This window comes from Catharus ustulatus, chromosome 2 (genome assembly GCF_009819885.2).
Source record: "Catharus ustulatus isolate bCatUst1 chromosome 2, bCatUst1.pri.v2, whole genome shotgun sequence".
NCBI lineage: Eukaryota > Metazoa > Chordata > Aves > Passeriformes > Turdidae > Catharus > Catharus ustulatus.
Window position 1 is genome coordinate 47,838,145 of NC_046222.1, and position 60,948 is coordinate 47,899,092.

At 44.4% G+C, this 60,948-nt stretch overlaps 2 protein-coding genes and 1 long non-coding RNA gene across 13 annotated transcripts; 1 reads left to right on the plus strand and 2 right to left on the minus strand.

Annotated features, from left to right (window-relative positions):
• Positions 1 to 1,634: 1,634 nt before the first annotated feature.
• On the minus strand, positions 1,635 to 10,253 carry GJB2 (gap junction protein beta 2). 2 transcript variants are annotated; one of them, XM_033052354.1, is made up of 2 exons: positions 10,197 to 10,253; positions 1,635 to 2,777 (listed from the first exon to the last, which is right to left on the minus strand). In XM_033052354.1, the coding sequence occupies exon 2, from the start codon at positions 2,753 to 2,755 to the stop codon at positions 2,078 to 2,080; it is 678 nt and encodes a 225-aa protein (XP_032908245.1). In that variant the 5' UTR covers positions 2,756 to 2,777; positions 10,197 to 10,253; the 3' UTR covers positions 1,635 to 2,077. The 2 variants fall into 2 exon arrangements, with proteins under 2 accessions (XP_032908245.1, XP_032908244.1); XM_033052353.1 differs by lacking the exon at positions 10,197 to 10,253 and adding an exon at positions 5,046 to 5,161.
• A 16,585-nt stretch (positions 10,254 to 26,838) lies between these two features.
• On the minus strand, positions 26,839 to 38,165 carry LOC116992617 (gap junction beta-6 protein). 10 transcript variants are annotated; one of them, XM_033052419.2, is made up of 4 exons: positions 38,022 to 38,165; positions 37,574 to 37,650; positions 30,882 to 30,937; positions 26,839 to 28,656 (listed from the first exon to the last, which is right to left on the minus strand). In XM_033052419.2, exon 4 carries the CDS (start codon positions 28,632 to 28,634, stop codon positions 27,843 to 27,845), a length of 792 nt encoding a protein of 263 aa, XP_032908310.1. In that variant the 5' UTR covers positions 28,635 to 28,656; positions 30,882 to 30,937; positions 37,574 to 37,650; positions 38,022 to 38,165; the 3' UTR covers positions 26,839 to 27,842. The 10 variants fall into 10 exon arrangements, with proteins under 10 accessions (XP_032908310.1, XP_032908306.1, XP_032908314.1 ...); XM_033052415.2 differs by having other exon boundaries at positions 37,574 to 37,653; XM_033052423.2 differs by lacking the exon at positions 30,882 to 30,937 and having other exon boundaries at positions 37,627 to 37,653.
• A 700-nt stretch (positions 38,166 to 38,865) lies between these two features.
• LOC116993040 lies at positions 38,866 to 39,310 on the plus strand. Its single transcript, XR_004417171.1, has 3 exons — positions 38,866 to 38,959; positions 39,052 to 39,125; positions 39,245 to 39,310. It is a non-coding gene; the product is annotated as an uncharacterized LOC116993040 (long non-coding RNA).
• The last annotated feature ends 21,638 nt before the right edge of the window (positions 39,311 to 60,948 follow it).

The following is a 60,948-nucleotide window of genomic DNA, read 5'->3' on the forward strand; positions in this document are numbered from 1 at the left end:
GTAACCAGTGGAAACACCAACCTGCAGCAGAAGGCTAAAATCCTTACATTAGCCCTTGGCTACTGAGTATAGTATTGGTGCATACATTTCCCATTATGATAAACAGATTTTCATTAACCACATTAGGTAACACAGTACAAGAAATACAGAAAACAGACACCACAAAACTGCTTTAATTATAATTTCAGGAAAAAAAAATCTTGTTACAAAAGAAATGTAATACTAGAATACTGGGACCAGTTTGCTCTCTTTGTATATGGAACAATGCAGGAACTCTATCAAGCACAAACCTGATATGTCCCAAAACTGTGTTCTTTGGAGTCGAATTAAGGATGTTTCCATAGTCCAAGTTTCCAGTCCAGCTCATTATGAATGACCTTTTATATTTTTTTTTTTATGGTGGTTTTATGGTTTTCTTGCTTCCCTCTTAGATGACAGATTTCCATCTCCAGTCAAGTTGTAGCACTGAATGTAGCTCACAAGCAAGGGAAGCCTGTTTATGCTGCAACTTCCAGTGCAATTTGAAGGGCCATGGGTCTTAATTCATGCAGCTTTGTTTACTCCAACAGCAACTAATTTAAATGTACAGTAAAAGATGAATGCAAATACAGAAGCTGAGATAGTGTTCATTCCTTTTGGGGAAAAGCCAGTTATTAAAGCTAAGGAGGAGAAACAGCCAGCTTTCTAGAAGTGGGGTCAATGGGCAGGCACTTGGGAGATAAACTGTGTTGCCCTAAGTGCCATATGCCCATTTTATTTAATGTCCATTACAGGCATGAAACACCTTTTGAGACAAGACCAGACTGACCCACATAGTGCTTCAAATTAGTAATACACAACTTACAGCACACTAGTGTGAACTTTAAGAAAAATATCAAGATCTTCCTCACTGCTGATTGAGTCCCTTTGCTACTTTAGCTCTGCAAGCTGTCTGTAATTCCTGCTAGACCAACTCTAAGAAAAGTAATGGTGATTTAATCTCACAATGTGGAATGTCAGAGAGACTGGGAGTGGTTTACTCAACTCATTTGAAAGGCACCTCAGACAGGGAGAAGGTTTTATGAAGAAAAGCTGTGCAGGCTGGATAGGAAAAAAAAGCAGCAATGGATAGCATGCTGTAAGTTGAAGCACTTCTTTTGGATAACCAGCAGAATGAAAAAGCATTCTTTATTGGTTTTTATTGAAAAAAAGTTTTAAAAGCATACACTTGAGCAAGACCCAGACAGGTGGTAAAACATCTCTTCATCACTGTACTGAGGTTCTTCACAACATATTGGGGGAGAACAAGAGGAGGAGGAAGACAGTTGCACTGCCACCAACTCCCAGAGGTGACAATCCTTTTTTTCATCTGATCAAGAGACTGAAAAATGAACTTAATTCCTCCCACTGCTGTAGTCTCTGTGACTATGGGGAGGCAGCATTGCCCTAACAGCATTCACAGGCAGTTGAGACTGGCCACCCCAACCCTTAAGGAAATGCTTCTCATGCAGGCAAGAAGATAAGAAAAAAACATGCTGGGGGCCCAGCAAAGCTGATAGCATGCACTGCCAGAGTATCTGTGTTCCTACACCATTTATTTGCTCTCCAGATTACGTAGAGAGGACACATAGTATAAACACAGTCACCTCCCTGTCTTCTTCCTTCTCAGAAGCTGTGATGTGCCCCAAAAAATCCTGTACCCCACTTTTAACCAAAAACCTTTGATATTGTTTTGCCTTTGAGTCTCACAGTGTGTTTGTGATTCCTGGATCTCCTCTGGACGCTAGAGCCTTCTCTGGTCCTTCCACTCCCACTATTTGAAGAGTTAATTGTCCCAACAATAGGATCCCAGCAGTAAGCATACTTTGAGAAGCTGGTGCCAAAAGGCTGCTCTAATTGTGGATGCAGGAATACTGAATTATCTTATGATCTTTCAAACCTGCCTCAGCATCAGCTTCCCAGGGAGGCTATCACTTTTAAAACAGAAAAGTTCATTTTTTTATCCTTTTCCTTGAGTGTGAAAATATTGCTTATTGTTTTCTTACACCTAAGAAAGTTTACAGGAAATGGGGAGTCAGTAAATCCTGAAACTGGGGACTTATTTCAAAACTGTAGTTTTTCTGGATTCTCTCATGCAAATTTTTATCACTAGGTAGCACAACTCAGCCAGATTCAACACCATGCAGATCCCAGATACAGCAAGCATGAAAATAGTAAATGTGGTTTTCTCAGTGGGCCGAGACACAAAACAATCCACAGTGTTGGGGCAGGGCCAGGCGTCGCACTTCACCAGGCGGGGCATCTGGTAGCCATCATACATGTAATAGAATACATACATGAAGACAGCTTCAAAGACAATCCTGAAGAAGATGCTGCTGGTGTATGTCCACCACAAGGGGCCCCGAATGTGAATCTTTTCATTTTTTAGCTCTTCAATATCAATTTTCTCACCATTTCTGAATCGCCTTTTCTTCTCATGCCTGGTGTAAGCCACATGCATGGCCACCAGCAGTGCAGGTGTGGAGACAAAAATCAGCTGCAGGGCCCAGAGTCTGATGTGAGAGATGGGGAAAAAGTGATCATAGCAAACATTTTTGCAGCCAGGCTGAAGCGTGTTGCAGACAAAATCTTGTTGTTCATCTCCCCAGACTCTCTCTGCAGCCACAACCAGGATCATGATACGGAAGATGAAGAGGACTGTGAGCCATATCTTCCCGATACTGGTGGAGTACTTATTCACACCTCCTAAAACCTCCTGCAGAGTTCCCCAGTCCATCTTCTTTTCTGTGTCCTTTTACCTGCAGGATGACACAATACACAGAACAGTCACTTTTCAACCAGTGAGAAATCAGCTCCAGACCTGTGAAAGAGAAATCCAGAGCCATGGATAAGTGTAAGCCACTTTCATTTATCGCACCCATATGCTTATGGATCCAAACAACTTGTTAAACTCTCTCCCTTCCATCAGTTTATGATGGGACAAGCATACCTCAGTGTATTACTCAACAAGGCTTTGGGCAGGAAATAAGCACATCTTAATACAGTTCCTCTGTACATCCTCTATGCTCTCCTTCCCTTTCTGTGGTTGACTCTGGTCAGCATTTTGCCTTTCAGTGTACTTCCCAAAGCAATAGAAATTACTATCACTGCATGAGTTAAGCCACATCTAGACAAAATAGATTTCTCTAGTGTTTTTTTTTACAGGATTTCTTTGCCAACACCATATCCCTAGAAGGCTGATCTGCTTTCTTTATCCTGGGGGTAAGTACTACTAGGCCTCCTTCAGCAGAAGTCCTTACTCCCCCCAGACACCTCCAGCAGGCCTCCAAGGCTTTCTGCTGCAGCTCAGACAAGGCCCTAAATCTCACAAGTACAACGTTTGAATTTGCCAACACTGGTGGGAAGCCTCAAGCCAGCTCTGTCAGGGCTGCATGCTTATATAGCACAAGCCAGCAGGCAAAGGCAGACAGAGCAGAGCCTGCCCTTCCACATTCATTGCTATGTCATCCAAAGAAGGAGGCAAGCAGAGTCACAGAGTTTAGAAGAACAAGCCCTCAGCTAAAGAGTTTATGTTGATTTTCTAGATGGTATCACACTCCAGCAGAATGCAGAAAGTCAAATATCGGAGAAGTTCCATCTTAGCTTTTCTCCTACTCTTAAAAACCAAAATCCACACTCTTTGTCTTTTTGAAAGTAAGTTTTGCTAAGTTCAGACTTTGGTGTCAGGGCTCAGCTTTCACTGATTGCAGGTTTGGAAACTATCGCTGAAATGGACAAAACACTTTGAAACCCGAGCTGGGAACCTGTATAGCTGGTCCATCATCTCTCAAGGCTAGACTGGGAGAGCCACACAGGCCATGGATAAAAGCTCCATCTCCTCTTGGTGCCAGCTGCACTGTGGGGAGAGCATGGTACCTCGCAACACAATACCGGCCAAAGTTTGCAAAAATCTCTCATTCTCACACAGCAGAGAAAGAAAAACAACTTTTTACCCTGGTGTACATATATCCCAACCAAGGGACAAACGTGCCCCAACACATACCCTTGGTACAAGGGCCCAGCTTGTACGGACAAGCCTGGAGGCAAGAGGGAGAGGTCAGATTTACTGTGATGCGGAAAGCTGAAATTGGGTAAGGCAAAAAAGAAAACAACTTTGAGAAGATGGCTGGAATTCCTGAGACTTCTCATGCCTTGTCGCTGCTGAAACTGGCACAAATTTTACACTGACGTAACGTGCAGTCTATGATGAGATAGCTGCATCATTCTGGTAAAAAATTCCTCAGGTGTGTTGCATAGTCATTAAAATAAAGGCAATGAAACCTTCACAAGAGGCTAGTCAGAATTGAAGGAAAGTCCGAGAAGTGTGTATCACTGAGCTGAACACTCTGGGTTCCAAGTGCCGTCTCGCACTGCACTTCTGAACCGAGGCTGCGAGTTTTGGGGAGGTGGTAGGGAGAAAGTTTTTCTCCCTTTCATCTACCACTACTGAAGGACTGCAACTGGCTGTTAGGCAGCCAACCTACCCAGACGTCCACCTTGCCCACCAAGACACCATTACTGAAAACCACTCCAAATCCCCGTTCTAGGGTTAGTAGCTGGATCCCAGCCCTTCCCTCCCGCCCGCGCCTTCCTCCCTCCCTTCCTTTTATTCCGCCGAGCTCCCGCGCGGCTGCGAGCCTTCAGCGGAGGGAAGCGGCAGCATTGCCGTCCGCTCCTGGCAGCGGGCACCGAAGGCAAACACCGGGTTTGGCCCGGAGTTCCGACGGCTCCTCCCTGCACGGGCTGCGCGGTCCGAACGTGCCGGCCCGCCGGGGATGGAGGCTGACAGCCCCCGCCCAAGCACGGCTTGCATCGGCTCGGGGATGCTGGGTGAGACCCGACCCCACTCCGGCACACGGAGGGATGCACAGCCTAATCCCAATCCCGATCCCGATCCCAGCGGTGCGGCACGCGGGAGCCGTTCGGGACCCTCACCTGGCACGGCTGGGCGGGACACGCGGGAGCCGCTCGGGACCCTCACCTGGCACGGCTGGGCGGGACACGCGGGAGCCGCTCGGGACCCTCACCTGGCACGGCTGGGCGGGACACGCGGGAGCCGCTCGGGACCCTCCGCTGGGCAGGACACGCGGGACAGGCGCGTCTCGCTACTCCGCTCCCAGGTCCGCTGGCGCCTGTGGAGCGGGCGGCCACAGCCTCTCCGCCCCGAGTTTTAAGGTCCCTCCCCGTTCACCTGCCGCGCTTTTGACCCGCCCCCGCCCGCGCCCCGCTGCTCCGGAGGCGGCGGTGGGACCGGGGCGGGGCCGGGGTCTCGGCCGTGCCCGCGGGGCGGGAGCTGCTGCGGATGGAACGGGGCTGGGGCGGTGCCCCCGCGGGAGCGCACTCCGGCTCGCTCGGGATGTCGGGCGGAGCGGACCCGGTAGCCGGCAAATACGGCCCGGCGCCGGGATTGATTCCCAAGTGTTGGCAGAAAACATGTCCCGGAGGGACAGTCCGAAACTGCCCCTGAGCCGTGACAGCCGGAGGAAATCGTCGAGAAATTTCGGATAATGGTCAGATAACACACAGCTCCCATAGATTTTTCTCTAGGGTGAGGCAGGGCTAGAGAACAAAACCTCTTAGAAAGCCTGAGTTTGGAAGGCAAGGAATAGGTAAACGAGCTAATGAATTGATAATAAAAAATTGATCAGGGTAGCCAGATGTCGGAATAACAAGGGCATCCGGCTGCTAAGGGCGGGATAGAAGTAACACGCTTGGTTTTCCTTTGGGAAGGAATTCCGCGCTAGGGTTCAGAGCCTTGATTTCACTGCTACTGCGCAAAGGGAGTGGGGATTAAAGTTGGTTTTGTGAGAGAAAGTAACCTAGCAGGAAGTATAGTGACTCAAATCAGAGTTACTTGCCATGTGAAGATCTGTCACTAGGTGTTATTTGTCTGGCGATTGAGCTCTGTTGTTTGCAACTAAAAAAAAATAAGAAAAGTTTCATCTTATAGTACTCTTTAAGCCCCATCTTTAAGGAAAGGTTTAGTGGACACAGTCCAAACCAGCCAGGTGTGAATTGCATCAGCACTAGAAGCGCTTACTTGGGCTTTGCTTGTAACATATGAAGTATACCCAGAGTTGCTCTCAGGCTCAGGTTAGCCTCACACAGTGTGCACTTCACCCAAAGCATCCATCCAAGGCCTCTAGTAAATGATGCTTGATTACAACTTAGTAAAGAGTCTTGGCTTTTCAAAACATCAGCAAAAATTCCTACCAGAAATGAATGCTGTGTTAAAAAGGGTGTATAGGGAAAATAATAAAAATTTGTCTGAGTATACAAAGTACTGCTGAAAATGCTGTGTTTGTTACTGTATATTGAAGTAAAGCTCTGTATGTTACACTTCAGTACTGAGCCTGGTTTTGTGACACGTGTCTGGAAGTAGAAATCTTTCATCAGTAGGGACTTAATATTTAAACTTGATCTAGTAATTTGTATAGATAACACTTACTAGAAACTTGAACTTTGGTTTGTATCTGCAAAATTACAAATTAATTTGGCTTTGCTGTCAGAGATTTAGAAAATTAAGTTGGACTTCACAGAATATTCTGAGTTGGAAGGGACCCACAAGGATCATCGACTCCAACTCCTGGTTCTGCCCAGGACACCCCGAGAGTCACACACAAACACTTACTGAATTCTGTCAGGCTCAGCACTGTAACCACTTACCTGGGGAGCTTGTTCCAGTGCCCAAATACCCTCTGGGTGAAAAACCTTTTCCTAATACCCAGCCTAAACCTCCCCTGATAAAACTTGAGGCTATTCCCTTGGGTCCTGTCACTGGTCATCAAAGGGGAGAGGTCGATATCTGCCCCTCTGCTTCCCCTCACAAGGAAGATGCAGACTGCAACGGGGTCTCCCCTCAGTCTCCTCTTTTCCAGGCTGAACACACCGAGTGACGCCAGCCACTCCTCATATGGCTTCTCCTCAAGGCCCTTCACCATCCTTGTTGCCCTCCTTTGGACACTCTCCAATTGTTTAATGTCTCTTTTATGCTGTGGCACCCAAAGCTGCCCCCAGCACTTGAGATGAGGTTGTTCCAGCTCAGAGCAGAGCAGGACAATCCCCTCCCTTGCCCAGCTGGCCATGCTGTGCCTGATGCCCCCCAGGACAGGGCTGGCCCTCCTGGCTGCCTCATGTCCAACTTGCCATTGACCAAGACCCCCAGGTCCCTTTGTGCAGCACTGCTCTCCAGCCTCTCATTCCCCAGTCTGTCCTTACATCCAGAGCTGAACCATACCAGGTACAGAATCCAGCACACTCCCTTCTTGAACTTCATCTGGCTGGTGATTGCCCAGCCCTCTGATTTGTCCAGGTCTCTCTCCACAGCTTCCCTGCCTTCAAAGGAGTCAACAGCTCCTCCCAATTTAGTATGGCTGGCAAACTTACTTAGTATCCTTTCCAGTCCTCTATCCAAGTCATTTTTGAAGATTGAAGAGCACAGGGCAGAGGATGGAGCCCTGTGGAACCCCAGTAGTGACAGGTCACCAGTGTGATGTCACCTCATTCCCTGTAACCCTTAGTCCCTGACCTGTGAGCCAGTTGCTCACCATGTTTGCATGACATGTTAGTCCAGCTGTGTGCCGGACATTTTGTCCAGAAGGGCCCTGTGAGTGTATTAAAAGCTTCACTGAAATCTAAGATCTTTAAATAATCTAAAAAAAAAAAAAAGATCTTGAATAGTTAGCTATGTTTTATGAAATGGTACCCAGGTTTGATACATAGTAGTTGTAAATGCTTGGAAGAAATTCACAGGTCGCCTTGCTCAGTACTGCCACAGCATTTTTCATTTACAACCGAGCAAATTCTATGTTAAATCTGAGTTCTATTTTTAGTTTCCTTGATTTTTATTTGCTTGCTTGTGTATGTAATGCTTTATTTGGGAAGAAGAGGGAAGTCCTAGCAAGGAATTCTGACAGAGCATAAATTCAGGATTGTTGCATACACTTTTCTTAACACCTGTTTCATTGACAGGAGGTGCAAGAGACAAGTTTTAACAACACTGGAATCTATAAAGGTTCATTTGTAAGGCAGGGGTAGCACTGAAGCTGGTACCAAGTATTCATGTATATACAAAACTTTGTTTCTTGTGGGTAATAAAGTAACACGGAAATAAAAGCTTTATAAAAATAGGAAAATAAATACTGTTGTAACTTCCTCAACTCAGAAATAGGTTTTAGCTTATCTCAGGAGACCAGAAATCTTGGCATCATCTCCCAGGAATGAGCTATGGCTTTCCAAAGACTGTGTGTTCATCTCTGCATTTAACAGCCCCCAGACATCTCCAGAGGCTCTGTCTGGATCTAAACTTTTAATATTCTTAATAGCACTTGTTTTGCTCTCTGCTTTGTCTAACTATGGTTTGATGTCATGTCTGTATGGCTTATATAAATATTAAATATTTATCCCATATGCATATATGTACATATATATGTATGTGTATAAATACACATGATCCTAGAGTAATTAACTCAATAGCTTAATTATGTGTGGTGAAAAAGAAAAAAAGTTTCATTTCCAGAAAACATGCTCTTAGATAATTTCATGAGACATTCCTGAGTCCTCACCATTGAGAGTAATAACTAATTGTCTTGCCCTGTTCATCTCCTTTAAGAGTGCATAAAATTCTGTCATATCCTCTCCCCAAGCTTTTTATTCTGCCCTAATTTGTTGAAGCTCCATGCAGGAGCTGTTATATATCTTTATTATTCTCATCACAACTTGTGATGTGTGCTATTTTTACAAGAGCACTCCAAGTTCCTGCATAGTTTATAAATCCACAGCGCAATGCTTCCTGTGGCATTCACCATCATTTTCTAGTAATCCCTATTTACTTGTTTTCATTTTTCAGACACATTGTAGCAATAAGTTGTTTTTTTTCATACTCAATCCAAGATTCTTTCTCAAGCATTATTAGAAATTAAAATAGCACCTCCTGGGTACATAAATGCCCATATACTTGAATAGGTGTCTTTTGAACTAATTTTCACACTGTATGTTAGTTTGCATCAGCAGAAGCCAAGGTTCACTTGCAATTTTATCATCCTGTTACACTGGATAAGATTTGCTATTCCTCATGGTCAGGTTTAGTTTTGGCTACCACAAAGCACCATTTTTATAATTCACAAAGATTTTGATTTTTGCTGATTCATATGTGTAGCAACCTCCTGTTCACCACTTTTGCTCCCAATGAAGCTCTTTCAACACCTAGCAGCTTACTCACTACTTGTCATGCACAACTGTCATTAATCAACTGGAAATGCAGCTATAGACTCAGACCACACTTTGAAAATAGTTGTCATTTCTTTGAGGCTGGATTAAACATGTTATACCTGGATTTTTTGCACTAACATCAGCAATAAAAGTGCCTCCTCAGTTCAACTCAGCATGTGTAACCAGTTTGCTGTTCAAACACTCATTTTAGTCATTATACAACCAAAAATACCGTACTTGCTTAGCCCTTGAGCAAATAATTTTGTCTGCTTCAATATCTTTATGTGTATATTAGTGTCTGAAATAGGTACCCCGTCATTTTTATTATGTTCACTTTAATTGGCCTCCCAGCCTTTTATTTTATAGAAAAGTGCCTGAAGTGCTGTTGGCAAGGTCTGGCTAATGCAACTACATGGTTGTAGGATCTCAAATGCATAAAGTTGTAGCTTCCACGCCTATTACAGAACATTGAATTCTTAAAGCTTACAGAGCCACTATGTTGGGTACAACTCTGCCTCCTCCATCCCCACACGGGAGTAATGGGCTCATATATAATTTTCAGGGAACATTTTATTTACAAAGATCAAACTTTCATTTTTTGATGTAAATACTTTGTTACTTTGTTGTCTTTCAGCTTTTTTTATTATCATTATTTTTACAGTAAAATGTTAATGTGATAAAAATACTGCTGTGGTTTATGTTGTAGGAGGAGGTTCGGGGATTGAGAGGTTGCTCTGTATGTGAAAACAGCACTCAGGGTGCTTTGTAAATTCAGCTTGATGTAAGGGCTGCAAAGATGCTGGTTTATGTCAGTGTTGCTGCATGGGCATCAATCCCACGATCATAAGTCTCCGAAGGCTTCTCTGCCAGACGAAGATCCCTGACAGAAGAAGCCCAGATCAGCCTTCTTTTATTGTTTGCTGCCTAGTTCAAACAATTCAGGAAACTTCTGGAGAGGGATACAGCACCTGGTTTACTTCTCTGAGTAAGAGCTATCTTCCAGAAGTTCCTCAAAATCGTCTTCCATATTCATTTCATAAAGCAGCATGGGTTCTTCCTTTTCTCTTGGCTGTGCAGGATAACAAGAACGTTAAACAGGTTTCATCGTTTCGTCCAGCTCTGACAAAGACACTTTCACACAATACTTAAGTGACACATTTTAAAGTGTCAGTAGCTGCCCAATCCTTTGTTTCAGCCCCCGGTGGCAACTAGAATTTTCTTTGTCGTAACTGTGTGTCTTTCATCCCTAATTAGGATAGATAAGTATGCTTCCCTCAACTTCTCAGGTCTTTTGTCCAAGCCCTGCAGCTCCAGAGACACCTTCCACTTTCACAGGGCCACCGCCTGTCCCCTCAGGGGGACATCTGGCTGGCCCAGCTCGCCTTGCAGCTCTCAGGGTCTCTCTCCACTGCCCTCAAAGGCTCAACCCCCTTCACGGGTGAGTCTGTGGGTAGGACCCTCATTTACTACCTATTGCCAAAAAAAAAAAAAAAATTGTCGTGGGGTGAGGAGTTTCGTGTGAGAGAGTGATACCTTTTCACAGAGATGCTCCATACGGCCAGGAACGGGCAGAGCAGGATCTATAAAAGAGCTTTGAGATTTTCTTTGTGTCTGAGGAGATGCTTGCCAAAGAAGAGGGGCAGACCTTACATTTGACCAATTCCCACCCTTTGCCATTCATATTCCATGTCTGTAAATGCACTATTAGAGTTCAGGCAAACTTCTCAGGTTTGCCAGGAACACTTTAAATGTTTGATGCTTATCTGAGGAGGTTTTGTCCTGTATTTCTTGGAAAACACAGAGATTAGAAGAAACCCGCATTAATTTACTTATTCACAGATAAGGGTGGGAAGAAGACAATAGGAGATATCAGTGGCAAATACTCGAGGCTCGGGAGAGAAATTGCTTAAAAGCTGGGATGATGGAGCTTTTATGGACAACTATAAAAGCTGCTAAATACAAAGCATAGTGCCAGTGAAGACTGAGGAGGGACTGAATGCCTACAATGAGAAAAGATCTGACTCCACACACCCCACAAAGAGAAGGGGAAGATGTGCGTGGGAAGCCTCGTGATTAAAATTTCTGGTGTGACCCAGATGGACCCAGTGACAGGAACTCAAGGGGGATGGTGGGGAAGCGGGCAGTATCTGAGAACAATGTGTGATTCCTCCATGGAAAGTGAACTGGATTCACATATTTTGCATTTTTTAAATTTAATCGGAATAAAGTACATTCTCTTGTTCATATTTTGTCAATATTCAAATTGTTGACTACGTGACTGATCCAGCAGTGTGCCAGGGTCTGAGATTTGTGTCCTGAATCAGATTAAAAGCAAAAATAGGATGATTCAGTAACCACATAGTTGCACCTATGTATGCATCATATTAACCAAGTCATTTCTTGCATGCAAATATATAATGGGAAACATTTCCTCTTGCTAAACTGTTCAGAGATAAAGGAGTTGAACTGGGAGATGAAAGGAGTTGAGAAGGAAGAGTCATGAGGAACTAAAGGAATGCAGTTGAAATCTCATGCTGTTAACAAAACTAAGAAAAGCAGTGACTATTAAAAAGAGTTTTCCAGGCAGAAGTTATGGCCAAGCCCACACCGACATGTTCCTCCAAGAGATCTGTGCTGGGTTATAGGTGGAGGTCATGTGTGTGTGTGGTGCTCTCAGCGAGGATCCCAGACCCTTTGGGTGCTATTCCCATGCCCAGTGCTATTCTCTGGAGCAATACCCATAAGAACATGCTTGTGAAGCTGTCTGGGATGTAGCCAGGCTGTGCCCGAGGACGTATGGACAAGTCAGATTCTCAAATGCCCACTCTCTGTTTTTTCATTCCCTAGGTTTTCTTCATTCCCCACTTTAAAACTTTTTCCTGGCAATTCAACTATTGTGAAACACATGCCACAAATCCCATCAGATGGCTCCTTCTTGTGTCAAAGCCAAGTCTCTCTCTCTTCATTTTTGGGTATCCAAGAGCAAGGGCTTCACTGCCACTGAGGGTTGAAAAAAATTTAGCACATTGCAAGGGGGTTATGGTTATGCACATAATTTGGAGAGCACTCAAAATCTGCTGACTTTATCAGCTGTCTATATTCAGTGCAGGAGATTAAAAAAGAACACAGGGTCACAGAGTGAGATTGTTATGCTGACAGAGCAAAATCTACAGCACCTGAGGAGGTCTTGGGCACTGAAGCACACAAAGCTGTGTGCAAGGCTGGCACTGGTGCCCCTGTGCAGAGACAACATTAGGAGAGCTTCTGTCCTGACAGAAACCAAGCAGGCAGCTGCATGCTCAGGCTTGACTGCTGTTGATCAATGGGCAACAATTTGGAGCTGTAAAGTTAACAGAAATTGTGCAAGACTGTGAGGCTCTGCTTTGTACAGGAAATAATAAAGGAAGCTGAAGTAGGCTTCAGGAAGGCTTGTTTGGCCAAGGGTCACTAAGTATGTAATAAAAAAGAATATACATCCAGGTAATACACCACCTTGTACTTAGAAAGGAAATGTTACCAGTAGAATGGGAATGGTCAGCTTGCTGGAATGATTCTGCTGACCTGAAACAACCAGACACAAAACCAAACAACACAAGAATGCTGTTGAGCTGAGGGCAGTTTCGTTTGTCAGAGGAAGGCAGATCCTGCTTCTCGGGGGGTTGGGGGATATGGGGCCAGACTACAGCATAGTACTGATGCTTAGAAGGACTCTTCTCAGTTCTGTGGTATAGACAAATTCCAGACTAGCAGCAGCACAAGTCTCAGATACTGTATTTGGGATGCAAAACCTCAAAAATAAATACAGTAATTTCACGATTACAAGCTGTACGGACTATAAGCTGCATCTCTGGGTGTCGGCAACATTTCGTTCTTTGTCCATACACAAGCCGCACCCAATTACAAGCCGCTCTGTCGTTTGCAGCAAGGACCCGCATGCAACAAAGTTGCCAAATAGTAACAGGATCGCGGGATCGCGGGGTTTACTGGCTCAGCTTAGGCTGTGAGGGCTTGGCCCACTCGGGGCTGCCAACGGGGCTGGGTGGCCCAGCTCAGTGGGGCCGCTCGGCGGGGCCACTCAGGGCTGGCCGCCGCTGCCATCGGGCTTGCTTGCCCTGGCCCGGCACTGCCCCGCGGTAGCAGGTGGGAACGGAGCCCGCCGGCACCCACGGCAGTGGTGGGAGGAGGAGAAGGAGCCCCCCCGCTCCCGCAGCGGTGGCAGCAGGCGAGGGCGGAGCCTGCCTGCTCCTGCGGCGGCAGGCTGGGGGCAGGAGCCCCCGCCTCTGCCCTGAGCCATGGGGACAGCAGCACGGAGCCCCCACCTCTCCCCCGGGCTGCGCTGCCCAAAGAAGGGAGCCCCCGCCTCCCCCACCCCCGTGCTGCTGGCATGGAGCCCGCCTGCACACGCCGCACAACAGAGTAACCAGTTTGTAACAATCTCGTAAATGCCGGGTTTTACTGGCAGGTGCTCAACTCGGCACCTTGGCTGCACTTCTGGGGTTTGAAATTTCCGAAAATTTTTCACATATTAGCTGCTCCTGAATGTAAGCCGCATTTCCGGGGTGGGAGCAAAATTTTAGTCAAAATGGTGCGGCTTACAATTGTGAAATTACTGTACATGAGTTAAGCCAGGGAAAGTATTAGATACCTTGCTAACATTAAGAAATAAGAGAACAAGCAAACAAACAAACAACAAAAAATCCCAACAACTTTTTTGCTAAAATAATTATTCTGCAGCTGACAAAAATATTGATGGGTCAGTGTGATCCTTTTCTTGCCCAAGTGTTTCTGGTTTGTTATGTTCCTTTCCTGCATTTTCTACAGGTGATAAATAAATGTTAGGTATAAATGGAAGAACTTTTGATTTTTAAGGGCTAAGTAATGGTCAATGCTCATAAATTATGACCTGTACTGATAAATTGGGATGACAGTTGGAGATAAAAGTAGGGACTGAATCAGTATTTCATTAAAAGAGTCAATAATTTATGACAGCATAAATTATTATGAATAGTTATGGGAATGGTGAAGTGGTGGTTTTGTATTCGTCAGTTTTATAGCTCTTGTCTATAACAGGTTGGAAAGGGGATGTTGGCTCTTGCCCTGCTTTGTGCAATGAGAAGTGGAGAACACTTTGAACATGGCAGTATCCTTGGGGTACAAAGGCTGCTGGTGTAGAAATCCCTGGAACTCTTGCCCCAGTTGTCTGAATTACAGTAGTTTCACGAATACAAGCCGCACGGATTATAAGCCGCACCCCCGGTGCCTCGACAATGTTGCTGTCTTTGTCAATAGATAAGCCACACCCCGAATATTAGCCGCACTTTCGTTCGTAGCGAGAATCCGTGCGCAGCTTTCACAAATTGGCCAATTAGCAACAGGATCGCGGCATAGCGGGCTTTACTGGCTCGGGGCGGGGCCAGGCAGGCTCGGCCCGCTCATGGTTGCCGATAGGGGTGGATGGCCCGGCTCGGCGCTACGGCTTGGCTGGGCCGGCCGGGCGGTGTTGCTGCCGCCGCCGCCGCCAGGCTCCCTGCTCCCGTCTGCACTGCCACTGCTGCGTTTGCTTGCCCTGCGGGCGGTGCTGCTGCCGCCGCCGCTGCCAGACTCCCTGGCTCCCCGCTCCCGTCTGCACCGCCGCTGCCATGTTGGCTCGCCCTGGCCGGCACTGCTGGCCGCCGCACCGCCGGGCTCCCCCACGCTGCTAGCCCTGGTTCCCCTGGGCTCCCGTGCACTGCCAGCCCTGCTTCTACGGGGCTTCTCCCCGCCGCCGGGCAGCCCTGCTCGCCGGGCTTCCTGCTTCTACTATCCTATCCTATGCAATGTGGCTCCCGTGCACTGCCAGCCCTGCTTCTAGGGGGCTTTTCCCCACCGCCGGGCTTCCTGCTTCTGCTATCTTCCCCTATGCAGTCGGGCTCCCCTGCACTGCTAGCCCCAGTTCTCCCGGGCTTCCCCGCCCTGCTGGCCCGGGCTCTGCCGCCCTCCCTGCCCCGCCCTGCTGGCTCAGGCTCTGCCGCCCGCCCCCAACACTGCTGGCCCCGCCTCTGCCAGGCTTTCCCACCTCAGCCGGGGCCGGCCGGGCTCCAGCTTGGCTTGGGGCTGCCGCGGGCTCTCACTTCCGTGTTGGCAGCTTTTAGAATTTTGTTAATGTATTAGCCGCCCCGGAATATTGGCCGCACGTCCGGGTTTCCACCAAAATTTTGGTCAAATTGGTGCGGCTTGTATTCGTGAAATTACTGTATCTGTCTGCTGCTTTAGGCTGCCCCTGACATCCTTACAAACATTGCATGTGTTCTTCCCAGTCCTGACTTTTTTAATATCCCCTTTTCATTGCCCAAAGGACAGTGCCTTTTCAGCCCTGTCACTCTCCCCAGTCTTTTTGCCAGCAGCTGCCACAGGCTGTAAAAACTGAGATCTTGTCTCACTTCTGTGTTTGTTTTTGTTGGATGCCAAGAACTCTCTGGTGTGCAGAATAGTTCCAGAGAGAAGAAAGGCTTTTCCCTGGGTCTGACTGGGTGGTGGAAGATGACTTTCAAGCTCTTTGAGGAGACCTGTACAGGCAGATCTGAAATGAAGGTAAGCTACAAACGGCCAGGATGTTCCCTGAAAGATCTCAAGGATTTCTCTGCAGCTGCAGGTTCATTTTAACTACAGAGAACCAGGGAAAGGAGCTCAGGTGGTAATTAAGTCTACATGTAGACTGAATCAGCTGGACTTGGAACAAGGCAAAGGGACCAGATCACTTAGGAGTGGATCAGCAATCATTGCCAAATTAATATGAGGAAGGAGTCCTTGATTTCTGTCTCCAAAGGGTGGTGGAGCCCCAGGGAAGATAATGTTGTCATCATGCTGCTAAGCACAGGGGTCCCAGCAGAGTCCACTGTAGAGATCTGTGGGAAAGGATCTTGTAGATAAGGGAGAAACAGAGATATTGTGCCAAGAAATTGCAAAGAGCCACACAGCAGCTCCTCAGGAAGGTCTCTGAGTTTATTCCTAAGAAATGTAGGCGTTCAGGATTACAAAAACTCCAGGCAAATGCAAGAAATATCCATTTCAACCAGCACCCCAAAAGAAGGAAAATCAAATCCCTTTGGGTCAGAAATGTTTCTACCACTGCTCTTTATTTTGTTCAAGTACACCATAAAGGGATTTGCTTCAGGCAGGGAAAGGTGAACATCCAACAAAACCAGTCTTTTGCAATGCTTGCATTATCCATGTACTCTCAGTACTGAAAATCTGGTACAAAGTCAAGGGGTCCAGCTGAACAGGTGCTTGGTGACTTGCTGACATAATTTAATGGGTCACTAGATAATTAATTTTGCTAAGAAATAAATTTTTGTCAGGTTGCTGGTCGTTATTTGAGATTCTTTCTCAGCACTATCACATGCCTGCTGCTAGGTGGTTCCTGTTTGAACTGACATTTCTATGAGTAAATGGTGGGTGGCAGAATAAACTGACCATGGGGGGCGGGAATCTGTTCCTTTGTTATTTGGCTACATAAAAGGGTAGCATTTTGAAAAAGAGGTTGTAGGTTGCTAGAGGTGTGCTCAAGAGGTGGTGCCCAAACCCCGCTCATTAAGTGCATGCTGAGTTGTGTTAGCTGGGTCTTCCTCACTACAGCCCCTTATCTGTGCCAGGATATCCTTCCAAGAGATCCCCAGTACAACTCCCAACACTTCTGGCAAACCACCTTTGCCCCATGCTGCTGTGTCTGATCTCAGCAGCCGCCACGGGCTTGCTGTCCCTCCACTGCACACACCTCAGTTTCTCTCCTCTCTCCAGCCTGTGTGTGCAGTCCCTTCTCAGTCTGGCACCCTGAAGGACTGGGATGTCTTTCATGGTCAAGACAGCACAGAGGAACTGGGTCTTGGGCTGTCTTGGCACATAGCTAAGTGTACAAATGTAAAAAGCAGGAAAAAGTTACTCCCCAAATATGTTTGGGTTCCAGAGAAAATGGAGAGGATGGGAAGAGAGGCAAATTTCAGGTCTTGGTGGCCCACAGGCTGTGAGGTTCCAAACCAAAATGAGACCAGGAGGCATTCACAGTGGGGCTCACCTCTTGGGACCAGTGTGGGGAAGGAACACGATGCTCCTGCTGGCATTTGCCTGGTATGGGCTGGTTGATGTCCTGAGCTGTGCAGGGAATGTTGTCCAGACACCAGAAAAATGGCATTAAAACAACTTCATGGCAAATCTATACATGTCTAGTTTGCGGGGAAAGTGTAAAATAAACCAGATCTAAATCACACCAGGTGTTTTACTGCTAGATAGTTATCATTATGGGTAGAGTATCAGGCAAGGGTGCTCATAAATCATTTGAAGTAGTTTCTATTATTTCAATAGAGATGGAATCTACTGGAAATTCTTTGGATTGACAGCATTTATGCAAAGCCACAAGGAAATTCTATTCAAGATCAGAACATGCAGAGTTTTCAGTTCCTGCCAGGGATTGCAATTGCTGTTGAAACACTTTATTTCCAAACTGCAACCCACGGCCCCCGGTGAGGTCATTCTTCCTTGTGTCGAGACATGTTGCATTGTTGTGCAGCCCATTGTATGTCCTGGGAACAGGTATTTTGCCTGTAGGTCAGCAAAATTCACATGCATGTCTGTAACTTCAGAGACATGAAATAAAAAACATAAGGGCATAAAAACCAAGATTGTTCATGCCCCTTTAGCTATGCAAACCTCCAGTTGACCCAATCAATTGTATTTGCATCTCTTTTTCCTTTTCTGTGGCACTCAGTACACTTCCAGTGCTACCCAGTAATGCCATAGCACTGCCTGCTGATGTGGCAATCACAGCATGATCTCTAAAAATAGCTAAATTAATTGCTATTTTTGCTTTTGCTTATTTGACATGTGCTATCACAGAGTTGTGGCCACAGTCTGGCTTCAGGAATAAAACAGCTTGTGCTCCCTTTGAAATTCCAGAGAGCAAAGGAAGAGATGCAGAAAGTTAAATACTCTTCTAGAGTCTGAATACTCCCCAATTAGGCCTAGAAGTTACTGGTCAGATTTCTGAAATCCACCACTTTCTGGAGAGCATTACATTTCTGTACCACAGCCCAGGACATCTAGTGAGGGCTTGTGCCAGTGGTGGGGGAGGTACTCTCACCTCTCTCTCCTGAGGTTGGATGCAGATGTGGGTTTGAACCCTGCAGTCTAAAGGAATCACTTCAGCAACGTTTCAGTCCTCAGTGGTGTCCTTCACCCTCTGAAAATTATAGTTAAACCCCGAAATAACAAATATTTAGGCTTTTGCTGTCAGCGTTGCTGGGCTTGGCTAGTGCTGGGAATTTACCCAATGTTCAAATTGGTTTTGCAGCACTGACAGCTTACCAAAATAAACTAAAATAATGTACCCAAGCTTTAGATTAATTGAAGTATATCTGCCACAGGAATTTTCCAGCAATTTATCAAGATAAATATAAAATTAATTTAGTTAATCAAAGTGGCCTTTCTGATACAGGAAATGTTCAAGCAAGATCAGGTAGTCCTTACTCTTCAAGCATTCTTCAAGTCAAATACATCTCAAGTATCATCCAAGTGAATTTGGTTCTGCTTCAGATTTGCAGGTTGTGACATCTTATTTCTAATACTCATCTTTTTTCATTGATTACTAAGTGTGCAAAACAGTAACATTTCTTCCTACCTTGCTAACAGGTCCATGTAAAACAATGCATTTTCTGCTGGATTTTAATAATGTTTAATAGCTGGCTATTCTTCAGTGGTCGATTGGATAATTCACCTTTGATGAATGACACTGTTAAATACCAGAACTGTTGGGGGGAAAAAAAAAAAGCGAGAGTTAACTTGCTGAGGAGTAAATTAACTGGTGAATTGTGTGTGAACGAGGTGATGTCACAAGACCATTCAGGCCGAGGACACACAGGTCTGTCCTCCAGAGGCTGTGAAGTGTTCCCTTTGGTTGGTGATTAGCTGGTAGGATGTCTTTGAATGCCAAAACCTTTGATTGCTGATCACGGTTTCCCTACACAGTGATAAAAGGGTTAGATAGGTTTTGGGATGAGATCCAAGAGCTACTTAGGTACTCGATAGGATTTAAACACATGTCAGACACCTACTCAGTTCAGAGCTGTAATAAAGGAAACCCCCATCCAGCTGCCACCCAGCCCTCCAGGCACTGAAATTCACTGTGTGGTTTCCACTATCACCTGCAAGTTCATCCAATCTCCTCTCTCTGGTGTCACTGGAGGGACCAGAGGCGGGGACAAGGGATGTCTCCACATAAACCCATATAACTTCCATATCAACCCCACCTCGGTGCTGGGAAGAACAGGAGAAATACCAGAGGGAGAAAGTGTGGGTGGCACTTTGGCAAGTCAGGCTGTCCCTCCAGGCGAAGCCCCAGCACGACTTTAATCTTTACAACAAGCAGTGGATAAACACAAAAACAAGCTTGGAATCAAGGTTATCCCTCTTGGCTGTGAGGAGGTAAAACTGAGTTATGTAACATTCCCCTTTCATCTCTAATTCCTGTGAAATAATACACAGTAAATGCAGTTCCAGGTTATCAGTTTCATGTGTTTGTGAACAAGTGAAGATGACACTGTCATTGATGCTGCTGTTTTTCCTTACAGGGAGCAAGAAAAGGGAAGGTATTTTTGGTCATCACTTCTCACTTCTGCTGGGTGTGGACACACCTTCCAGCTCTGTGCCAGAAATCACATGTCTTTGGGAGCAGACCCCTTAGGTCTTTGACCCCCAAGGACAGCTGAACCTGCCTCCCACCCCAACATCACAACTGGGTGATTAATTATCTATTTAATTAGCATTTTTTTTCTTTACACTTCTAAATATTTTTGGGCTTGCTTTTTTTTTTTTTTTTTCTCTTTCACTTCAGGACATAGAGTAGAGTTGACTGAATTGCTTGCCTAGACAGTTCTTGTTCCTGAAGCTGTTCAGGCCACTGGAAACCAGAGAGTTGGATGAGAAGTAAAAATCTTTCCTTGAAATTTATTTTATTTTTCACCCACCATAGTGTTACTGCTAAAGAGATCTTTCCCCAATGTGCGTTAATTCTTTTTTGAACCAAACTAATTCTCTCTCATCATCTAATGATTTTGTCTTCTATCAGCCTCTTCTGCTGAAAATACCCCTTTAAACACAAATAATTATAAGCGATGCCAAAATAAAACTTGAGTCCTTAACCCGGGTTTTAAAACATTTACTGGGTATTCTACTTTTTGCTACACTTATTCTGTGTCAATAAAAGTATTATTTTCATTATTCCTCCTGTTGGAACTGTGGGATCAGAGCTGAGTTCAGCCCCATTTAGACAGTGGTGGTGTGAGAGACACGAGTGTTCTGGCTCACTGGACAAGCCTTATCTGCTCTGGGAAACTTTGCAGGCACTGGTGAACTAGTTAAATTTTTACCAGATAAGAAACCAGAAAACTGAGTAAATAACTGAATGTGGCAATTTTTTCTGATAGCCTTTGTTGGATGTTTTCAAACGTTTCTTTTATTATCCTCAACTGAACACACACTGTGTGCCTACCTGGATAATATTTTAATTAAACCCAAGCCATCATCCCTAATTACAGGATTAAATTCTCCCTCCTGTGTCACCCGCATCTGGCTAAAACTGCAAGAGCCATTCCAGGTTCACTGCTGTGAACTTTAGCCCAAGGGACATACAGGGAGTTTTACTTGGGCCACAGGATTCACCAGTTGCTTTTCTTTCCAGACTTTTCACATATGCTAGGTGGCATCAAAGGCTTCTTTCTCGAGGCCATTGTCATGCTTTGTATGATGTCATCATTGTTTAACACTTCCTAAATTTCCCAGATGTCCCAAAGACATCACTGAGATGGGTCACTGGCCTGAGATGTGCATCATGTAAATTATAACAAGGGCATGGTGGTGTAAAATACTGGGAGAAATTAGATTAACCAGGACTCCACTGTGGTTTTGCTAATATAGAAAGGCTGCCCCATGCTGCTCTGGATTGTTAGGAGCAGAACCAGCTGTGCCTCTGGGTCTGAAGGAACTCAAATAGCCTGACTGCCATGGACTGAGAGTCCTGTTGGGCTGGGAGACATTAGGGTGTAAAACCTTTCTGCTTTACTGATCTTGCTGTCCCAAGCTTCTCTGATTTGTGGGCTCATACAAAAATAAATGGCTACCCAACACAACACCCAAAACAGGAGGGAAAAAAGACTCTTGGATTTGTTAAGCCAGAACATTCAAGGGAGCTCTCTGCATTCTCCTCTAAATAATAAAGTTTTTTCTGCAGCCAGCAGCAGAAACTGGAAGAGGCTGAAACAGCTGTGAGAGCATGGCCACACATCAGTGACCATGTGGCCACCTCTTGAGCCTGTGCAGCACCGGGGCACCATCAATGCTGGCAATGGGTGGGCACCTGGAATTCCATACCAATGTGGAGATCTGATACCCGGAGATCTGGCTGCTGTGTGAAATGGGACCTGATGTTGCAAAAAGGGAGTGCAGAAAGCATCTGGGTGGTACTGCAGTGTTTTTAAGGAGTTACACCCTTCCTAAAGGCCTGGCCCAAGCCTGCTTGGAATCAACAGGGATTTGCTGAGTGACAGTGAGGAGCTTTGGATCTGACTCTGAAATATCTGCAAGCTTGCAGAAAGGGCCAACCTGATGTTCACAGCACCAGTGGGTGTGGGGAGGCTGAAGTGCAAATTCTGGCATTGATGGGTGTCCCGGTGGCTCAGGCAGGTGGTAGCCAGTGGTGACAAGGTGCAGGGAGGGGCACTCCTGTCCCTACGCCTCTTGCCAGGGATGAAACAGGGTGCTGACTGGGCCTTTGCTGGGACTTGATGGCTGAGTCAGGGCTCTGCAAGAACCTCTCCCTGCCTTTCCCTCCCACGGACCCACCTGGCCATTGCTTTGTGTGTCAGTCACAGTGCTGGGTGCTTCCTTCTGGAGAAGTCCACCTGAGCCACCCGGCTCTGCATGCATGCTGTCAGGGGTGCAGGGACAAGTGGGTGGGAAACTGCAGAAATGCTATTTGCACCCCACCCCCATCTTTTTTTGTGAAGCCAATTTTCAGCTTCTGTGGAAGTTCACCTTTACATGCCCAAGCTGAGAAATACAAGGCTGACAATAGAGGGCTGTTCAGGAAAAGGGGTGTACACCTTGCCTCTGGCAGGGGAAAGGCTGCCACACCAGCCCTCACTGCAGCCCATGCAGTGTCCCCACAAGGAAGTTTGCTGAGGTGGAGATGGTCTCTGCCCACGGGCACACCTCAGGGGACAGCAGTGGCCAGTGTGGTGTAGGATCTCATCCTGACAGTCCCTCTGGCTTCAGAGGCCGTGCTCTCTGAGAGCACAGCTGTGCTAAGGCACATGGAGGACAGGGAGGTGATTTGAAACAGCCAGCACAGCTTCACCAAGGGCAAGTCCTGCCTGACCAGCCCAGAGGCCTTCTGTGATGGGATGACTACAGCAGTGGACAAGGAAAGGGCTACAGGTGTTCTTTACCTGCATTTCTATAAGGCCTTTGGCACAGTCCACTGACAACATCCTTCTCTCTGAAACTGAGAGATGGATTTAATGGGTATGCTGTTCAGTAGATGATTAATAGATTGGGATGGTCATATCCAGAAAAATGAGTGGTCAATGGCTGAATGTCTCAGTAGAGAGTGGTAAAAAGTGGTGTCCCTCAGGGACCACTCCCATATTGGGACCAGAATGTTTAATATCCCCTTTCCTCTGCTGCGGCAGGCAGTTTCAAACCATATAGCCTTTAATCTGAGCCACTGAAATTATCTCAGTTGGTTAGAACACAGTGCTAATAACACCAAGGTGGTGTGTTTGATCCCCATAGGGGCCATTCACCTAAGAGATGGACTCCGTGGTCTTTGTAGGTCTCTTCCAGCTCAGAATATCTCCATCAGTAATATCAGACCTACACAGTGGGATCAAGTGCACCCTCAAAAAGTTTTCAAATGAGACATTTGAGGGATGTGGACAAGCTCAAGAAGTGAGCCCATGGGAACCTCACAAGGTTCAACAAAGCCAAATGCAAGGTGCTGCACCTGGGTCAGAGCAACCTTAAGTATCAATATGATGAAGGGATTGAGAGCAGCCCTGCAGAGGACTTGGTGGTGCTGGTGGGTGAGAGGCTGTCAATGTGCACTCACAGCCCAGAAAGCCAAATATGTCCTAGGCTACATCCAGTGGTGGGCAGCAGGGCCAGGGAGGGGATTCTGCTCTACTGAGACCCTACCTGCAGTGCTGCATCCAGCTCTGAAGTTTTCAGAAGAGCAAAGGTGTGGACTTCTTGGAGTGGGTCCAGAGAAGGGCCAAAAATGATCAGAGGAATGAGAGAATTAAGGCTGTTCAGGCTGAAGAAAGGTCTCTCCAAGGAGACCTTTTTGCAGCTTTTTAGTATTTAAAAGGGGCTTATAAGCAAGATGGTGATGAACTTTTTAGCAGGGCCTGCTACAATAGGACAAGGGAATAGTTTTAAACTAAAGGAGGGCAGATTCAGACTAGATAGATATAAGGATAACATTTTTTCACAATGAGGGTGGTGAAACACTGGAAGATGTCACATTGGATGGGACTCTGAGCAACCTGATTTAGATGAAGATACTCCCTCTCATTGCAAGGGGGCTGTACTAGATGACCCCTCAAGGTCTCTTCCAACCCAAACTATTTTATGATTCTATGAAATAGATTTATTTCACAGGATTGTAATACAGCTTTGGCTCAGTAAGGGGAATACAGATAACAGTGGCAATAGAAAAACAGATCAGGCAGTTAGGAGCAGAGGGCTGCCTTGTGTTGGCTATGGCAGTGCTTTCCAGCACATTCTGGCAGGGCAAGGGTGGGTGAGTCACTGAGCTGACACAACACACACCATGAAATGGGCTGGAGAGCCAAAGCAACTCTAAGTTGGCAGCAAAGAGCTCATGGCTGCAGCACCTGGCATAGGGAAGGCAGCCTGACTGTGCAAAAGGAGGAGAGCAGGTCCAGACCATCCCACAGCTGGTCTCACTTGCTTTTAGATCTTTGGCATGCAGGGTTGCTGGGCCAGCCTAAGTCAATGGAAAAACAGAGTCAAAGTTGCAATGGGGCTGCACTGAAAGGAAGAGAGAAGGATGGAGGAGGGTGTGCAGTGGTGCTGGAGTCAAGGGCCATGGTGCCTAATAGGAAGAGTCCAGCAGCCAGTACTGCTGCACTTTCAGGCAGTCAGGGTTCCTGCTTATCTGAAAGGACAGCAAGTCAAGAAGATGGGAGGAGATGCAGGGAAGTTGCAGAGCTTTTCCAGAGGCTCTGATTAATCGTTTGGCATCAAAACCATTTTAAGCAATCTCTGCCCCAGGCATAACAAAGGAGATATCACAGGGTGGGGAACTGCAGCAGGGATGGGCAGAGACAACTGAGCCAGCTGCCATCAGAGAAAACTGGCTGAACTACCACAGGAGGATGATGGTGCAAGTACAGTACAAACCGGTCACCAGTAAGTCAGAGATTTAGAGGGCTAGGGAGACCCTCTCCCAGAGGGATGGCTGCAGGGCAGGAGCAAGGGCAAGCATAGTGTCTGGGGGCAATTGTGCTTTGCAGTTCAGAGCTGTCCCAGCCAGTTTGGGGAGGCACAGGAAGTTGGAAACCAAGAAAAGCAGCTCAGCTTTTCCCTGCAGAAAGGGTTAACTGCAACCCTACTAAATACAGCTGCCTCCTCCGCTGAGGCTGCAGAATGCAGCAGGCTGGGGGAAGCTGACTTGGAGAAAGAAGTCACTAAAGCTGTCATTTGATTGTGATGCCATCTACTAGGAATAATTTAAAGAGGGCACTGAAACTGTCAGGGACTGTACCTTGGCAGTAACAGAAGTTAGGGATACATCAGAGGAGAGTGTTCATAATGAGGGTTGTACATAGAATGAGAAGAAATATTTCAGCCAAACACATCAGTCACAACTGGTCTTGACTGCTGAGATGATCAATAGCTTAGTGCTAGTGAAGCCTTGGATCAGTTCTGGCTCCTTGATTTACAGCCACCCTTGGTACAGATTGGACAGGGACTGCCACATTTGTTCCCAACCCATCTGGCTGCCAGGACACCACAGCAACCGGGCAGCGTTGCCAGCCTGCACCTTACCAGGTCCTGCTACCACACAGGAAATGTCCAGCCAACCCAAATCCATGGCCACACACAGAGTTGTGCTGGCCTACAAAGGACCACAGACAACCGATTTCCTCACTGAAAATTTTTCCCACTTACCCATGATGAAAAGAAAAACAGTTTTTTCTAGAGTGTCAGTTCTATGACTAACTTCTGGAATAGAATTCACTGTTTGAAAACTAGCGAGCAGAAAAACCACAGAGAGCTATCATCATATCCCTATTTGGGGTTTCGCAGGCCTGCATTTTTATCATAGACCAAGAAAAACTACCCCTCCTTCATTTGAGGAAAACATATCTACCTCAAGGTGCTTCACAGGTTTATTGGCATACAGCACAAGGCTATTTCAAATTGATCACTAAAGAGGTAAGACACAATCAAGCATAATTATTAACGGATTTCCATTCATATTCACTGTATGTATAGTATCTGATCTACAGCTGTTCCTGATGAAAATCAAGTCTCAAGTTGTTCCATTAAACATAGCCCTGGAAGAGAAGTAGGTGTATCTCTACACCCTGGAACCACCACTCTGCTTGTGCCCCTGAGCAGAACTGGGGGGTGATCCAGTGAGGTACAGCCTGAGCACCCACATTCCTGACCCTAAGGGAACAGCTTCCTTAAATTTGCAGAGAGAAGAATATGCACTAATATACTGTAGTTGTATGTACTTTTTCCTCGAGCTTGCTGGTAGACACATTCAGAAGACTAGCAGCAATTTCTTTTCACAACAGTGATTAAAAAAGAAAATGTGCTGTGAAGGCAGGAAAGATCAGGAGTGTGCCAGTGGAAGAGAATAGATAAATGACAGGGCTCAGCTCAGGCCCTCATGCAGGGACAGAGCTGACTCTAGGTATTTTCTCTCTCCTGTTGCTTGTGCCTGCTCCCCTTTAGGTTTTACTAGTCACAAATAAATCAACCAAACCACCCAAGCTCTATTACAGCATGGACATACAGAGAGCTGTGCCAGCACCTATAAGAAGTGTGATACAACAGCATGAGGAAAAGGGCACTCTGCAATATCTGCTCCTAAGGATACCTGCTCTTTGTTCTACACCTTGGAAAAGTAGTCCCATTATACAGAAACAGTGAGGCTAATCCACTTGTAAAAAGACAACAAACACCCAAAACTTAGGTCTACCAAGGTCAGTGTATGCATAGGGGTGAGAAGTGGCCCAAAACAGAAAGCACACAAGACAATATAGCTGTTTTGCGCTGCACCCACCTCTGACTTCCAGGTTCCCCTGCTTTCACAAGTACACCCCTCCCACAGCCACATACTGCCACACACTCAGTTACCTGTGTATCTCCATAACAGTATGGACAACAGAATTAGGGCATCAGTGCCCTGGATGGGAATGGGGAATGAGGAATGTCTAGGGGTTATGTGCACTTTGGATGCAGAGTCTCTACTTGTAGAAAAGTTTTTTGTAAGCTCCTACTTAAAATCTTGCCTAGCATTCACATATAGACTCTCACTTCACTAAGAAAGGTAAAAGTGTTCGCCTTTTATTCAGAAGACTTGCTCCATTTCCAGTAATACTTTTCCATGTCCTTGAAACCAGACAGACTCTAGTCTCGTAACAGCACCATCAGTCTACTACCAAAAAAGCAAACAAATCAAAGCCAAAAAAGTTCCACGATGTGATACAGTATAAAGAAACAAATACAGCTAATACATTAGAGAAATAAACATCTACATAAACATACGTAAGTAGCTATAAAACTGGCAGTATGCAAATAAGAGGATCGGCAAGATTACCAGGTCTGCTAGATGTTTAAACAAGTCTACATAGGCCGTAACTATATTCTTGTGCTGTTTTCAGGCATGTGTTTGCACTCAGAATCTAGCTACCTCAATTATCCACACTAGTGGGCTTTCATTCAATTCCCCTACAGCCAGCAGTGTGTATGCAAGCGTCTCAAGCTACCTGCCCAGACTCAAGCAGCACTTGCAAAGCTGTGAAGATGTATGTAGCCTATTGCTGTCTCGTCCCTATGAATATGGTATTACAGGATTCATCTGCATATGCCTGGTTAAGAAATAAAACACAGTCAGTTGTGTACTATAACATCTTAAGTAACATGGAATCTTAGATTTTAGAAAAATATTTTAATCATCAGTTCACAAGTAAAAACTATCACTATTACAAAACATCTTGTAATACTAGAATAGCTAGCTTGAAAGAGTTTTGTTCTTATTGCTGTCGCATTTAGTTTTCAGCTGTGTCAGCATGAAGGTAGCAGTGGGCTTCCCACTTGTCATAGTCAGCTTGTAAGGCTACTCATAGGAAAGTACATCTTCCTATTTAATCCTCATGCAATTTTCACATGTTTAAGCTGCCCTGACTTTTCCCAGACGTGTACATACTCAACATCTGACACTATGCATCAAAATCTTACCCAACTTTGTTTCATACAACAGATTTCATTTTCAGCCTTTAAATAAAACATTCACTCCAAAAAGAGTGAACATCAGCATTGACACCCCCTTAGCTACTTGAAAACCCTATAACTGTGTTCTGGCAGCTATCAGATATTAACTCATTCATTTCATTTTGTTTGGTTTCTTCCTTATTCTCATGGTTGGGTTGTTGTTTCGAATTTCCAGCTTTTTTAGACCTTCTGAGGAAAAACTTTGTCAGTAAGTAACATAATTCAGCCACATTTAAAAGAATGCAAATGCTGGACACAGCAATCATGAAAATAGTGAACACCGTCTTTTCAGTAGGTCGGGAAACAAAGCAGTCTACAGTGTTGGGGCAGGGCCAGGCATTACACTTCATTAAGCGAGGCATTCGGAACCCATCGTACATGAAATAAAACGCGTACATGAAGACAGCTTCAAAGATCAGCCTGAAAAAGATGCTGCTGGTGTATGTCCACCACAAGGAGCCCTCAATACGAAACCTCTGTTTCCTGATTTCTTCGATGTCCTTGAATTCACATTTCTGGTCCCCTTTTCTGAACTGCCTTTTCTTCTCATGCCTCCTGTAAGCCACATGCATGGCCACCAGCAGTGCAGGTGTGGAGACAAAAATCAGCTGCAGGGCCCAGAGTCTGATGTGAGAGATGGGGAAAAAGTGATCATAGCAAACATTTCTGCACCCAGGCTGAAGCGTGTTGCAGACAAAGTCATCTTGTTCATCTCCCCAGACTCTCTCCGCAGCCACAACCAGGATCATGATACGGAAGATGAAGAGGACTGTGAGCCATATCTTCCCGATACTGGTGGAGTGTTTATTTACACCTCCCAAAATAGTATGCAGAGCTCCCCAATCCATTGTCTCGTTTCAATCCTCTGCCCTAAGACAAGACAAATAAACAAAACTAAGATTAATAAAGACAGGAAACAAATATCAGCAAGCATGTAGTTTAAAGTAAAGGCAGTATCATAATTACCACAGCCAGTGGTGCAATGTTTTGTGGACACAGTGGGCTTCCCTACAACTAGTCACAAATGACAATCTAATCATACATCAGCAGGTAATGTTTCATACTGGATTACACACATGACACCACACTCATTTCACTCCTAAGTGTATTTGCCAATGTCACATTAAATAAGAAAGATAGATGGGAAAATCATGAACACAGTCTTAAATGAAAAGACACAACTTCTAGTAGCTTGATAACAGTAACAAAATAATAGACAATATCAGCCAAAAGAAAGGTAGATGTTATGTTACAAATAATGTGTTAGATAGAATTCCTATATAAGCCACAGCCAATTGGTTTATCTTAAGAGTGCAAATAATGATTTGAATACACTCCAGCAATAAAGACAGACCTTGAATAACTGCTGCTGATACTCTGCACCTTCCACGAGAAGGTTTAGATAACCTCCGTTCATCAGTTTAAAAAGTGTGACTGTATTCTTAGTCAAAGCCAACTCCACACTAGCTTGAAGCAATGCAGGTAAAATCTTTGTCATTATCCAGCTAGAGTTGGACATTTAAAATCACTGCTTAAGATTCTTACCAAAACTGCTTTTCTTTCTACTAACTACAAAAAGGGCCTAGGGTAACTGGATAAAGACTCCTTCATTGTGAATGCTTGTCAGGTTGGGGTTTTTCCCCCCCCATAACACAGACTTCATTAGTCCTAGATTAGGGGAGCTATTTCAGAGGCTGGGAGAGCGCTACAGTCAACATTTGAAGAGTTCAGACAGGCCAGCAGTAGCTCAGACTTTTTCAACAGAAGAATATCGTTTCCAGGAGGTGAGTTTGAAAGTACTATGACTATTGAATTAAGGATTTCATCTTTCGGTCTCCTCTGGAGCACCACAATTGTCTGGGATTTCACAGTTTCCACAAACAGCTCTTCACAGAGAGCATTCAGAGGCATTTCAGCCCATCTCCCTCCACTTCAGATGGATTTACACAAAGTTAGTTTGCAAGCTACTGTGTATTCAAGAAACTGGCATTTCTTGTGCCTATCAGCCAGGACCCTCTAAGAGGGCTCACAGACCTCTTGGCTACAAAATTGCTCATGAAGGCTATTTCACAACTTGGTTAATTTGTATTTATCTATCTCAGAGCCCATATATCTTTTGCATTTACAGTACAAAGTACCAATAAGCAAAATTATCTTTTCAAAGTTGCTTTAAAGAGCAGCTACTGGCAAAAAGGTCATCATATCAATCACAAGATTTTCCTGACTCTGAAATGGATCACTGCATGAGGAAGAAAATGATGACACTATTTTGTAGTTGTCTTCCACGTCACACCCTCATTTTGAGTAATGTGAAAAATCTTCCTGTTTACAGTGAGTTACATATAATCAGTAAGCCACATACTTTGACTGAGTATCAAAGTACACAACAGCTCACAGAAAATGAGGACACTTAATTGTTATGCAACATAATGGTATCTTTTCCTCGAGTTACTGAGATTTAAATGCAATCTGCCTTCACTAGTTCTATAAACTACATTTCCCTCAGATGTTGCTGATTGACCGTGTGGGGTTACACTCCAAGAGTTGAAAACCAAGGGGAAGATTGAAGATCTCCTTCAGGTAGGAGAAAACTTTTCCTGAGCCTCCTTCAGGATGCACAATCTATGTGGTCTATTTCCACTGTATGTGACTGAAAACAGTCCTGAAACAGACTCAGCTTGCTATCCTGCTAGGTTATTTTTTCCAAGAAGATTTTTTTTTTCCACTAGCATACAGTTACAGAGAGTGTCTGTAGGTTAACAAACCTATGAGGACACAGTAAAGACCCTTAATACCAGAGATCCTTAGTAAACATGTAAGTTGTATTTTTAACTGTTTCCACTCTTTTTTTCTGTCATTTGATTGATGAAAATTCTTTCAGAATTTGCCTTGGCAATTATTGCATTGTTAAACAGAGGGACAGTTACAACTTTTTTGCATTCTCTCTTACTATTACACATATATGGCAATTACAGTACTTATAAAATGACTACAATTAAGTATTATTACTAGAAACAGTTAGGAACATTTGAAAATAAATCCTGTAGAAGACTGGCACCACACAAAATGCGGTATTACACACATTAGCCACTTACCCTGTAACTCCACCAGAGTCCTTACTTTCTTCCTAGTCATTCCACCTTCTCCCTGCCTGTAAACCGTCTTCTTAGAGTGAAAAGGCTATGTAACTAAACTTGTGTACCTGCTCCTCATAAACACTATTTCTTAACTTCACATCTCACTGCACACTGATAGCACTGCCATTTTGTTATAACTTCACATGGATTTGTTTCCTCCTCTCCGTGCAGAAGGGGATTCAAAATACAAGTTCCCCAGCGTGAATTTAGCTGAAGAAGCTCCCCTAATCCTGTTTTCTCCTAAGGTCACACTACCGTTCATCTCCTGTGACCTTTGTAAAGGCAACTTGTCTATAAGTTCTTCCCAGGACTAGTATGTTTTGGTTTGTTTTTTTAAAAACCTGATCTATTTTATCAATCTGCTTAACAGCACAGACCCACAGATTACCTGAAAAGGACAGCTTCATTTTTAAAAGAAACCCAAAAAACCACAAACAACAAAACAAAAACCTCAGGCTACAAACTGCAAAGCATGGGTAATGAGCAGTCAGTGGGAAAGAGGGGTTGGCAAAGCTTTAATGCCGAAGATAATACACACTCCTCTTCATCTGATTTGCTCCATCTTCTCTCAGAGCCAAAAAACTGTGCTTCATTTCTAGCAAAGACATGTCTGTATCTGGATCAAGAAAGAAGAAGCCACCACACTTTGAAAAGGCAGTCTTTTGCCCAGAGTTTTCTGGTGACATCTTCTCTCCTTTCCAAAAAAGCCTTTGTCTTTCGTATCTGCCCAAACACTCCTCCTTTCACCCTTCCCACGTACCTCACCAAATCTTCCAGCTCTCTTCAGCTCCTCCTGCCACCATCCACTGTTCTTCCCACTGCTTGCTGAGCAAGTCACCAACCTTTGCCCCTTCTTGCTCACAGCCTCAGGCTTATTTTGGTGTTGGTGGAGAGTCATATGACTTCTGGACTACTTGAGTGCTACAGGCACTGATCACACACAAGTCTCACTATCTTCTCCCTGAAAGGTGGCACATCTAAGACTGTAGCGCCATATCCAGGCAGCCTGAATGCCATCCAAATACTTGGGCCACAGCGTTTCCTACTAGCTGGCTTTAAACAGTTCTCAATGCAACTTAAGGGAGCCAATGAAGGCAATTCAGACACTGCCAAAGTGTCCACTCCTCTCCAACAGACACAGTGATCCAAGCAGAATTTAAGTTAGCCAAGTTTGGCTCTTTACACTACTAAAGCTACCAGTGCAGATCACTCCAACATAACACTCCAGCGCTACCTGTAGTGATGTGATGGCTCATTTGCTCTTTACTCACTCAAAAGCTAGGACCTTGATCAGAGGTTATCTTCCTTTCAAAAACTTGCTTTCCTTTTCACTAGCAAGTAAAACATTAACTGTCCTGCTGAATAAAGGAGAAGAAAGGAAAATTACATCTCTCTAATGGGTTGGTAAGTCCTATTTTTATAGAGCCAGTCCAGATACTATTTCAATGTGAGTAAATCCTGCCAAATGCTTACAGAAATAACAGTATGTAGACAGCCTGTTATCTAGTTTGCAGCATGTTATCTAGTTTGCTGGTACAGAACACTACAAGAACATATTACAGACATGAAAGCTTAGGTGGACTTTGGAGAAAAAATGTAAAGTAGGAAGGAGGACAGGGATTGGTTATAAAGGAAGAAACGGGGAAGAACAGAAGACAGTTGAAGTTAGCAAGGTTGAATAACTATGCATTTAGAATAATTTCTAACAGGGGTGCGTATTAAGTATTAAATTCTCCTTCACAAAAATTGCAACTGGGCATGAAAATAAGCTTTGCCAAGCCTCCATATAGATATCTGTTCTATTAACAGCAGCACCTTCTGTTTAATTTCAACAATTAGAGGACCACAGTGAGATATGGTTGGTACAGTTAACAATTAAAAACAACCATAAAAGCTCACCATGCTTGACTGAAAAGTTAAGTTACAAGGGAAACAGTTCTGTATGATCACACAACATAGCCACATAAGCAGGTGTTTCATTTGGGGGTTGTTTTTTTGGTTGGTTTGTGGTTTTTTTTCCACTAGTAAACTAGACAGCAGCAAGGCAGGAACTACAGCTTAACTCCTTCTGTAGTTCTACAGCTTATGGGCAGTATTTTGAGCTCTGTGCTGCCATGGCTAGACTGCCTTCTAGTTTAAAGCTAGCTCCTGTAAGCCTACATTAAACCACAATCACAGCACAGTGCATACACCCAGTGAAAATCCCTGCTTTTCACAACACCAAGGACAATCATCACTGAGTTCCCCTGTTTATGAGTACAGCTGGCTTGTTAACAGACACCATTTTCCTTTGTTAAAGACTGTTATACTGGAAAATCACTACTCAGTGGCTAAATACACAGCTGAAGTACAGTGAGGTGTAAAACAACAGAAAATACACCTCTGCCACATACATATATGGTGCTTGTGCTATAGGATATTATCAAGCAAAAAAAGTCATAAGCAAGTATTACAATATCTGTTTATGCTACAGTAACATCAGTCCCATTCAAGAAGAAGCCCACAGACCCCCAATTTATGCATAAATTCAGACAAATATTATACCCTTCTCACCTTCAATTTGGATACCAATTTATTTAATGTACTGGATCTACACAGAAATTCAGAGGGGAGGGTGTTCGTAATGACTCCACTTTTATCAGAATTTTAGTATACCAGGAGTTCCAGTTTGGTGTGACATTCCACCACTTTCAGCAATGCCTCCAGATACTGATAAAAGACCAGTAGACTGCCAAGACAGAAGTCACTTTATCCCATGTGGGAACGTGTTAACCAAGATAATTTTTAAGCAAAAAAGCTCTGGTCTAAGTGTCCCTGCCTACCCTCCAAGCTGAGGACAAAGGTAACTCACATACCTGCGAGTGGTAGTTTACTGCTGAACTTTTGCCATAGAAAAGCTTCAGAACATCTAAACTACCAGATGTAAAATCATCACCAAAATTATTTTATGACCCAACTTAGCACAAGAAGTACTGCTGCATGTTGAGGTCCAACATGCATTCAAGTGTGCTGCTGAGACAATGTTCCCTTCAGGTGTTGATCTCAACAGCTGCACTGGAGCAGTGGTTCATAGGGGGAGCTGATAACCAGCATCGACGTATCTTAGATCTGCATAATGCTGTGTCACTACTCAGATTTGAGGAACACTCTGGGTCTGGGTTTCAGCAGTTTTGCATCAGCATGCCTCCATCCTGCCAACCTGGCATCTAGTTTACAGCAAGCACTTGATTGCCAGTGTGTAGATCTTGTTATTCCTATTGCTGAGTTAGTTTTGGTGCTGTACCACAAGAACAGCAGCACTGTCAAGGCTGAAGCAAGGAAGCTTCTAATAAATACAGATTAACATCTTCCAAAGTACAGCACCCTTTTATTTCACCAAGAAAGGCTAGTACACAGGGTACATCAGTCACTTGCTAACTTGCTCAGACTTCCTACCTAATTTGTCAGTCTACTCCATGCCTCAGTTTCCCAGACACTAAACTAGAGATAACAAAAATCTCACCATCTCACAGGGCTGTTCTCCTGAAATGCTCCACTGCAATTACAAGCTTCACAGGCTAAATAGACCAAGACAGATAAGTAACAGTTCAAAGCTGTAAGCACAGAGCTTGAATTTAATTATCCAGGATATTTCTGACACCTGAAAAAGAATGCAGCTCCCTACATTGCTATTTAACACAGAGTTCAAAATGCAAGAAGACAAAGCTTTGAACTTGGACCTTAGCAAGTAAAATCCTTTAATAGGTAGCTTCCAGCTATTTTAATTTTACAGCAGTATATTAAAAACTTCAAGGACTATGCAGCTAGAAGACTCTGGAATATCAACAACTCTACTTCTTTCCTGAAAAGCTGAAAAAGATCAAAGGAGCAGCCTAACCATCACAAAAGCCTGTGCAATTCTTTCTAGTAGCTCTTAAACTTTGTTCTGAACACCTATCTTGAGATCAGAGTGGAAACTGGAGAGGAGAAGAGCCATGACAGAGAGATTACAGTATATCTGATTTGACACAAGAACAGGCAAAGACTAATCGGGAACAGGAAACCTCTGACAGTTGCAGGTCTGAACACTGCAAGCTTTGTTCTTTCCTTCTACTCAAGTTTAGGAAAACAGGAGACATTCTTCGCTCTAATTAAATCCAGCATGAAATCCAGAGAAACCCAACAGATTAGGACCCAATTTGTATGTAGTTAAATGTTATTAAAAAATTATGCTACTTAAATATCAAGAGCATTTAAGGGTTCAGTTTCTGCCCACAATGATATCCTTATGACTGTCCCATATTCATGCCCTCACATAAGTTTTAAGTAATTTTCCAAGGATGCTTAGAAACATCCATACCTATTTCACCAGCCTGCAAGTAAAACTGGAGATTACTATCCTCCAGAACATATCTACACAAAATTCATTCTATTTGTACAAAACAGGAAATCAGAGATCACACTTGAAGGCATAACAAGACAGCAAAAGTCCTATTAAAGTTTAGCCTGTCTCAGCCATTTTCCCCTGTAAACCTTTCCTTCAGAGTGTGCTTAAAGCTTCTTAATTTGGAAGAAAGCTGAATTCCTGAGGACTGTGCCACCGCTGATACAAGTGTCCTCTTTCCCATATCTTAAAGAAAGTTTTAGAGATACTGTGCCCTGCTTCTGGTCATCAAAATAACTTTTTAGCTATGACTTTTTAATGTTACTTTGTATTTTTTTAAAAGCCTGTTACCTAATTCCTATTTCCATCCTCCTACACCTGAGCAAATGTCTACATCCCCTCTACAAGTCTCTCCCTTCCTCTACAATTAACAAGCCTCTGTCTTCTTTCACACACAGAACTCATACCCTTTTCGAAACACTAATTAAACTTATAAACACACTAGCATTTTACACTGCACTGCAGCTTTCCCTTGAGCATGTATTTTGTTATTTCATTCATCAAGAGTAAAATCAAAAGCAACTTTTTCCTTTTTAGAACTCTATTACAGGAAGAAAGGCAGGTGTGTGATAAGGAATAGAATTAGTTTCAACATTCTTTTATCAGCTAATAGGAGATGTGCTTCTCTTTTTCCACATTCTCGGTGTTTTGATAGCATATTATCTCACCTCATATCATCACTTCAAGCTTTTCCTTACACAAACTGATGTTGAGCCAGGCAAGAGTCACAGTTCTCCTTTCAGATACCTCATCAGTCATCATTAAGTAACAATTAAAATCAGCAAGGAACAGAACAAGGGAAAACATCAAAAGAAAAAACAGCTTCAACCCATGCTCCTATTTCATGCAATATCTGGGACCACTGATTTCATTAGAACTGTTCACAAGAAACAACTTGTAAAAGCATCCTCTTTACTCACAAATACCCACGAGGTTATGCAGTGACTGCTATGAACTTATACATGTAACCCAAAGTGCTGTTATTTTTCCAGCTGCTAAGATACACATTTTTCTATATACAATTACTTCTTTTCCCCACAAAATAAATGAGGCTGCCCAAAGGGATGCACAACAGCAACACCGTCAGAGGCCTCAGAGGCCCAGCTTCAGCAGATTGAGAGAACTTGCCCTGTCAGGACAGAATTAGTTTCTCCAGAGAAGCATGCTAATTCACGGGGTTTTACCGTTCCATTTTTAAGCTCTGAGACATGTAATCCTACCAATAACGAGACTGACAGTCCCTGGGACCATCTGAAGTCTCCTAGAAAGCCTAACACATGTAGCACAGATGTAATGTCATGGCTCTGGAAACGTGCTGAAAAGCCCACCAGAAAATTTACCTAGCAATGCCTAGTTGACACATGGAAGCACCACCTTGTTCCAGGTTGAGGCTCGTTCCACCATTGCCTTGTTCTCTGAGAGATCTAACCCAATCACATGCACATCCTTTTGCCAACTGTCTTTTCTTTGGGGCTCTTCAAAGGATGTAGCTGGCAAGTAGGGTTGCCAGGCTGAGCAGCAGAGGCCAAGAAACATTAAAAATTACATAACTCCTTTAACAAAATTAATGATGAAAATATATTTTATTCTGCTTTTGACTCAGTGTACACACATACGCTGTGTTGATCCAAAACCAAATCTAGACCCAAACCCTCACAGTATTTCATACAGGACACAGCCATTAACCATCAAAGTTATAAAATCTGGGTTTAAAAGAGCATTCTTAAGACAAAAGGCCACTTCCTTCTTGCAACCCTTTGCCTGTTGTCTCACGAGTATTTCCAGGCTATATGGTGAAAACAAATGGAGCACAAGACAAGGAAATAATTTCCTTTGTTGAGAGCAGAGGAGAGATTCTCCAATACGAGAAACTGTGAAAGTAACACCCAATCTAAGAAAGCCTGATGAGGGAAAAGCCAGTCATGTCCAGAACATGCCCAGCTACTAGCTAGTGCCAGGAGCTAAACAAGCTCCTGCCCTTACTCCAACACGTCCCTTGTGTTTTATTTAAGGCCTTAAGTACTCATTCTTTGTGCGATCTTATCCAGCCCCGATACTCAGAAATACATTTATTTCTGACTCACACCTAATTTCCTATTCCCCCTGTAATTCTAAGGAATGTTTCCAGTGCGTGATCAGACACTCACAGGACCTGTCAGTTTTACTGATGCAAGCTGTTTACCTTCCCGCAGCTCTCCTAAACATCTGTAGGCGTGTCGCAAGTTACCTGTAATTGCAGGAACCTTGATTTTGCTCGGTGTCGTGGCTCGTCGTACGTACCTCACATAACGCGCTTACAGAGAGCTGCTGGCAGGCGAATAAAGATTGCTGTAAGTCAACAGAGACACGGAGCATTCCCAACCAAAACTGCTCGCGGGGTTTGAGCGCTCCCCGTGACGCTCGAGCTGGTGACGGGAAGCGGAGAGCGCCCATGCGGAGCAGGGCGAATCCTGCCGGGGCAGGGCGGGCAGCACTCACGGCGGCTCCGCGCCCAGCCCCGCTCCCTCCCGGCGGGCAGCGCCACCAGAGCTCTGGGCTGCGCTGCCGCGGCCCCGCGCTGGAGCGCAACAAGTGCGGCCTCAGCTGCCCCGGGGCACCTGGCCCGCCGCACCCCTTCCCTTCCTTCCGTCCGCCCGGCCTGCCTTTCCTTCCTCCCTCCCTGCCGCGCCCCTCACCTGCCCCAGCGGCGGCCGCTGCTGAGGGGCGGTCACCCCGCCGGCAGCTCCCGGCGCCGCGGCCGGGCTGCGCCGATCAACGTGGCTCCACCGGTGGCTGCGGAGCGGGCGGCCCCGGCCTCACCGCCCCAGAGCTTTAAGATCCTCCCTGTTCACCTGCCGCCGCTTTTAACCCGCCCCTGGCCCGTCCCCGCCCGCGCCCCGCTGCTCCGGCCGCCCGCGGAGGCGGCGGTGGGACCCGGGGCGGGGCCCGGCCCAGCGCCCATCCCCGCCGCTGTGCCCCGCCGAGGGGGCCGCGGCCGGCGGGGCTTCCAAGGTGAGCAGGAGGAACCAAAATTAGGCGTGGGAAGGGCTTGTGCCCGCCCCGGGGCCGCTTCCCGCCGCCAAGGAGCTGATTTGGGGTTGCAGGGGGAGACCCTGAGGGGAAGGGAGATCAAGGTAACAGCAGATATGGTGGGGGGTTTTTCAGGGGAAGCGCATATCTGTTTAAGATAACAGGGTCGTGATTCCATCTTAAGGAATCCAGGTATTTAGAAGGGCCTTGGGACAGAAAATACCCAGGTCTTTTCTCCTGGAAATCATTAAAAGAGTTACTGGCCAAACACAGAGGGAAGAGCCAGCAGTTTCTGGCTTTTTGAGGTTTGTTTTCCAAGTGCCATTGAAATGCTACAGCAGTGCCCTGCAGACTCGCAGGCTTTCACGGAGCTGTGCGTATTTGCCAGTGCAAAGACCTATTTTGGAAAGTTTTCTGTTTCCAAGGAATACAGTTGCTGAGGAAACAATTCACTTTAGGTTCAAAAATCCCTGCCCAAAACTGTGTACTCTGTCTTGCACACAGGCACATCAAACTAAATAAATGCTTAGTAAACCTGTTAACTAAATTTCCAAAGAAAATGTACACCACAACTGGACAAACACGACATTTGCTCAGACTTCAGGTGAAAAACTCAAACTCTTGTTTGGAGTATAAGGACTCAAATGATAAATGATTTCCAGCAAAATTCTACTGTCTTATCTTTCCACCTTCTAGGAAACAGATAATCCCCAGGAAGATCTGGAGCAAAAATCAATTACTTAATTTGATTTCATATTCAGGAAGAAGAGGTAGGAATTTCTAGCACAAACAACACTTGAGAGATAAGAAATTGTCATCATCTGTGCTTTAAACATTAGCCTCCGCCTCTGCTGCTCATCTTTCCTCCCACCTTTTCTTACCCTTGCAGTTAGATCCATGGAACCTTATACATTAGGACCATAGGAAAATCTGTGTGGGAAGAGATGTGAGGAGGCTTTTAATCCAACCTATTGATCAAAGCTGGATCAGATCTGGGACTGTTCATTGGGGAACCCAGGGAAATTGGTTCACTGGAGCAGCTCTAGGACCAGGCCAAGGTATATGACGTGATGCTGAGCTAGACATGCAATAAATACCTGAGGGCTGAGTTTACCCGTGCCCGCTGACTTCTGTGGGAGTTGTGTGTTCAGATGACGTCCAAGGTTCATGTGTATGGCGTGTGTGAGGAAGGGAGGTGGCTCTGCACTTTGCAAAAGGGAAAGCCCATCTCCTAAGCGAAGAAAAGCTTTAGAAGAGACATCTGGAACTCATGTGTTGTTCTCTTTCCAGGCACCTTCCAGCTTGATTCAGTGACCTTGAAAAAGTGAAATGTGTAATGACACATTTTAAGGTGCAAAATACTTGAAACATTGGTTATGTTTAGCTACAGCAGAGGATTTTAAGTTTTGTGCTGTTTTTTCAAGGCTGTGTTTGCCACCAAAAAGAAGTTTGGAGTTTTGGTTTTTTGCAAAGAGAAATATTGTGAAAATATAAATCAAAAATTTAAGTCCTATGAGGAGCAGCTTGAGGGAGATGGGGGTGTTTAGCCTGGAGAACGGGAGGTTCAGGAGAGACCTTTTTGCTCCATACAACTGCCTGAAAGGAGGGTGTAGTGAGGTGGGGACTCTCCTCCTAGGCAGCCAATGACAGGAGAAGAGGACATAGCCTCAAGCTGCACCAGGGGATATTGAGGTTGGGCATCAGGACAGACATTGGAAGAGACTGCCCAGGTCATGATAGAGTCACCAGCCCAGGAAGTGTTCAAGAAACGACTGGATGTGGCACTTAGTGATATGGTTCAGTTGACATGGTGTTGGTCAAAGGTTGAACTCAATGATCTTGAAGGTCTTTTCCATGAAAAGCTAGTGGAAACAAGGCCCTGTGGGCCTAAGGCAGATAAGCCTAAAGGAGGTAAGCTACAGGCAGAGGTGAAGCTCTCTGAGCTCCCTTGTATCAGCTCTTCACTGCTCTGCCTTTGGGAGTGTCACAGTTTCTCCCAGGCAGAATCACCCAATTTTGACAGCAAAGAAAAGTCTTAAATGATATTCTGTGTTTCCAGAATTCGATAGTATCAAACTATCTATTCCCTACATAGTAGGGAGCACCAGGTGAGTGAGTGGCAGGGAGAAACAGACCAGGTTTTCCTCTACTGGGTAATTTTTTCATCTCTCATCTGTTGAATGATATTTCTCTGACCCAGTACCCAGTAGCATCAGCAACCTCTTTGATTATTAATGACGACTCAATGGACACTAGTAAAAAAAAAATGAATTGGACATGTGCCAGTGCTGGAAATTTAAAGCCTGGAAATCCTAGTCTTAATCACAGTGTTTTATCTTTATTTATGAGGGTAAAGTGACATATATTTAGTAACTGAGTAAACAGAGTTAATTTTTTCCTTTACAGATGAGGAATCTTTTATTTAGCTATATAAAAATATAGTGTATTATTTAGCTAGCATATAAAAATTACTGTTTGATAACACTGTGAAATAAATACATGTGAATTGATTACTTTGAATTATGACAGTCCCTTCTCCTGCAGTGCAGTATAATGCATATAAGTATGTATTGTTTATTGACAGGATTTCAAGATAAAAAGGGAGAAGGGGATGGATAAACATAAACCCCATCCATTACTGACAAATAAACAAAGAGCAAAATTAAAGTTACAGGGTTCAGAATTTTGTGTCATTAGATGCCTCACAAAATAATGCAGTTTGAAAATTTTTTTTTTTTTTTTGAAAATAGAGTTGTCGCAACATCCTATTGACCAAAAGTGGCTTTAGATATAAAGCCCATATTTAGGATAAGGTCAGCCTCTTTGGTAGTGCATGTCATCATCTAGAAAGTCATAATCACAGTCAAGGTCATGTTCACAATCACTAACTGTCCTGCAGAGCATTTAAATTAAGCTTTTTGAAATATTGGCATAGGTCTTTTTTTTTTTCTTCTGAGCACCAATAAACCAGAGTCTGAAATGACTAGAACTGTTGACTGAAATTTTAACCTGATTTTTATGTATTTCATTAGACTGAAGATTTGTACAGTAACAAGTCCAACTTCTCAGTCTTAATATTATTCAAAAGGGTTTAAAGAGGAGAAAAACCCCAAATCCCAGGAAGTTTCTTTTCTGCTTTTCCGTGGCAGATGGCTGCTTAAACATTGTGGTGCAGACTGGAAGCAGGAGCTTCAGTGGAACCTTCACATCTCTAATTAGTCTCTTTTTGCCTCCTGACTATTTAGCAGTTCAGAGCAGGGAAAATAAAATTATGTACTGTCCTTTAGTGTAAAACTATTGTACCAGTGTGACTCAAAATTCACACTGTCCTGTGGCACATTTATTAGGGGACAACAGGGATACATTTGGTACTGATTATATATACTAAGTCTTGGACCAAGATCATCTTTGTTGTATGCTGCTCAGGAAGCTGTTCTTCTTCAGTTTTTATTTTTGGTTTAATTTACTGGTCAGCATTCCTACAGGGAGTGTGTTGGCCCTGATTGACACACTCTGGGTAAATCCCAGGACCTCCTCTAGCCAGGAAAAACACCCAAGGAGTCATTTCCTTTTCGATATAATTACTTTAATGACAGTGTGTAGCACGATAAAGGTTGCCCATGTAATATCCCTGTTTATTAACTATTGCAGCATGTCAAGCATTTGTACTGCCTTGAAAAGCAGTATGTTTTTTTCACCTGCAAAAATTGTTCTCTCAGGTGCCTGAGAGAATGATTATGATTGCACTTCTCTTAAATAATGGGCAGATGGCTGTCTCTCACATCTTTTTGACCTCAGGTTGTCCTCATCAAGGAGATCTTCCCTTTTTTTATTTTCAATTTACTGATATGCATGAAAAGTCCCAAGAGAAACAGCTACTTTCCTGCTAAGGTAACTTGGTGATGTTAGTGATATTCCCTACTTGGGGAGATAGAAGAACGAACGGGAGACAACAAAAAAACCAAACCCAAAAAACCCCCTCAATCCCAAATGATATGGGGAACCAGCAAAAGGGGATGAAAACGGTTCTTAGCATTTCCAGTACACAACCAGCCTGACTTACACCAATCCATATAATTTACACTTTTTTATGTCAAAATGAGCATGGGCAGCTGTTTTAGTTCATAGCCATGCTCTTTCAGGATGCCCTTGGAAAGTGTACCTCTTCTGCATGCTAGTTAGGATACACTAACCCGTTGTCAGGCACCCATCAAAGCCTCTCCATTTCTTAAGCTGACAGCTCCGGATATCCAGCATCAGCCTGATTTGAAAGGCAGCGCTTTCTTCATTCATCCTTAGGCAGCCCAGTAATTTCTGCAACACTATTGGTAATTTGGAAGCTGACAGTTCCCATCTCCCCACCCCTTTGGTTTATTACAAGCGTTTCATCAGACCGGCTGTAGACTGCCGTGTCCTTCTCTGCTCCGGGCAGAGGGGGACAAGCAAGGCTGTCAGCAGCGATGCTCAGTTGCTGTGGTGATGTTTCTCCTGGAGCAGATGACTGCAGCAAGTCCCCCACCCCGGTGGCACCTAGCCCAGACTCTGGATGTAACCGTTGGCTTCCAGCTGATTTAATTGGTTCTTTTTTCCCTGGTTTGATGTAATAAATTCATTGTTCCCCAGTTCAACTTAATTGAGTCATTGTTACCCGATTTAACTGACTGATTGCTGCCTGACTTGATTTAATTAATTACTGCCTGACTTGCTGAATAAGCAAGCTCCTGCTGCCAGCTGCCAGCACGGCTCATGGCTCCTAATCCGTGCTGTCTACCTCAGTCCCTTGTCCTATACCAATCTGCACTTCCCCTGGGACCTGCTCTCTGTTCTATTCGAGCCACATCCTCTGTTACCTTCCTGCTTCCCTTTTCTATTCCTATAGCTCATCCCTAACCAAAAGAACTCCTCTCACTCACCCTCTAATTCTCCTTTACATTCTCCTCTGCTTTTTCCTGTCTTTAGACCTGGGACTACCTCCACTTTTCCTCCACTCCTCCTGGAGAGGAGTTCTCACTACTGTCTCACAGTAACCCTCCCTGCTTTGATTCCTCTAAAGCTGCTCCTGAGTTCCCCTGAAGGCTTTGCATTTCACTTGTTTCATGCATGACAGATTACCCTTCCTATAGTGGGATGTTTTTTATATCCTATTCTGCCCAGGAATCCTACATAGGCATCTGCACTTGTCCAGTGCTCTCTTTCTTTCCTTCATTTCCACTACTTTTCTGTACCCTCTTTTTTCCTCCTTTAAAGTATCATCCAGGAACCCCTCATCTTGTTGCATGTTATCTAGCATCCTCTGGGCTCCTGGCTCTTTTTAATCTGTTCACTTGCTTTGAGATGTCTGTGTCCACTGTAAGGGTATCTTCCCTGTTCACTCCTTCTCTTTAGCCTGTTGTTTTCACCTAAGATATTCTGATGGTTCAGGTTTCTTGCTGACTCTCCTGATTTCTGGCCCTTACTTCATTTCCCAATCTCCCCAGATCTCTTTCATTTATCTTTCTGTGTTTCACTGTCTCCATTCAGCAGAAACATGAGATATAGGTAGATCTTGTCCTCTTTTCTCTGCTGTTCTGTTCCACTTTCCATCTGATGTCAGTCTGGGAGTAGGCACACACTTGTTCAAGCAGAGAATTACTGTTCTCCAAAGTAATTGTGTCAAGGTGTAAGTCTGAATTTTTATTAATGATCAGCATGAGCCCAGACTTCTCCATGACCACTTCAGTTCAGTGCATACAGGTGAGGTCAGCTTTGCCCGTGCTGTCAGTCCAGTATGCACGACATCTTGTGTGAGCAGATGTCCCTCCTGGCTTTGCATTGTCCAGGCCTTGTTGGCCATGACATACTTCCTGTTCACATGCACTCTCTCTATTTATCCACTTTTCATTCTCTTGTATTGGAAGAAAGTCCAGGAATGAGTCCTTTTCTCCAGTGTAGGCATCATCATTCATCTGGCTGACATCTGGCTTCCCTATTCTGGGAACAGATATGAGGTGTGTTTCCCTCATTCCTCTGGCTCTCTCTTTTTCACTGGCAGTTGATATTTTCTTGAAGAGAGAATCTGTCTACAAAGACACCTCCCTACCCCTCAAGTGTTTAAGGAACCTTCACTCATAGAATCACAGAATCATTTAGGTTGGAAAAGACTCAGAGGTCACTGAGTCCAGCCTTTGACTGAACACCACTTTGTCGAATAAACCATGTGCCATGTCCTGTTGTTTCTTGAGCACTTCCAGGAATGGTGACTCCACCAACTCCTTGTGCAGCCTGTTCCAGTGCCTGACTACCCTTTCAGTGAAGAAACCTACACTGCATGTCTGAGGGTCTTCCATGTCACTTGCAGTGACTTAATCTGTCTCTGCCTTTTTTCATGCATGTAAAAGCTACTGTATTCCATGGGGATTTTTGTTCAAATGCTTCTGGATTTCATATGGCAGATTCCATTGATTTCAAATACCTAAAAACATTGGAAGATGCTTTAGAGAGCTCAGTCTTTGGTTATGGGTTCTTTGGTGGGATTTTTTTTTTTTTTACAGTCTCCTTAAACTGACTGCAGTTCTCTTCAGTTTTTCCCAGCATGGTAGGCAGAATAATCAGCTTTTTTATACCCTAGTTAATGCAACTCAGCCGTATTTCTGCTGCTCTAACATCCATTCTCTCCCCTCTGTAGGCAATTCCCTTTGAATTCATCTTTGCAGTTCCTCTCCTGTTGTTGGCTTCTGCACATTTGCTAATTTACAGAGGCCATCAGACTTTGCAGATGATATAGATACTGGCAATCCTTCTCACATTACTGGGATATGAAGGTATGACGCCCAGTCCTGTTCCCATGAAAACTGGTGCCAAACCTCCCATGAAATATTATGAGAACAGGACTGGGCCTCAGAATCTTCATTCCATTCTCCCTGATGGCAATTAAAATAGCATTAAAATTAGAAACAGAATTAGCAGGTGCCAGACTCTTTTTGTTATCTTCCATCTTCTGTGTTTGGTATGACATTTTTCTGATAATGATTGCATTCACTGAGCTGATATATACAAAATATGGATGCTCCAGGCTTTTCATAGGGTGGAGCACATGTTAAGAAAAATTGAGGACAGCCCTTCAATGTACAGTCTGCCTTTCCATTTGTAATTGCAAAGCACTCCCATGGCAAAACCAATGCTGCATATATGGTTAAACACTATTTGCGTCCTTTTACCTTTATTTGGTGTGAATAATTTTGTCTTTTTCGAAAATGTTAATGACTGTCTGAAGTTGTTCCCTTTTTCAGCCCCACCCTGCACTTCAGATAATTCTGCCCTTTGGGAAAACACTGATATCAAGCACACTTCCTTACAAAATGAAGTTGAATCTGTGCAAGTTGTTTCATCAGAACTTTCAATTGATATCATTGCAGTGATATAATTATCAGGTGTCAGTGTACTCTAATAAATACAAGACATAAAAACCCCCAAAGTTTTACAAGGTTATTTATGCAAGTGGTTTTATCTCAAACTGAGAAACAAACACAAAATCAGATGTGTAGCCATTTTGATGTACTTGCACGCAGGGAAGAATTGCAGTGCATTGTGAGATGCTTGTCATGATGCAGACATGAAGGGCAGAACTGGTTATGCACTGGAAGGTAGCTGAGATCTCTTTTTTCCACATTTGGAAATCGGAAGAATTTTCTAGCTTCCTCTGTCTTAATCCTGTAGTTCTCCTTCCTCTGCATGTCAAAGTACAGAGCTGTGATGATGGACAAGATGTTTCTCTGGATTATCCTGATGGTAGTCAGGATTACTGGGTCAGCATGCGGCTTCACCCCATGTCTCCAGAGCTGTGGGGGCTCCCCTCATGCTAAGCAGTGTCAGCAACTACAGTTTTAGTCAAGAACGTTCTTTTCTGCTACAGTATCCTTCTGGCTTTCCTTCCTAATGTCTTTGCCATATGATTTTTATAAACACAGGACAACTTACATCATGCCAACCCATAGTTAACATTAGTACAGGGAGCTGAAAAGACAATGTCCTACACACACAACCTTAGAGATACATGTTAACAAAAAGCCCCGTCCCTCCCATGCATGCTAAGAATACCATTAGCAAATGTCACCACAGTACGTTCAAGAGTTGAAAATTCTCCAGCTAAAGCATGTTGGTAATTATGTTCTGTGTCTGTGGGCAGGAGAGCTTAAATAGCCCTAATTTGGAAAGTATTTGTTAGACTCTTCTGAAAGAAGGTCAGCTTCCCAAGAGGAGCCCCACAAGGGGCATCTTGTAGAGGCCACATTTCAGGGACTAGGTCAGGGGGTTCTGATAGGTCATAGAAAATTAATGAATATAGGTAACAGCAGAATTTGGACAATGGAGTTTAACCATTTGTACCTGCTTCTATTTCCCAGCCAGGAAGAGATATGAATTTGGGAAAGTATAAATAAATACAAAGCTATATAAACACACAGGTTGTCCATTTGCCTTACTGACTCAGGCAGAGTAAATATATATAACCCTCTAATTCAGCTACTTCACTGTCACAGGATCCAGACTCACCACTAAAAAAATGGACTTCCTCTAAGATTTGTCTTTTATTTTCTACTCCAACATTTTTTTGCTAAAAAGTGTTTACAGTGTTTTATGCAGCTGTGCAAAGAACAATGAACCATGTTCTGCAGGGCAGAGGCTCTGTAAATTAACCCCTAAATGTGAGCTGATAAGGACCTACAGGACTTAGCCTTAGAAACACAATGTGTGTGGGAAATTAAGAAATGCAATGCAAGGGTCAAAATTAATTAGTTGCCGAGTTCTAAAATGTCTCCTTCAAATGTTTTGCTCACTTCTTCCATGATTGTTTAGAACTTGCATAATTCCATAGTGTCACTGCTTTAATATATTCTTTATGCTTTTTTATACATTTCAGCTGTGGAAGGCCATGGCTTCTATTGGCAAAAAGGGTGATTATGGTAAAGTGTATTTATGGGCCTTTGACTTTGCCCCATCACTTGGTAACTGCAGCTGCATATTCCCTTTCAGAGGTATAACTAGTCATGAGAAAATAGCTTCAAGTATTATTGGTTACATTGACGTTTTCACTTTATAAATTATCATGTCTGAGAAATGCTGTCATTTACCTTCCTATTGGAAGTGTCACAACTAATGTTAATCTTCAGAGCTCCAGGTGTACATTTTCCTTGATGCTTCTGGGGCTGTGAGGGTCTGACATGGATATTTCCATAAATCCACAAAATATTCACAGGAACCACTGAATAAGCAGGTAATCTACCTACATTTTTACAGAAACAAGCCTTAATGAGTAAATGGCATCAATTTCAAGCCCAGTTATAGAGATGGACAATATCAGTGCTGTCCTCATGTGCCAAATATTCCTTAACATCTTTGGCCAGAGTGGAAAAATGGCTTCCTGATGGTACAGAATGGAAACCTCAGCAGTAATTCACATTTCTTCTCATTATTTAAAGGAAACATTCTCCATTAATTTGCTGCCCACTCCCAGACTTCCAAGATGAAAAAGGAGCAGGCTCTCCAAGAGCTTCCCATGTCTTTCCAGACAACTGGGCCAAGTATCCTATGTTGTCGCTATCTTAAGGAATGCTGGGCTTCCAAAACATGGCAAGGGCTTTTCCCTTACTGGCTTTTTAAAAGAGCCAATTCACACTACCTTTCTCCTTACCTCCCTTGCACCTTACTAGTGAAATGAGAGAGCAGGTAAGAGCCTGCCTGGAAAGCATTATATTTAACTGTGATGAGGTCCATGGAACTCCAGGGGGTCTTATGACCCATATCCTCCCAAGTCGTCTTTCTCCACACATCCTGCTGCTTCTCACTTTGGGTGTGTCACTGCTCTTTGCACCTTCCAGGCCAAGAACAAGATTTTTTCCCCTGTTCTCACAAGCATTTTGATTATCTAAGCAGTTCAGCAAGTAGTGGCAAAATAATGAGTTTCCATGAGTTACTCCAAATGGATTGTGACTTTGATTTAATGATTTGCAACAATGGAGTGCAAGATTTTGCTATGTCAGCTACTGGATTAGAACAGGAGTCATTCCCAGTACATGCCCACAGGAGCATCTCAAATGCAAAATGCTTTAATCACTCCTCATGCAAACTGAGTAAACTGGACTCTGCAACATGAGCAGAAAGCTAGCAGCATTTTCCTGATCAAGCATCATTGTCCTCAGCCCCAGCACTTGTCTAACTTTCAAAAGAATTAAGTTATAGAGGCAGAGTGGCTAAAGAAGGTCTTGACAAACCTCCCCTCTTCCTTTCAGGAGAGACTCAGTAAGTTAGGCTGCCAGTCCCTGCAGAAAGATAAAGGAGGAAGGGATTTTTCCAGCTTTCATCCTTCCTGCGATAACTCTCGGTTCCCGTCAACTGAAGCCATTGAGAAGATCTTTCCTCTAGTGCCAGGATCCCTAGATGGGTAGGTCAAGGTAGTCAAGCCAGTTTTGTCAGATTTCACGATTATAAGCCGCACCATTTTGACTAAAATTTTGCTCCCAAACCGGAAGTGCGGCTTACATTCAGGAGTGGCTTGTATGTGAACAAATTTTGGAAATTTCCCAACGTGGAAGTCCGAGCCAGCAGCAGCCCCGAGCCGAGCCGGAACCCACCCGGCCCCGGGCGGCAGGGCAGTGGCAGCGCAGCGACGGCGCTGCGCGTCGCTGGGGGGCGCGGCAGCGGCACTGGCTGGGCACACCCCTCTCCCTCCTCCCAGCAGCAGCAGCCAGGGACGCCCCTCTCCCTCCTCCCAGCGGCACCAGCCGGGCACGCCGCTCCCCTGCTTCCCAGCGGCAGCAGAGAGCGGGGCCAGGGCCGCTCCCTGGCGGCTGCCCCAAGCAGGGCTGAGCCAGTAAACCCTGTGATCACGCGATCCTGTTACTAATTGGCAACTTTGTGAAAGTTGCACATGAATCCTCGCTGCAAACAAAAGTGTGGCTAATAATCCAGTTCGGCTTATATATGGACAAAAACCTAAATGTTGCTGACTCCCGGACCTGAGACTTATAATCAGGTGCGGCTTGTAATTGTGAAATTACTGTAGTCCCAGTTCAAATCACAGCCCTTCTTCAGTTTGGTCAGGTACAACTCATACCTCGTGGCCTGTATGGGATCCTACCTGAAGAAGTAAGAAATCATTATAGTAATCCCATTGTGTGTCCTCTATCCCCTGAAGTGTGTGGGCTGCATCTATTAGCACCCTTCTGGCTTGTCTTCTGAGCCCATTAGTATTACCTAAGAGTTTTCATTCAGCCAATACTATTGACTTTCAGTGGCCAGTGAGTACCTCTCATCTAACTCCTGTTCAGCAGAATGGGATGGTCTCTGCTTAGCCAGCATCTCCCATCAGACACTGCAGTTAGGACTAGACCTAGGGACAGCCTATCCCATCAAAAACCACCCCATGCCACAATTTTTCCTAGGTAACCATGGGCTGACATGCCAACCTGCTCCCCCTGTCCAGGTTCCCATCCAGCCCTATCCTCTCTTCTTCACCAGTGTGGCCAGGGAGATGTCAGCTGAGTGGGCAGAGGTTGGGCAATGCAGGACAGTCACACCCTCTGCTTTGCCTGCTTTGCCTGCTTTGGCATGATGACGCTATTTTCTGGGGCAACAGGAAGATCTGGGGAGCACCCGTGGTTCATGAGGGATGCAATCTCCAATTTTTAATGCTGCTTTGGGTGTATGGCTGTGTGGTAATCTGCAGTGTGGGAATTACCAAACTGACTCAGGTCGTGGGAAGCCTTGTCCCATGACATTAAAGGTCCCCACTGAGTCTATGCTAGACATGTTTAGGTCACAGGAGAACCTCTCTCTTCACCATCCAGCAAACCAGTTTTTCTCCTAAGGAAGGATCCTTCCCATTTATCCCAACTTTCTGCCAAGCGATGAATGGACTCCTGCTTACTTTATCCTGACAGTCATCCCCTTTGTCATGTGCACTGGCTAACATCTCTGAAATTCTGGCACTCAGCAGTTTGGATGTTTTGGATTGTTTTTTTGGATGAGATAACACAGCCTGGCTATGATCTCCTATGGCTGCAAACCTCCAGCATCAAGGGGTCCTCCCACTGTGGGATCTTCCTGCCTTGCTATGTAGAGCAAAGAAGGGAGGTCACCTTTGGAAACTGCCTTCTGTTCTTCCTTCCCTCACCACATGCAGCAAAATTGTTGTCCTTCCACTATGGTCAAGATGTCCTGTGTCTGCAGGGGAGGAAAGATTTGCCTCTTAGCCATGTAACCAGATTTGCTTTGGTTGTACATTATTCTCCACCTAGTGAAAACAGCCAGGGAATTTGTTTTGGACTATGGAGTTCAGCTTCTCTATACAAGATTTTCAGCCACTCATCTTGGGTGGGATTGGAGAGGTAGGAGAGAAGGGAGGGACCATCAACTGAATGGAATCCCCAAAGTGCTCCTGACATGAAACACGAGACAAAATCCATATAAAAGCCAAGTGAAAGGCAGATGCAAAGATATATTATACTGTGCTCTGGTTATCAATGTGGTCTTCTGCCAGCAGGATAGGAAGACTAGAAAAAAGGGACAGGCAGGTATGAAATTGGATTGGCAACCATCAACAGCGTAACCAAAATGGACACTTAATAATGTATAGAAGAGCTGACTCAGATTTTGATGCTGTCTTTTAATTTAGGATCGATGCCTGTGTAGATTACATGGCACATTTGCAGGAGGAGTTCTCACAGAATATAGGTGTTAATAGAGCAGGATAATTACTTCTATTTTGTGCCAAGCCAAAAGCCACATTATGAAAAGGTTTTAAATGCAAGCTTAACAAAATTATTCAAATGCAGAAATGAGAACAGGAAGGTTGATTGGTGTGTAACTCAGACTGCTTCCTTTTTATGTGAGTTGCCTTAAATTTAACAAAGAAAATCCTCTAACAGTAGTTTTCAACTTGGACAGGCAAAGGCTTCAGCTATTGAAAAACCAGTGGTCTCCTGCACAGAAAGAATATGTAAATAGCCCCCACTGAGAATTTTGGAGGGCAGGATCTGCTGACACGTAGCCACATCCCTGTTCTGGTGTTTCCTTGGTCTCCCTGCAGAAGATGGGGCTGCTGAAAGCAAGCACTTTTCTGGGCTGTGCCACAAGGTTGATGCATTGTCCCGAGGTGCTCAGGATATGAGGGGGAAGCAGGGTGCCTATGAAGCCTTTTAGCTCTTCACAAGCATAAACATTTCTGTTTAACTTCCAGAACCCTTCTTCCCTCAGGGGAAACTGCTGCTTGTTTCTCTTTCCAGTGGATGTGAGAGCAGGCCTGTTATTACTGGCACTCCCTTACCATGGATGCATTTTTCTTGGTTTAAAAGATTCTGAATTTTTAAAAGGGAAATATGAGACTTTTTTGTTAAAGCCTTCTATATTTTATGTGAGCAGAGGAGTTTTCTGCATATATTTTATATCATCAGGGCCTTGAACACAAGGGACTTACTTACCCAGTACTTCATATACAACTCTGCTCTTTCTTCAGCCATGAAATAACCACACTAATGAGAAAATAAAAGTAATTGCCTACCTATAAACTTAATAGTAAATTTGCAAGTACAAGGCAGAGCTAAATAGCTGCTCTTTCCCTGTTTTTATGAGAGATGAGTCTTGCACACAAAATCCACTTCCCAACTGTAAATAGGAAGGAGAGCTGCAAGGCACAGACATCCAGAGGATTTTGGGTTGTTAGGTGCTTCTGTGATGTTTCCCAGCGTGGCCCATAGCCTAACAGGATCATCCTTACTCAGAAATCCAAGACCTGGCTGCAACCACTTGAGAGTCTCACCTCCTGGAGAGACTCCACCTTCTGGGGTGCAGAGCCATGGCTGACACAGGCAGTTGCCGAGTCAGCAAAAGGACTGAAATTTGTGCCTCCAAAACCTGTGCCATGGATCATGCCACAAACTATGCAGGAGTAGAAAATATTTTCTCATCTTGATGGTTTGCTACCTAGAGTCTTGCTCTGTCAAATAGTGCCAAGACCTACCTTTCCACTTCAGCTATTTCCTCGGGGAGCCTATTTTATAGTTCCTTTCTTCTATTAAAAAAAACCAAAAAAACCAAAAAAACCACTAAGAAAAAAACCAAAACAAAGCAAAAAAAATCCCTTGCCTTTAAAACAGTCTTACTGAAGTGGATCCAACAATCCAACTAAAGCCCAAACTCCGAAATGCCAGAATTTTTCCTCATCTTTGAGGGCATTCAGGTCCTCCCTATGCTAAGCGCTGGGGCTCTGAGTCCATCTTGTCAGTCCATCTCATGTGGTAGAGCTCAGAGAGGAAATCAGACCAGCTTTTGTTTCACATGCCTCTGTGGCTTTGTTGTGACACAGAACACCTCCTATGTATCAACCCCATTGGGAATGCAGGGGTCTTCCTAACCCTTTTGGGAAATCACACATCCACTTTGCTTCCCTGCCCAGTTTCCCAGCCTAAGCCCAGAGAGCAAGTGTACCCTGGGACTTTTCCTTGAGGGACCTTATGGCATGAGGCAGGAAGGAGTTTTGAGAAAGAAAACTTTATGAACTACTTACATGTGACCTTGATCTGTCCTCTTCCCCCTTTCTTAAGTCAAGGTGCTACTTCAGCCTTGGTATTGGCTGGCTGGGGGCTGGTGTGCCACTCAGCTTGTACCTACAGGCTTCGAAACTGCTCTGGAGCACTCCAAGTTCCCATCCACAGCTCTTGTCCTGCAGGTCACAGTCTCCCAGGGTAGAACCTTGGCACAGAGCACCCTGATTCCTGTGGGCCTAGTGGAAAGTTTGCACTAACTGAAATGGCACACATCAGACAAAAGCTTAGTGAGGAGGGAGCATAGGAACTTACTGAAGAAAACAAATCCTAACAAATTCAGGATACTAATTTTAAGTAGTAATTCTCACACTACTTAGTGCTTAAGGGCAAAATTCATGCTGCCCAAGATACTTTCCTAAGTTTGCAATGCATGGCGTTTGCAACAGAGTAAATAGGTAAATTTTAACACTTTTCATGTCCACAAAGATGTCTCTGTAACCCATACCATATCAGATATTCACAAGGCAACAGCATGATATGGGAATACATTTTAGGGTTGTAAAGAAGATCCCAGAGGAGACCCATTCCTGCTGTCCCTCCCTGAGGGATCCAGGCTGCCATTACAACCCCATTGAGCAAGAAGCAGGAGATGTCCATTAATCCCTTAAATAAGTGCTGAGATGGCAGTCACAAGTCAGGGTGTGTCCAGAAGAGCCAGATGAACAACTGCAAAGAGCAGGAATCCTATTTGAACCCCACAGGGCTGTGGATAGTACCTGTGGTAACAGCACTGAGTTTAGATGCAGCTTTCCATTTCTGGAACTTAAAGAAGCTGATGGCAATTAACCAGCTAAATCTGCAATCAGGAAGCAGAAATTTCTGTTTTGGAACATGGAGGAGGCAACCTGAGTGCCATAGCATCAGGAAGCTGTCAGCACAGGACAAGGAGACAGGCTTAAGGGCATCTTTGCCACAAGACCACTCTGGTTTTATCACAATTCCTTTTCTTTGTTTCCCTGTTACAAGCAAAATGTGATTATAAATTGTGGCGCTGTCAGTCCTGCCAGTGCTGTGTGCTGCAGGAGCCACAGTCAGGTTTATCCCATCCGATTTCCTTGCCAATGTTCACAGGCAGAGATATTAATAAGTGGTGACGGTCTACAGAGTTGTTGTTTTTAGCATCTTCTGCATTGGCTCCCACCAGGACAAATGACATTTCCAGCCATCCCCAAAGAGTTTGGTAGAAGAACACAAAGTCACTGAGCTGCTCTGCCCAGTCGTGGCCACAGGAGTAGCCAAGGTTGTTCTCTTACGAGGACTGAAGGGTCCCGAGGCAGGGGTGTTCCTTGGCTCAATGGGTTGCTTTGGCAGGTGAATGGTACTTGGGTTGGTTCACCTGCACACAGATGCTGGAACACCTCAGCTCAGCAATCTGTACCCAGATCTCAGCCATCTCCTGTTGATCATCGACAAGACAGCATCCCATAAGAGGAAACTCTGGGAAAAAAATTAATGGATGTACAGAAGGACAGTAGAAATGCAGAAACATTATCTAGAACTGCACTTTCAACATCCCTGACTCATCACAATCCAAGTTGTCTTGAGATCCTCACCAACAACCTCTCTCAGCATTAGCAGGAGCTAAATGTGTGGGAAAGAAAAAAAAGGTATCTCAAAAATCAAATTGCTGTGCAAACTAGAAGGCAAAGAATATATTGCATGAAATAAAGTCTCCTTGTATAAAACTGCCTATGTGTAAAAGTGAAACCAATTCATTTTCTAACAAACATCACTGCAAATTTCAAACAACACTGAGTTTTCACCTTTGGTTCTTTTCTACTTCTTTATTCTTTCATCCCCATTTTCCTATCTAAATTTCACTTTGGTAAATATTTCTCCCTGTTGCTCAGATAACCGTGTCTGGTTGCAGAGACTTGAAGCGTAACCGATGATGAAAGACGACCTGAGGGATATCGGAGTGCACACACCACAGGGGTGTGGACATAAATCCCTGAAATATGCTGGCAGTATGACCAGAGTCGTTCTACCTGTAGGTTAAGTCAAGATAAGAACTTGCCTGATGGTTGCACACACAGGATTAGGCAAAGTCAATCCTTCATGCTTGTTAAAAATCCACAAGACTGTTGGCTTGAGATGGGGCTGAGCCTGCAGGCTGGGGGGCAGAGGGGAGTCTGAGTCTCATGTGCCTTTTGATGCAAAATTTAATGGTGACCCTCTATCTTGATGGTGCACTCCCAGCTGGGAGAGTGGGAGCAGAGGGTTAGCCCTGCCAGCCAGGACCAGGAGTTTTGCCCAAGTTGGGCTTTTCTGGTCTTCCTGCACCTGGCTTATGGGCACCTCTGCCTCTTCATGGCAGGCTTCAGTGTCACCCACAGCACAAGGTTGCTGCTGGGCACTGGTGGCAGTGAGAGTGGTGGCTGCCCCTGGCAGCAGCCTGCCCTCTGGAGGGTTACATAAAGGCTGTGGAACACACATAAAGGCAGTGGAACATGTCTGCTCTGGGCACAGGCAGTGAGGCATGAGGTGAGTGGATGACTAATGGCCTCACACTGGCCTACTTAGAGCCAGGGTGGCTTTGCTACCTGCTTCTCTGGTGGGTCCCCACAGCACTGATGGGCAGGGGAGAAGGACAACCTCTTCCTGGAGTGCAGGGCAGGGGAAAAAGCCTCCCCTCACTCAAAGAGGCTGAGTAGCGTTCACCCGTTCATATGTGAAGAGGGCTTAGATTTCACAAGAAAGAGATAATCAGAAAATACTGCTGCAGTGTGCAATCCAGCACTTCTTGCACTTCTTCCTCAACACCTTCATACAGAACCTTCTTAAAAATTATTTACAAATACCAAGCAAAGTTGAAGGCACAACCATGCTATGCTGATCATGAGTTTGCAGGATTTTATGAGTGTTGACTGATGATAGATAGATACCCTCTTTGAAAAGTCAGGGCTGCTTGTGTCACCTGGTGAGTGTGAAGATCTCTGCAAACAGCACAGGCAAGCAGAAGGGGTCAAATCAAAACCATCTCCCACTGTGCATTATTAATTCTGTAGATTATGTATAATGGAAATAAAAAGTCATCTTAAAGTAGCCAAATGCTCTAATATAAAGAACTAATAAAAAAATCCTCCCAAACTATTAACAACAAATAGAAAGTGTTCGTGACAATGAAAGCTCTCATGATTTTTACCCCAGACCTCTGACTCTCAGAGCATTAATGCAGCTATTGTTCAAGTGTTTAAACTTTCCTTGCTATCAGTCAGCTCAGGAACTGTAAACACCTTGTGGATCCATAATATCTTGCTCTTCATCAGGTGTTCAGATGTCATGGGACAACTGCTGGGTTTTTTCGGACTTTTGGTTCCATTTTTATGCAGAAATTCTTTATGGTGAGGCCATTGATTGGCCTGTGCAGCAGGACAGCAGCAGGCATCTGCTGCCAGCAGTGACACAGCGGAGTGCAGGGCTTATCCTCCAGAGCAAAGGGAAGGGAGCGCTGCTCTAAATGGGGCCACGTTTTTTCCTTACAAACATGGGGCCAGGGCCTTGGCCATAGCTTGCAGCTGGCAGGGAACATTCAGCTCCTGGCTCAGGAAGAGAGCAGGGAATGGAGGATGACTCATAGCACAGCCCTCCCTCCTCACCAGTGACAAGTGCTGGGCAGCAGATTTCAGGGAGGAAGAGAAGGACAAAGACACTCATCATCCACTCCTGTGTTCTCCACTGATTCACTCCTTGCTCATCTAGACAGGGCTGAAAATAACAGCATGCAAAAGGAAGGGCAAGATGTGCAGGCAGTCCAAGTGGGAGGTCTGAACGTGCCAGAATTTGGCTGGGGTCGCCACTGAGCATGGTGTGGGCTGCTCTGGCATGGCAGAAAATCAGTCTGAGGACTGTGAAAAGACACACATTATCTTCACTCCTCTTAAAACAGAAGTAGGTATTGATATGGTGTGATTTAATGGAGGCTAAAGATGTTAGCATGTGCGGGGTCCTGGTCTGGACATGGCACTTGCAGACCTGGACAAAGTGAGAAGCATTCAAGGAGCACAAGGATCAAGAAAATTATACACCAAGGGATTCAAAATGAAAAACATGGCTCATTTAGTCCAAGGAAAGAATATTAGGGGCAGAGTGGAAACAATCCTCTAACACATAAAGCCTTCTTGAGGAGATGATTGTTTTATATTATCTGTGTAGACAAAGACACGAAGAAATTGATTTTCATTCTGCAACAAAGAGTGCTTTGACAACCTACTAGGGAACATTTCCAAGAAGTACAAGGCGTGGAATGTGGGGAGAGGCTGGAGAATCCCTTTCCAGAAAGATTTTTCAGGAGTCCTTAGACAAACCTTGCTGTGATACTTCCCTGCACTGAGTGGCTGTGGCAGGGGTCTGGCAGGTTCCCTGGCAGTGGGGTGTCTCAGTGCAAAGAGAGAACTCAGCAATCCTGCCAGGTCTTCTCCTGGTTTACATTTCATCGCCTCAAACGTGGCATTAAGTATTCTTGGCAAGAGCTGTGACTTGGCTTGAACAAGCATTTGATAAGATCCATAAAGCTAAACACAGATTGCTGCTCTATAAGAAAGTGTTGAACAGCAAATATGCCCCACTTTCTATGATCGAAACCATATTAATTCTCTAAGCACAATTCATAATACATCTGGAACCAAGTATTTCCATCTACTTATTGACAGTGTTAAGTGAGCTACTGTTTTAATTTTGCTGAGCCAGACAGAGATAATACCCCCAGGAAACAGTTTAAGTCTAAAAAGTAAAAATGACAGTGTAAGGTTGCTAAGTGATAATGATTTGCAAAACATAAATACTTACACAAAGGAAGTGATTAATTCAGGACATTCTTTGTATATCACTACTATAATCTTTTCAGCTGCAACCCATTATGTACCCTTTATCTCACAGCATACTCACACTGTTTTACAACCAATCCTTTTAATATGCCCGTTTTTTTCAAATTTACATCTTTAATTTACCCAGCCTTTTGCTTGCTGTACCCATCCTCACTCCATGGAATGACACCCATGGACCCATCACACACAGGATCAGAGATATTTGCACCTGGACACCAAAGAGAAGCTCAAAGAGTTGTTCCAGTACCAGTACCAGTGTACTGTCCAACACAGGCGGCTGAGCAAGTCTCCATTTGTCATCATTTGCAGAGGAGTTAGATGATGAGATGAGAGATGGTGCAGAGTCCATCTCCTGCAAACATAGCACCTATCTGTTATTTATTAATTCCTGCATGACAACATTCTGCCCTTTGCTTTAGATGAAGACACTGGAGATGAGAGGCTGTAAATCTAAGGTGGAAGGACTGATGCTTGCAGGACAATGGAGAGTGTTGTCACTAATTTAAAAATGTCTGCTATTTATACTGTCTTACATGCAGTGACCAAGGAACAGCATTCAGATCTTCCACAGGAATATCTCTCCCAGCCCCTAAATGTGAAATTGCTGCTCATGGAAGTGAGAAGCACAGGAGGTCCACAACTCCTTAGTTCCATTAGTACTTGCTTCAGACAATGGCCTGAAAGTTTGCTAATTTTTGAAAAACTGCAATCTTGTTGAAACCTTCATTTTGTTTTATGACAATGTTGTCATTTTAGTGCTTGCATGACATTGTTTACCCTGTAAAATGCTGACTCCTGAAACAGCTGCCTCTTGCAGGGAATGAGCATGACCAGCCCATGGTATTCCCAGCTCCCTGCCCAACTGTTGGGATAGACCGGCTCCTCCTTGCTCACTGCTGCCTTTAAAGTGATGTGAATCCTCTGGCAGCAACCTTCACCAAGGCTGCTGCCAATACTGACTCCCATCATAGGTCTAAGGAAGCATTGAGGTGACCTGCCATAAAATCAGAAAAGGGCAGTAAAACCCGCTAGTCGGTACCTATTTACACTCTCCTGGTTTTGCAGATTTTTTCTGATGTTCCAGCCGTCTTTCTCCACTAGTTTCACATCCACGTCCTGTTTCCCTCTTCTGTTCTCTCGTCTGTCACAGCCTCAGTGTTGACAGTGATTTGTCCTTCCCTGGTTATTTCAACACACCTGTGTCTTGACTTTATTTCCTATTTCCTTCACAGCTTCTCCTTTCTAAAAGTTATGAGTGTCTGCTCTTGTGATTTCTTCATTACTTTGTACAATGGGGATGTCCCAGCAGCCTTGGCTTGCTCATATCCTTCTGGAAATTATCGTATTATGTATGTTTGTGTAGCTTTATTATATTTCCAAAATTCCCACCACCACTCTATCGTGGATTGCTTCCTTGAATATTTGTCTTGTTGCTTACAGTAAGTTTGGGGATTGGATTTTTTTGTCATTTTGGTTTGGGTTTTTTTCTTCTTTGTACAATGACCTAAAATGCTCCCAAAATACCCCTTCGGAAACCACCTTCACAGAGCTAGACTCTACTTATTGTGATCAAGTGTCACCCCACCTTTTTCTTCATCTTCTTCTTGGTCTCTTTAGATAAACTAATTTGTGGCTGCATGAGCATTGGGTGTATGCTTATATTAAGCATTAGGCCATGTTGTATGTTTTAATTGTTTCTAATTTGCATGTTTATAGTGATCAAGGATCTCTGATTTGTACTAACTATATTTGCATCATCTCCAAGAGATATGTATCAATCCTTTCCTCAGAGAACTCACAGACCTCTGCAACTGCTCTAAATAGCTTGTTCAGTTGCTTAACTTATATTTAGGAAGACTTTTAAAAAAATCTAAACTGTGGATCAAACTCTCTTGATACTTGTATTTGCAGCTAGGGTGAGCTTTGTACAACCTTATAAAAGGTTGAAAAACATTATTTAATTATTTCATAAGCAGTGAGACCAAGAATGTAGGTGAGTATGTGAAGATGGGCTCCATGCCCACAAAAAGGAACAAAGCTCAAGACAAAGCAAACAGTGAAAACAAGTGTCAGCCAAAATAATGGGAATCAGAAGGAGGAGATGTGGGAAGCTGAGCAACAGGTGATAAATCTGCTTGGTCTTGGGCTGACAGGGGATCAGAGCCCAGTCAAGATTGTTAACTTGCCATGCCCAGAGCTGAGAACGGGGCTTGAGTAAGTGACCTCTGCCAAGATGCCACCCTCAGATCAGGCTCCTGTGTAGTTTTTGCAGCCATTCCTTCTGCCATCTCCAATCCTCTTCCCCCTGGGAGGATGCACTGGGTGAACACTGTGCACTGCCAGCCTCCACCAGGGAAAAATTGGTACACAAAGATGCTGTTGAGCACTAAGGAGGCAACTGGAAAATGAGGGAGACTGTAAGGGACCTCCAAACAACCATGGATTAAAAAAAAATAAAATTAGAAATGAAAAATAAAATAAAATTAGAAAGATAAGATAAAATTAGAAATATGGGGTAGTAGGGCAGGAACGGTATAAAAGCACAAAAGGAGAAAAAAAAAGGAGGGGACTGCTAGGAGAAGGCACAAGGCACAAAGCAAAAAGAACCTGAGTGGGCCAGGACCATTGCCTGTCTTCTTGGGCAGTGAAGGGAGATGCTGACACAAATCTCAGGATCTCCCAGTGCAGCCTCCCTTAGTCTGGGATGTGTTCAGGATGTTGTTCAGCCCTGTGCTATCTGTTGTGCTTATATGAGATTATTGCCAGAGGTGAAAATATACTGTCATACAATTCTCTCCTAATAAATTTCCCTTCATTAAGTCAGCTTGCATTTTAATTGTGGAGACTATACTTTCTCCACCCAGTTACTGTGGTTTTCCCAAGTAAGTAAACTGGGGATTTTAGCCAAGGGTGGAATTGTGTGAACTGTAGCTGGTTCCATTCCAAACCTTCGCAAAAGTAGAAGCATGTATTAGGCATTTCATAATTTCCTCACAAAAGGAACAAAAAAGAGGAAGAGCTGTTGCGGATTTGCCATAAGAGCTTTCTCCAGGTAAAATTGTTGGATATGCCACTAAAAAAAAATGTGAAAAAAATAGTTCAAGTAACAAAAATAGTAAGGTCTCCTTGAGAAAACCATGACTGGAAGGACAATATTTGCCAAACAGAGCTGGAAACAAGCAAAAATG

Coding starts and splice junctions, on each gene's coding strand:
- GJB2 (XM_033052354.1), bottom strand. CDS start 2,755: ATGGACTGGGGAACTCTGCAGGAGGTTTTAGGAGGTGTGAATAAGTAC.
- LOC116992617 (XM_033052419.2), bottom strand. CDS start 28,634: ATGGATTGGGGAGCTCTGCATACTATTTTGGGAGGTGTAAATAAACAC.